The 60,948-nt window shown below is 36.4% G+C and overlaps 1 protein-coding gene across 2 annotated transcripts; it reads left to right on the forward strand.

Annotated features, from left to right (window-relative positions):
- Positions 1-46,758: 46,758 nt before the first annotated feature.
- DPY30 (dpy-30 histone methyltransferase complex regulatory subunit) lies at positions 46,759-60,741 on the forward strand. Of its 2 annotated transcripts, XM_053709173.1 has the most exons (5): positions 46,760-46,886; positions 48,041-48,109; positions 48,190-48,237; positions 58,347-58,489; positions 60,446-60,741. In XM_053709173.1, exons 2-5 carry the CDS (start codon positions 48,074-48,076, stop codon positions 60,516-60,518), a joined length of 300 nt encoding a protein of 99 aa, XP_053565148.1. In that variant the 5' UTR covers positions 46,760-46,886; positions 48,041-48,073; the 3' UTR covers positions 60,519-60,741. The 2 variants fall into 2 exon arrangements, with proteins under 2 accessions (XP_053565149.1, XP_053565148.1); XM_053709174.1 differs by lacking the exon at positions 48,190-48,237 and having other exon boundaries at positions 46,759-46,886.
- The last annotated feature ends 207 nt before the right edge of the window (positions 60,742-60,948 follow it).

A 60,948-nucleotide genomic window follows, 5' to 3' on the forward strand; every position in this document is an offset into this window, starting at 1 on the left:
GACACCAAAGATATAATGGGGGAATTCACAACATATTATAAATCACTATACACTAGCCAAAATACAAAAGCAGAAGACAAGCACACATTTTGGAGTAAAGTCACAATACCCCAATTGACAGAAACCCAGAGAGATAATCTTAACTGTCCCATACATGTGCAGGAAGTGCTGAAAGCCATTGGTACCTCAAAAATAGGAAAGGCTGCAGGACCAGATCCCCTCCCTATAGAATATTACAAGATCCTCAGCACTGACATAGCCCCGGTACTAGCTTCCACCTACACTAGCTATCTGTTAGGGAAATCTACCCCAGATGCGAGATTCACTGACACTAACATTTGTATCCTACCAAAGCCCAATAGAGACCATACACTAACATCCTCATATAGACCGATCTCTCTGCTTAACAGCGATTATAAATTATATACTAAAATCTTGGCAGGCAGATTGGCAAACATACTGCCAGATCTGGTGCACCCAGACCAGACTGGCTTCATTAAGCATCGATCCTCAGTAATTAACATTAGGAAAACACTTGCTGTTATATCCCACTACTGCCACCCATACTATACAGAACATCAGAAACCCAATATAGATGCATGTCTACTCGCCATCGACGCCGAAAAGGCGTTCAATAGAATAGAGTGGGACCACCTCTATAACTCTCTGGAACAGTTTGGCATATATGGGAACTTCCTTCATGCACTCCAACAACTATACACTTCACCCTCAGCTTCCATACTCATTAATGGTCAAATTTCTCCCTCATTCCGCCTAGAAAGAGGAACCAGACAGGGGTGCCTTCTGTCACTGCTACTCTTCAATCTGGCAATTGAGCCCCTGGCATGCTATATTCGCCAACATAGTGAGGGCCTAAAAATTCACGGACAGACTGTACATTTATCTTTATATGCTGACAACCTCCTATTATATGTCCCCAATCCACACATTAACATGCCCGAACTATTGCGCATCTTAGATCTATTCAGTAATGTTTCTGGCTATAAAATCAACATAGACAAATCCGAACTAACATGGCTACGTAATACAAAAAAAACCCAACTGCAGGGCATTGACTTTAAAGTGACTAAGGGCACCTTAACATACTTGGGAATACATCTTCACATCGATGCGACCAAATTGTACCACCTAAATATAGGCAAAACAATAACTCACATTCAAACTCAGATGATAGGCTGGAGGAATTTACCTTTATCTCTCACGGGTAGAACCCAACTCCTGAAAATGATTATTCTACCGAAATTGCTTTACCCCTTACAGATGCTACCTCTCTTACTGACCAAAAGAGATCTTAACACCCTGTCGGCTCTGTTCGGCAAATTTGTCTGGCAACATAGAAAACCGAGAATTAATAGACTTCACCTAGCAATGCCAGTTAGAGCGGGTGGACTTGGTCTCCCCAATCTTCAATGGTACAACAGGGCAGCTCTGTCTAAGATAGTGGTTGACTCAATCAGATTACTTCTCTCCCCCTGTGGAAAGGGAACTCTTAACACCCATACACCCGGCCTTCCTACCGCACACCTCAATGGCATCACTTCCCCCACACGTAAAGCAAAACATACTTTTCAGAGACCCGTTGAGAGCCTGGGCCAAGCTATGCAAAACATGGGGGATAAAGTTCACACTTAGCAAATACTTACCGCTCCAAGGGAACCCTAACTTCATTCCTGGGTACACTACAACCGTCTTTCAACACTGGAAACAAAAGGGATTGACCACGGTAGCACAACTGATTAACCCCATGACACATCAGATACACCCCTTCAATGACCTGCGAACGCAGTACGCCCTCCCTAACACACACAGATTCGCTTATTTCCAGAGTAGACACTATGTGCAAAGCCTACTGACAGAAGGATTGGCTTCCCTAGACATAACCAAGATTGCTAACCTCTACAACATAGCAACTCAAGGACAGCACTCCATATCCCCCATTTATAAACTAATAGTTGCACATCACGAACCACAAACAATGCATGACATCACTACTAAATGGCAGGGACAGAGGATCCCTGAAGTCACAGAAGAACATATCACACAGAGCATAACTAGGGCCAGAGTAGCCACCCTTTCAGAGAACCTACGAGAAACGCAAACTAAATTCCTGCATCACGCATACCTAACACCTCACATCCGATCCAAATGGGTTCAAGAAGCTGTGGACGAGTGCTCTAAGTGCTCAGCACCTACCCCAGACTTGGCACACTTAGTATGTGACTGCCCGAAACTACGGAGATTTTGGGGCAAGATTAGATTTTGGTTGTCAAAAGTACTCACAACAGATATAACTATAACGGTAGCTGATATATTCCTCTTTCAAGACACCTCTCCATCTTCCAACCACCAAAAGTTCTTTAACCTAGTGGTGCTGATGGCTAGGAGACTAATTCTGCAGTACTGGGCTAAAAATAGGGAACCCCCCTTCAAGAAACTAATTCACGCAATATACCAACAATTCTTGGCAGAACTTGCAGACACACAGAGTGACCAAGACGCTAGAATTAAATCATTCATGAACAAGTGGGATGCATACATCATGTACCTACCGAAGGGTCTCAGAAAAAAATTGTTGCGTCCCTTTGAACACTCTGTGTTTATGCTAAATTAAAACTTGCGTGGACGCTGGTGCACTCCAGAGTCTGACTCTGACTCTTAAACTGACCATGACTGACTAACTTGAGGGACCTTGGTCAATTAAAGAGACCCATGGATAAGGACCACAGCCACCTGCCGTAGCAGAAGCCTGAATATAATATAATATAACTGCACTTATATAGCGAAGGTACCTAGATTGTTCTATATCTCATGTTTTGTATTTGGTGTTAATTGTTGGCAATACCGCATCTGATTTTTCGGGGTCTTACAATATTACAGACCAGGTAGCAGGCCTGCACCCGCACAAGCATGTTTGGCGCAGGACGTGACTTACATAAGTATTAATGAAGAATTCACCAATGTGCGGTTGGTGCCTTGGAGTAAATTTCTAATATACCTCGAAATGTATAATCTTACAATGTCAATGATCTCTCTGATGCTGATTGCCGTTATTTCTTACCTACTTATTTTATTTTATTTTATTTAAATTTTTGTTGATGTTATGTTTTATTTTAAATGTTTACAAAAGGGGGCCTGACCGCTCCACATGGCTCAAAAAAAGACTTTATGAACTTGAAACAGACTCAGACGCATTGAAAAGTCTATACTATGTTATACACTGTTATGTCAAATGATGAATATTATTGTGTAATGCTATGTGGTGCTGTCCAGGTTTACCCCGAGAAAAATTTAAAAAAATAAAGTTATTAAAAAAAAAAAAAACAGAGTCAATATTGACAAAACAGTAATGATAAAGAAGTTAAGTTCAAATTGATTATAGATGAACGTCCAATCGTGGAACAGTCCAGTGAATATATCCGAAAACAATATGTATAACTTAAAAATCCAATAAAGAATCAATTGTGTAAAGTAATGTGTCCTGAGTGGTTATAGTGTTCAGTGTGCTAGAAACAATCCTTGTGGTGTAGATTCCAAATAAAAAACAAATCAGCAAATCCAATGTAAATCCAAAAGTGTTACAAAAAATGTTACAAAAGGGAGGCGGAGCGAGCGGCTGACCAAGATGGCTGCACATCACTAAAGCTCTTCCTGTGAGCTGGGCAAAACAAGCTCATATCTGCCGATAGCATTGAGACACAGAGATATAGGACCTCAAACAGAGCTTCGGAACACTTGAGGAACATCAGATGCAATTTTGGTCCAGTTCCGCTTGCTTTTACAGGAGTCATCAGAGCCGCATATTGTAATTCCACGAGGCCTTTGTATACTGCGTCATGGGGCAATGCAGACAAACGGCAGCACAGACGGCTATTTAAAAAGACCTACAAGCTGATCTGGATCAACTCATACAGCAAATATAGGTGAAATATATAATTTTATGCAAGGGCTAATGCTCTGGGAAGAATTGTTTGCGCCCGGTGCCATTAAAGTCACTTATTAAAACTCTGGAGTAAGCAGTGACCTAAAGACCTCTCTGTATATATGGTTCTGGGCTGAGACACAGCGATAAAACAAAGGGAAAAATTTATGCTGATAAAATACCTTTTCTTTTTCTTGCCACGTTAGACTTTTACCTGCAGTATGTAGCAAGGCATTTAGGCTGAAGTACAACATTCATGTTAAATCCTTGAAATAATACATATCTTTATATACTATACAAGACAGAGCAGTGAAATATTTGTCATAATCTATACAGACAACGTGCCTTCATTCTATACATGTTTGCTGGACTTTATCTTGCAGTAGGCAAAAAGAATCCTAGGCTGAAGTGAATTAATTGTGGCAGGACACCTGACAATCTACTGAATAGAAAACTAAAGAACACCCTCCTATTCCTTTTCCCACTGTTCCTAGTAACAGTGGGTCAAATCCAGTACCTTTTCCCGTGATCGCTCTGTGAGAGCAATAGCCCCAAGGAGTGGTGTTCTTATATGGCTGTGCACAACTTTCCCTTACAGCAAACACAATTAGTATTTACTCCAGATCTCTGCAGGATATCTTCAGGATGTCACAAAGAAAATTAACCAGGAGTGATAAATCTCAAAAACCGCCATCAACAACCCAGGGAGCCATGAACTCTTTTTTCAAACAAGCTGACAAGCAAAAAATTACCAAAGACCCAGATACCACACTAAGCTCTCAAGATGAAAGTTCATGTGAAGCTGCAGATGCCGCAATAGAATTACAGCCTAAAACTATTGGCGTGGGAAAAGACGATATTATTACATATGGCGCTATGGAAGCTCTGATAGAGCAGGTTAAGTCTTGTATTAAGAACGAATGCGCAGGTTTAAAGAAGGACATTTCTGATTTGTGCTATAGAGTTGACACTTTGGAAGAACACGAATATGTATCTTCTCAAAAAATTGCGAACCTCTCCTCTAAAGCCTTCCAACATCACCATCGCATGGTAGACATAGAAGATAAACTAGACGATTTCGAAAACCGCTCTAGGAGGAGTAACCTACGCTTCAGAGGAATCCCTGAAACTGTACAAAGTAATGAGATTCAAGATTACCTACAATCCTTTTTTGCAGATCTAATAAAGAGTAACTCTGGAACTTTATCTGGTATCATACTAGACAGGGCTCATAGATCTCTATGCCCTAAACCATCAGATAATTCACCTCCTCGTGACATTATTGTACATTTCCAAAACTTTCAACACAGAGAAACTATCTACAACTAAGCAAGAAAACAATCATCCATCCAGTTCCAGGGTCACCGGATACAAATATTCCAGGATTTATCAGCAAGAACGCTTCAAAAAAGAAGAGATCTTTCTTTTTTAACCTCCCACCTCTGTGCTCTGAAGATTCCATACAGATGGGGATTTCCATCCTCAGTTATAGCTGTTAAGAACGGGAAAAAATTTGAATGCCCTTACCCACCTGATGCAGAGCAATTCTGTCAACAGCTGGGGATACCACCGCCTGAATCGCAGGAATCAGCTACGCAATCCTCAACATCAGGCAAACAGGAAACCTCTAAATCGCAAAGAAGACTATGGATAGACACTACAAACCCTCTGAACAAAAGACGACAAACCAGTAATGTTGGTGCTGAAGTTCCACAACCTTGAAAGAGACACGTAACTATATGTTGTTGTCAACATTTACTATGCAATACACACTTGTCGACCTTTTCTTTTTTTAGGTTCGGGAGGGACTGTTCTCAGTTGTTTACCATGTTCTGCTATGTTATACAATGCATATTTGTTAAATCTCTCTTTTAGGTCCTAAAGGGAATGTTCCCAGTTGTTCACCATGTTCTGATGTGTTTGGTTTATGTTATCAATAGCTTACTTGTTTTAATCTTATATATCTGTACAATTTTACAAAGACAGACATGTATGTATTCAGGGATCTTTTATGATTTCTGCGCACCTAAAAAACAAAAAACGTTACAGAGACTAGATCTCAATATTTTCTGCGTCATGTTATAATAACTTTTGATTAAGTTTTTGATTGAAAACCTATGCTACCCACAAAAATGTTGCGATTGGAATAGACTCAGATACGACTCAATTTAAATTTTACATCAATTTTTAATCTCAACTGCTAGTATATCTCACTCTCTGTAAATAGCCCCATAAATGTACCAACCCCCTGAGCTCAAACAGAGAATAGTGTACATATTCACAAAGGGGACTTATTTCTGAAGCGAAAACCTCTCCCATATTGTAATACTACTGGAACAATCATCAGACTCACCAATACTCCTTACCCTATAGTTGGATTTGATATACCATGGAGGAAGACAATGATAGCTCAATTTCTGAATGTTATAAAATTGTTTTGTATTATGACACTGCCTCAAGTTTTTCTAATACCATTATAGGGCAATATGTTATATAAAATACCTTGCCTTGACGTATGTTTGTTCATGCATAGCATATGACATCCCCCTCCATTCCTTTCCCCCCCCTCCTTCTCCCCTTTTCCTATCTCCTTTCCCTATATTTCCTGTACTCTCACCTCTATGTACTAGCGAGCATATGCCCAGCTTGCCCAGAAGCCTCCACCAATTTAACAAACCTCTACCACTAAAGTAAATTCTTAGCCATAAACTTTTCATTTTTTATACTACTTCACAAACCTTCCACCTCATAATCACACTTTAGTTCCCCCCTTGCACTTATATCTTGCTCTTCTTTAGAAGGCACATATACCCGCATCCTTTGTAATGACTACTCATCTATATGAAGGGTCCATAGCTATAGCTACCCAAAATGTGAAGGGATTTTTATCGGCTGAAAAGCGATCAATAGCTCTTCATGATTTTCATAAAAGAAATCTGGATATCATTATGATCCAGGAAACTCATTTTAAGAGAAACCACAAGCCCATACTCTCGTCTAAATATTATGACAAATACTACTTTAGTTCAGGTCCAACCAGACATAATGGGGTTTCTACCTTATTTAAACGCAACACATCATTTGATCTACTGCAACAATTCAACGACCCCGAGGGTAGGATTTTGATATTGGTAGGGCTTTTTTATGGTAAACCCATCACACTTGCAAATATCTATGCCCCAATCAGACCCACCTCCTGCTTTTTTCGCAAAGTCGTTAACAAATTACTTGACATAGCTAAAGGTCCTATCATACTAAGTGGGGACTTTTTTCCTACAGACCCCTTGATAGACACTTCTACAGGCCACTCTTATCTGAGAAACTCGCAGATTAGGAATAATAACGCATCTCTCCAAGTTCTTAACATATTTGACACCTGGAGAACAGTACACACCTCTACTAGAGACTACACCTTTTTCTCACACCCGCAAAAATCTTATGCCAGACTCGACTATATATTCTGTGACCAAGCTCTTCTGACGAATTTAGTCGACTCAAAAATTTCACAGACTACATGGTCAGACCACAGCCTAGTCAAATCTATTTTTAAATGGACGAGTAAATCCAGACATAGACTGAATTGGAGATTAAACGAATACATCCTTACAGACAATGAAGTTATTGACCAGCTAATCAACTACACAGATGAATACTTTGCATTCAATATCTCTGCTGATACAAATACCGCAAATAATTGGGAATCTTATAAGTGCTATATTAGAGGAGTCATTATACAGTTAACAGCAAAACTTAAAAAACAGAGATCTGCCCAATTCGATCTTCTGTCTAACACTTTAATGAAGAGTGAAAACTTACATAAAAAAGACCCCAAATCCTTGCAAAAACTGATAGCAGTAAAAGAAGCTAGGGATAACCTTAATAAATTTTTAATAGAAAATGCACATATGCGTGCTTTGACAACAAAAGCTAAATTCTTTGCAGAATCAAACAAGGCCGGAAAAATGTTTTCTAAAAAAACGGAGGCTTACCTCCTACATACAATCCATTAAACATAACACAGGAGCAATATATACCAAAAACGAAGATATAATAAATAGTTTTGTCACATATTATACTTCATTATATAATATTAAAGACACAAATGAACAGGTGAAACAAGACAAGTTAAAAAACGTACCTAGACTCAATAAATGTTCCATCTATCCCTGAGGAAGACATAACTATGCTAGATTCCCCCATCTCTCTACAATAAATTGTAAACACTATTAAGTCCCTACCGAATGGAAAGTCACCAGGCCCAGATGGTCTCCCTGCCACATTTTTATCAGTTATTAGTAGGTAATATTGGCCACACCTACATGAACTATTTCAATCTATAGACCAAGGTCTTATGTTTCCTCAATCCCTTTTAGATTCCAAAACCAGACAAGTCTAGAGACATTGTTGGTAAATATAGGCCGATCTCTTTATTAAATGTCGATATTAAAATATACGCCAAGATCTTAGCAAATCGTCTTAGCCACGTCCTGCCGAAGGTTATCCATCCAGACCAGGTTGGTTTTGTTAGTGGCCGCGAAGCAAAAGACAATACCACTAGACTCCTACATACAATATTTACTTCCCATGAGCAGTCGAGCCCCCTGGTACTACTCTCTACTGATGCTGAGAAGGCCTTTGACAGGGTGGACTGGCATTTTATGTGGTCGGCCCTGTCAAAATTCGGTCTCTCAGACGTATTTTTATCTAGAGTACAGGCATTATATAATAACCCTCGGGCTACTATTAAGGTTAACGACACAATATCACAGTCTTTCCCAATCTCTAACAGCACCAGACAGGGGTGCCCATTATCCCCTCTCCTATTTGCTCTTACGGTTGAAATCTTAGCTATCCATATAAGAAGTAATCCAAATATTTTGGGTATTAAGTTTGGCAATATTCAACAAACATGTCTTCTTTTTGCGGACAACATTATTTTTACTCTACAAGCACCATTAACTTCCCTACCAGCCCTGATTCAAGTTTTGGAAACCTATAAACAATTTTCTAACTATTCAATAAATATGGATAAATCTAGCATCATTCCCGTTCACATAAGTCCAGCAGAACTGGACTACATCTTACACAAAACTCCCTTTTCCATTACAAATACTCTCAGATACCTAGGACTGAATATCCCAAAAAAAAACCTCAGAATTTATTCCATGATAACTACATAACACTTCAAACGAAAGTCTTCTCCTTATTACATGCATGGCATAAACAAGGTCACCTTTCTTGGACAGGCCGAATAAATACAATAAAGATGATGATAATTCCCAAATATTTATATATATTTCAAGCTCTACCTATAACAATACCAAGACATTATCTACGTACTCAACAGAAGATGTTAGAATCTTTTATTTGGGCCTATAAAAAACCAAGAGTCTTGCGGAATACCATGTATTTGAGAAAGGAAGAAGGTGGCCTGAATGTCCCAAACTTAGCACAGTACCATAAAGCGACACATCTAACGCGTATAGTCTCATGGAATAACAATTCCCCCTCCAAAGTGTGGATCCAAATAGAAGCAGCGCTACTTAATTTAAGTGTAATGTGAGATCTATGCTGGCTCCCTAAATCATTCAGAACCCCCTTGACTAAAGCTAATGAATGTATTAAACTACATTAGCCATATGGGACTCCCTTATTCAACACCCAAATACCCTCTCTACTCCAATCTCTCCAATGACCCCAATGTTGAACAACACACTTTTTTTTTCCCAACACCAGTTTAAATATGAACCTGAGGACGCCTCCCTTAAAAACATGCCTATAGTCTTACTCACAGATTCATCCCAAATAAAGGACAAAATTGTTCTGAGAGATTCAATAGGTTCTCCTTTTCATAACTGGTTCTCTTATTTCCAAATTCGACAAGCGTTTATGAATAACCCTCGTAAAAATGACTGTCTTCGCACACTCAACCCTTTCGAGAGGCTATGCATTACAAAAGACATCCAGAAATCCCACCTCTCTCTCACGCATAAACTTTTAAGGGTTTTGCATACATCCAAATTACCCGCCTACACTTCCAAATGGAAGGCTGAGCTTCGGGTTCAGCTCCCAAAGGACACTTGGTTACGATTTTTTCGCACTGTTCACTCCTCTTCGACTTCACTTATATTGACTGAACTTAACTATAAAATCATTTCACGTTGGTATCTCACGCCCCAAAAATTAAATGAAATATATCCAGGAGCTAACTCCAGTTGTTGGAGACGTTGTGGTGAAACGGGCACACTCTCTCATATATGGTGGTCCTGCAACAAATTATCAATTTTTTGGGCCCAAATTGAGCGTTGCATCAACCTTACATTGGGCACACAGCTATCCCTCTCAGCAACTATGATTTTATTAAATCAAGTCCCTAGTTGCAGTGTGTTTACCGTAGGAAACTCCTCCAACTGATGCTCACATGTGCCAAACGTATTATCCCTCGACTATGGAAGCAAGCTCTCTCCCCTACTTTGGACCAATGGGTAACAGAAGTTACATATATATTATCTCTAGAGAAGAGACATTATTGCTTTTTGGGGAAGAAAGATTTTATACTAGACATAATTTTCCTATGGGAGCAAAGAGCATCATAAACCTGAAATGATAGCCCTTCTTTACGGTTATAAAAATTAGATCCTATAAATGTTTAAGGTGTGTGCGCTTACCTCTAAACAGTGCAAGGGAACTATACCATATCTCTATTTCTCCTCTGACCCTCTCTCCTAATCCCCATAGCCCCCTACCTGAACCCCTTCCATTCCTCCCCTCCAATTATCCCTCCCCCTCTTGTTCTTTCATAGAAATGGTTAGTAAAATATCGCAATGTAGTTGAAAAAATTTACTGATCTTTGTTATCTATTTACCTGTTTATGTTTATGTTTCAAGACTGTATAAACTGGTGAGTGATTAAAATATTTATAGGGATACTACTCCAATCAAATGGCTGTGTTTGGGCGCCAAAAAGTCCCCCATTCTGGGGACCGCCCCTATGCTGATGCATTGTGGGTATGGGCAACCTTTGATTTAATACACCATTTTTTGGGGGTTAATAAACCATATTGTGGTTTATACAGTGGCTCTAAAAGCTTCTACTCATAGTAATCTGCTCGCCTAACTTGTGTATGTAAATAGTGTATCATAATCCATATGTGATCATTGGAAGTTTTATCGCTGCCGGAATTTCTAAACAAACGTCACTTCCGATTTCGCCTTAATTACGTCATTTCCGGCTTCCGGTTTCGGTTTCGCCGGATGTTTACAATAGTCCTGTCGTGATCAGAGAGGCAGGACTGATACAAGACTTGTGATTGTGAATGGGGACCAAATTGTATATATACATTATAATGCATACTAGCGGGCTTATATGAGTGAAAATAGTGGCTATATTGTATGTAATAAAAATGTCCGATGTTGTTATAATAAATAACTTCCTGTTATAATATAGTTAGAAATAGAGGAATTTTAGATTTGGCGGTCTAATGGCATTCGTATATGATTCCACAATAGGTAGTGTCAGAGTCTAAGTTGCTATCTTCTCAGAACACTGTATATAAAACTCATAACAACATGAGAGAAACCTTAGTGATGTGATCCTTATACATAAATAGAAGTTACTTTACAAGTTATATGGTGTATAATTTGGGTCCGCAGAGAGTTATATATCAAAAAGTTTTCAAAAGGTTAACTGGTCCGGGCATAAAAATCTAGACAGATGGAATAAAGGGAATTAAATATATACAATTAATAGATATGAAGGTCAGATGTTTGAAAGACTTGATGCATATAGAATAAAAATCCATATGAAAAACATATACATACAAGAGACACAAATATGTATAAAAGGCAATCATGTACAACAAATACATAGAATATATAAAATACATAAAATACTATGAAAGTTTGCGATAATAAGGGGGCATATTGGGAATATGGAATAAACATACAAAGGAGAGGATAAAGGACCTAGAACGGTCCCTAAAATCAATGGCACATCCTTTTTAAACAGTAATGTGATAAGAGATGGACTAACTTCAAGGATAAAACTGGAGAGAGGTGAGTACCAGATATCTTAAAACAAGTCAGCATGGCTAAAAGATAAAAATCAAAACAAGAGTAAAAACTATAATAGTATTAGGTCCTAGGGGGGTACAGATACAAATCTTAAAGCTATCTCACGGGAGTGGTAAAACTCAATGATAAGTACTCATGATATCCCCATTAAGCTTATAATTTTTGGGGAGTAATTGAGTAGATAAGTCAATCTTAACATACAGAAAAAAAGTGCTTTGTGGTTTCATAGGGATGTGAACCATATGAGTAATATTCATTCGTAATAAAAAGCTCATTAGAAGAGGGATAATGTAAATCAGACTTCTGTCATTACATATGCTACTGACAGCAGTATTGGGCTGCTGTGGGATAAATGTATCTATGTGGCCTCCTCGAGAGGTATATTTACAAATATAACTACAATGTATGTGAAGAATATATCTAAAAATCTATCTAAAATCATATAAAAGTATATATCCTCTTAAATTATCTTCTGAGTTGTAAGAGATGTGACAGGTCTTCTTTGTTGTTAAGCCCTTTAGGGTACAAGCTATCTAATGTGAATATCCATTTTGATTCTGAATAGAGTAGCTTTTGCTCGTAGTTCCCACCTCTCCAATTTTTGTTAACATTTTGTATCTCAACAAACTTAAAACCTTTAACATTCCCACCATGTTTCTGTGTAAAGTGCCTATAGAGTGCAGTATCTATATTCTTTTTTTCTATACACAATGTGTTCTCTAATTCTGTCCCTTAGAATTATAGAGGTCTGCCCTATGTATTGTAGACTACAGGGACATTGAATTATATAGATGACACCTCTGTCTCCACATCTAATTAGGTTGTGGATGTTGTATTTCTCTTTCTTTGAGCTTAAAAAAAGTGGTTAATCTTCAGACCATTCTTACAGGACTTGCAACTCAGACACGGAAAGAAGCCTCTAATATCCTTGCCAAATACATCTGTCATGTTGTGCCTTTTTTGACCCCGAACACTAGGGGCTATCATATTCTTCAAATTCTTTGTCTTCCTGTATATAAATTTTGGATGGGAAATTAGTTTTTCTCCAATTATGTCATCCTCTTTTAGTAGTGACCAATGCCGTTTGATTATTTTTTCTATAATATACTTGTTTTCACAATACTCTGTAATCATTGGGACATCTATGATGTCATCTGAGATTCTTCTGATGTGTTTAGTTTTATATTTCATAAGATCTTTACTGTCCACTCTCCTAACTTCTTCGATCTTACCATCCAGGGTATCTTCTTTGTATCCTCTATCCAAGAAGCGTTGTTTCAGAACTTTAGCTTGTTCCTCCCACTTGTTGTAGTTCGAGCAGTTTTTCCTTATTCGAAGTAGTTGGCCTTTTGGAATATTCAATTTCCACATTGTGTGGTGGCAGCTTAGATTGTGTATATAATTGTTACAATCAACCTTTTTAAAGAAGGTTGATGTCTCAATTCGCCCATTGTGGATCTCTATTCTCAGATCTAAAAAGTTGATCTTATTTCTGCTGAGTTCATGAGTAAAGAGTAAGTTCATAGTGTTCATGTTCATTACATTGATCGTATGAAGGAGATCATCAGGGTTTCCTCTCCAAATTATAAAAATGTCATCAATATATCTGACATATAGGACCAGGTCCGCATGGCTAGGCAAGAGTCCCAAAATATTTGTTCCCACTTGCCCATGTAGAGATTCGCGTAGGTCGACGAGAACCTGGTCCCCATAGCCATGCCACATAGTTGTTTATAAAATTGGTTTCCATAGTTAAAATAATTATGTGATAAAATATAGCTTATGAGTGCAAAAAAGGTATTTGGTTAACTGCGCTTAGAAACCCTATTAAGCCTATGAAAAAATATGAGGGACCCCACCCTCTGTGATAATTGGAAACACAAGATCAAATCTGGAAAAAATCCAGATGAGATCTTTTAAAACATAAGCGCTACTAAAAGTTTAAAATAACTGACATATAATTAAAAATAAATGTGTATATACGTGTAAAATATTCAACACTATGTGTAAAAACTGTGGATGAAATTAAAATGTGTGATCAAAAATGTGAAATAAATGGCCTACTAAGCTATAAAAGCTAATACCTTAAATGTAAGTGAATCAAACCAAAGGCCAAAAAAGGCTGAAATAAAAACAAACAAAAAAGATAAAGTGCAAAATCTAAATAGATTTTATATACCAACTGATTAAAATAGACTCAATATACAAAATATAAAATATAGTATAAAATATAAAACACTCTACATGCGTTGATCAGGCGCAATATAAAGTGTAGCATACAGTGATACAAGAAATACAATAAAATATATTTTGTAACAATAAAATTTGCAACAACGTATGATCAATAAAAATTGTAACAGTTGAGGAGACTGATGATCAGATTGAAGATACAGGTGATTTCCAAACAAGCGATTTCCAACCAAGCAAGGAGATGAAATCAAACGACAGGCCAGATGAGATGTCGAGATTTGAAACTGGAACGAAATAAAGAAGCCAGATCACACAGCAGAAGGGTTACCAAATAAAGGTTTTCACTTTTACTTAAACCGGGTCTGATGAAAAGATGTCCGAATGTCCCTTCAGTGGCTGGCAGCTCACAACGGTATATCCTTTCAAGCGGAAAAACGATCCTTTCTGGTGGCTCCCAGCAGTATATCCTTCCTAGCGGCAATACGATTTGGTGATCAGCTGGAACATCCGTCCAAATCACTCTCTAGCCGGAGGGTAACTGCAGCCAAAAGACTACGGAAGTGTTAGGGAGACAAACTTAGAACACAAGAGCAACACGTTTCAACCTGCAGTTGGTCTTTTTCAAGCTCTAGATGTACGACAACAGTCTTAATTTAAAGGTAGTGTAATGACCTGATTGGCTTAGAAACAGCAGAGTTTCTTTTCAAAGAACGCTAAACATATCAGCAATATTTCAGTCTCTAGAGGTTATAAGATACAGATATTATAACCCAGATTATTGAAAATAGCTTGTATATATTTTTATAACGTATGATCTCAATATATTAGCGATATTTTAATAGCATTACAGCTAAAAAATGATAATAATGATATTCGACAGATATTTTATTTTATTAAAATAGAGAAATAAAACATAAAAAACTAAAGCAGAAAAAAACTAAAGCAGAATTTAGAAAAATAAGTTGAAAAATACAAAGTGTATAAAGAACTATCAAATTCATTTACATATATAACTGATATTTTCGGGACAATAAGTTCAATCAATTCATTGTTTATAAACAAACAGCTTCCATCTTTCCTAAAGGACTCCACAGATGTTTTAAATTTAATTAATGATGTGACATGGCAGGAGAATTATCTGTTGGCCTCTTGTGACCATTATACTTGCATTGACCATAACGATGGTTTGAAGGCTGTGAATTTTTTCCTAGAACAAGATATGTTATTAAAATATGAACAGAAATGCTTTATTTTAGAAGCAATCAAATTTATTCTGACTCATAATTTTTTTTCTTTTATAATGATACATTTTTCAATCAGGAAAGAGGTACAGCTATGGGCACCAGGTTTGCTCCAAGTTATGCCAATCTATTCATGGGGTACTAGGAAAATCACTTTCTATCTAATAACCCTCTTGGAGCAAGCCTGGTGTCCTACAAATGCTATATAGATGACATTATCATTATTTGGGAGGGTAGTGATTCATCATTTGATCAGTTTTCAACAGAAATTAATAATAATAAGGTTAACCTTAAATTTACTAGTGAGAAAAATAGATCAACCATTAACTTTCTGGACCTTGAAATCTTAGTTAAAGAGAGTAAATTATTTGCCAAAACCTTTTTTAAACAAGTTGACGCAAATAGTTATATACATTACACAAGCTGTCATCACAGAAAGTGGTTAGATAATATCCCTAAAGGACAGTTTCTACGTATTCGAAAAAATTGCACTGACATTAAAGATTTTGATATTCAATCACAAATAATTAAACAAAAATTTAAAAATAGGGGTTATAATATGTCTCACATTGAGAAAACATTAGAAGAGGTTAGACTAGTGGACAGAACTTCTTTATTAACTTCAAAGGAGAAAAGAAAAAATACTGTTGTAAATGAAAATAAAGGGGATAATATTTTTATCCCTTTTGTTACTAATTATAGTCAAGATAAGTTTTTATTAGAAACATTTTTGAATAAACACTGGAGTCTATTAAGGAATGATGAACATTTGGGCCCCCTTTTACCATTAAAACCACAGATAATTTACAAAAAGGCACCAAATTTTAAAACTATCTTAGCACCTACTGAAAATAAAGTCAAAAAGAGACCTAATAACCAGATAGATATTAAAGGTAATAATCTTCAAGGCTTTTATCCTTGCCTAACCTGCAAATCCTGCGAACATTCCAGCAAAAATAAAGAATTTAAGTCCAATACTTCTGGTAAGGTATATAAAATCAATGAGGTAATTCGATGCTCAGATAGTAACGTAATTTATATTACCCAATGTAAATGCGGTCTACAATATGTAGGGGAGACCACCAGGGCCCTACGCACCCGCATCAGAGAGCATATTTGGTCCATAGAAAACTTTACCCATAAAAGAAACAAAGAACTGCCAATTCCAAAACATTTTGGAATATGTAATAATGGGAATCTCAACCACTTTTCATTTATGGGCATTGAAAAGGTTAAAAAAAACTGGAGAGGGGGCAATATACAAAATGATCTATTAAAAAGGGAGAGTAGGGGGCGTGACCAAGCCGCAGCCATGATAAGACGTATAATGGTGCAGCTCCAGATTTAACTTGCAATAACTGTTGATTTCTCTATTCATATCCCAAGCTCTCTGCATAATAACCATCATCTTCTACATAAAGAGTGGTTCCTGATCCTGGACATACTAATTTTAATAAGATCAACTGTAGCAGAGGAGCTAATCTACTACTAGCAAAACGGAGTGCTGCGGCCCATCTCATCGTAACACCTACCCCCCCCCCACCCCCGGTGTGTGGGCAGCCCGGGAGTGTGGTATCTACTTCTAACTACTTTTACAGAGTATAGTGTTCTCTGGATCCTAACTACATATGGAGGAGGACTTCACCCGGCAGATATTGGTGTTTCTGGACAATCTAGACCGTAGAATGTGCAGTAATTTTGAAGACCTCAGAGGCATCATTAGAGAAGCTAGAGAATGGGGACATAATGACCTAGCCAAAATGGCGGAAACCAAGAGAGAAGACTCATCACACGACGTAGCAAGCAGAGAGGAGAGTGGTACCTCTACTAAGCCAGATCTCGAAATTACGACGATAGAGCCACTGATGCAGCAGTGATCCACTCCTCATTCTGGACAGCTTGCACTCGCTGCGAGCCCGCTTAGCTCTCACGCATCTGCCAGGCCTATTAGCCCTCTGCTGGAGTTCTCTACAGCTGTGACCCGGGTTGGTGAGGCTGGCCACCGGGTGCATAGTGAGGCCCCAGCTGGAGATCGGAGACCCATCAAGCGAACTCTGGACACAAAAGAAGTACAAAGGGACATTCAGAACGGCACAGATGTAGTGGACACTCTGATACTCGCATTCCACAACATGTATGCCATACTAAGGCTCACTCAGCCCTATAGCCAGCGGCCCCTTCCGATCATATGGCCTGTTTGCAGCGTGTCAGGCTCTCCTCCCTGCCGCCTTCCCAGACTAACCAAACTCCCGAAGAGAAGCTGCGGGTGATAAAATTACCGTCCCTGACAAACTTTCTACAGAGCACTTCATCACCCACCCTCTAAAATATTTGTACGGACAGCTCAAATATTGCCCTATTACTCTTCTATCTCCCACCAGAACACAGACTTTATGTACTTCTACCATTACACAAACTTGCTCTAAGATGTGATTCTACCTAATTAAGTTACGTTGGGGGATCCCTCCTTTATATAGGTTTTTGTCCCTGATGTATTGTTACCAGCTCTAACGTCTTAATGCAAACATGTAAGACCTGTATTCTAGTTTTACCTCATGTAATAAGATTGTTTAACTTTTTTTCCTTGGGTATATAGATAATTCCTTTTAGGCACCTAATAAGAAACTTTTTGCCGTATTTGGGCTAAGTATACAAGTTTATCATGCCCTTGCAACTAACTGATTCCTCCTCCCTCTGTCTAAACCTTCCAGGCTATTTCAGCACTAGGCACTAGGAAGGAATCTCACAAACCGCAAGTTTTAATTGTTTTTAGACCTATGTCTCAAGAGATAATCTAGCCCCTACTTTGACACTCATATTTCTCCCCCAACAGTGCCTAGGTCCCACTACATTATCTACCCTGAAATAAACATATGCTCCTATTCTTCCCTCCAGGCTGCCGATTCTAGGTACACCCCTCACTTATACTAAGGTACATGTTATACCCTCCGCTTCTAATCATAACTTACTTTTAGATGTACAGTAACCTGCTACTCACCATATATAACCTATAAGATACCCCCTAATAGATTCAGATGACATATATCCCCTGATCTTCCCACCCTGATATGATAGGTTGTTCTCATTCTCCTTCATAACATATCCCCTTCTGCTTCCTTTTAGATCGCGTAGGTCCTCCTCTTACTATTAATAAGTAATATTGAAACATCCATCCAGAAATTAGGAAGCTTCTGTTTTCTTAAACTAACACGTAAAATATACTCACCAACTTGCCAGCCCCCCCTGTATTGTTAATTTTGGTTACCAGTTACTTATCTTTTACTCACCTAGTTCCCTCGAGTGGCTCTTGACCACTGTCTTTTCTCTATATAACTAATTTCTGACAATATCAGTTTTGCCTTTCAGTTACATAAAGAAAAAAGAGGTCTTATTGCTATTTGTCCTAGTTTATTTTTTTGTGTTTATAATGTGTACAAGCGAAGCTACAGCTACAACTTTTCTCATAATATTACATGTGGTTAATCTCAACATCACTGTTTATACATTTATTGTTCTAGACGAGGTCTTGTAGTCATTACTAATTGCCACCCCCACTAACCAGGAGTACATATATTGTTCCTTAACATGGAAAGCCCTCTTTGGACTGCTCTTGTATGATGGCTGAGAAGTGACATCTTTCGCTACAATACATGTACCTTACCATATGTATGCTTTACTTACTTTATGTATGATTGTTAACTTTATTTGAAATGTACTGGGACAATTTTTCTTACTTGTTGCCAATGCTATAAACCTCAATAAAAATTTCATTAAAAAAAAAAAAAAAAAAAAAAGGGAGAGTAAATGGATTTTTGACCTAAAAACTTTACACCCTAAGTGCCTAAATCTAAAATTTGATATTGGATGCTATTTAAATGATTAAAAGAGAGGTCCTTAAAAAAAAAAATAATATATATATATATATATATATATATATATATATATATATATATATAATAAATATTAGATTAACATAGATTAAATTAGTTTAAAAATATTACATAATTTACATATGTAATATTGATGATTGGTTTTGTTTGGCTACCTTCTAATTTCTATCATTTTATATATAATTCCAAATACCATCCATATTAATTTGAGACAAATAAAACACGTTCTTATGTATCACAAAATAAAACACGTTTTTTAGAATATATTTAATATTTTTTAAGTATTCATACTTTTTAGATCAAATCAAATAGAATAATGTTTTATGAATTATACTCATTGTTTTTCAAGTATTTACTTTATAATGACTATATGGTCTATAAACAATGAATTGATTGAACATATTGTCCCGAACATATCAGTTATATATGTAAATGAATTTTATAGTTCTTTATACACTTTATATTTTTCAAAATTCTGCTTTAGTTTTTTTCTGCTTTAGTTTTTTATGTTTTATTTCTCTATTCGGATTTTTAAATTTTAATAAAATAAACAATTAATGATTGGTGATGTGCAAATTCTACATAGATTTAATATATTCTTTTTATATTCTATATAGAATTAATTATTTTTTATCTGTCGAATATCATTATCATTATTTGTTAGCTGTAATGCTATTAAAATATCGCTAATATATTGATCATACGTTATAACAATATATACAAGCTATTTTCGATAATCTGGGTTATAATATCTGTATCTTATAATCTCTAGAGACTGAAATATTGCTGATATGTTTAGCGTTCTTTGAAAAGAAACTCTGCTGTTTTCTAAGCCAATCAGGTCATTACACTACCTTTAAATTAAGACTGTTGTTGTACATCTAGAACTTGAAAAAGACCCACTGCGGGTTGAAACGCGTTGCTCTTGTGTTCTAAGTTTGTCTCCCTAAGGCTTCCGTAGTCTTTTGGCTGCAGTTACCCTCTGGCTAGAGAGTGATTCGGACGGATGTTCCAGCTGATCACAAAATCGTATTGCTGCTATGAAGGATATACTGCTGGGAGCCGCCAGAAAGGATAGTTTTTCCGCTTGAAAGGATATACCGTTGTGAGCTGCCAGCCACTGAAGGGACATTCAGACATCTTTTCACCAGACCCGGTGCAAGTAAAAGTGAAAACCTTTATTTGGTAACCCTTCTGCTGTGTGATCCGGCTTCTTTATTTCATTCCAGTTTCAAATCTCGACATCTCATCTGGCCTGTCATTTGATTTCATCTCCTTGCTTGGTTGGAAATCGCTTGTTTGGAAGTCACCTGTATCTTCAATCTGATCATCAGTCTCCTCAACTGTTACAATTTTTATTGATCATACGTTGTTGCAAATTTTATTGTTACAAAATATCTTTTATTGTATCTCTTGTATCACTGTATGCTACACTTTATATTGCGCCTGATCAACGCATGTAGAGTGTTTTATATTTTATTCTATATTTTATATTTTGTATATTGAGTCTATTTCAATCAGTTGGTATATAAAATCTATGTAGATTTTGCACTTGGGGGATACTCGTATTTAACGAGGATACATCACATGTTGCCATAATAAAATGATCCTCCCACTGTATCTCATCCTGTTTGTTCAAGAGTTGAGTAGAATCTCTTAGATAGGATGGGAGGCTGGTGACATATTTCTGAAGGTTTATATCAATATACTCCGAAAAGATTACTCAATATGGACCCTATTCCCGAAATTATGGGTCTTCCAGGGGGTTTGGACAGTAATTTATGTATTTTTGGGAGTTGATAAAACACTGGGGTGATAGGATGTGTTACTGATAGGTAGTTATATTCCTTATCATTTAAGATTCCCCGTGCTTTGGCTTCCGTGATCAGGTCTTCCAATTCTTTATTATATTTTATTACTGGATTGTTTGGTAACTTTTGGTATGTTTTTGTATCGTTTAGGATCCTTCTACATTCCTCATCATAGTCACTACTATTCATGACAACTATGCCTCCTCCCTTGCCTGCCGGCTTTATGGTCAGACTTTTATTACCTTCAAGTTTCTTGATGGTCTCAAATTGTGACTTTGATAGGTTATAGTTAACCTTCTTAAGAGAATTTTGACTGAGGTTTTTTAGGTCTTGGCATACATTCATCTCAAAGGTCTCAATGGCACTACCTTTACTGTTAACGGGATAAAAAGAGGACCGTGGTTTTAAGTTTGTATGTGCAAACTCATTGTTGGTAACAGTCCCCAAAGAGATGTAATTTTGTTCAAAAGGTGATTTCAAAAAGTGCAGTTTGAGCGTTAGTTTTCTGACAAACTCTTTTACACTGATAAATGTCTGGAACTTATCCAGACATTTTGTGGGTGCAAAGCTTAAACCATATGTTAATACGGATACTTCCCTCTTTGATAATTGTGTTGAACTAAGGTTATATATACCCTGTTCGTGACCTTTGTGTTCCGGTGTATGTGAGCTTGATGCTTGTGGGGTTGGGTTAGGGACATTCTTGTTGTGTTGATGTTTCTTGCCTCCATTTACTCTGACGCCCCCTCTTTTCCCTCTATGGATCTTCTTCTTAAGGTTGGACTTAGTGGTTCTTCTAGATCTATATTCTTTCTTTTTGTGGCTGTTCTCTCTTTTCCTTTCTCTCTGGGAGGTAGGGGATTCACCCCTAAAAAAGAGGAAGAAGGAGAGGAAGGGTCAGAGGAGGGGCTGATTCAGTCTCCTTGTGGTTTTTGGAGATTTGTTGTGATGTAGAAGTCGGATGATGTTGTCTCCTTTCGTGGGTTTGTTGGTAATCATGTTGGATATGAGAGGATCTGTTGGCATTGTTACGGTATTCCTCTCTCCGAGTGGGCCTATGATAGGAGTCTTTATAGTCATTATCTTGACGTGATGGTATCCTGTGGTTAAGGTCTCTGCGCCCATGTCTCGGCATATCTTCCACGTCGTCAGAGAAGGATATTTTCCTCTCATACATCTGTCTTCTATTGGGAGTCCTTGGTTGATCGTAAGCATATCCTGAGTAGTTATGATTATCATAGTGGGATTCAGAGTTATGGCTTCTATATGGTCTGTGGTCTCTGTAGGAGTCGTATGACCTGACCTCATAGTTTTGGTAGAAACCATCATTGTCTCTCCTTTGGTTATGATATCCATAATTGTCTTTGCCATAATTCCTTAGAGTTCTCACATATGTGTTGATCCATTCGCTGTTGTTTCTAAAATTGTTTCCTCTGTATGGGCCTCGTTGGAATGGGACTCTTCTTTGTGGTTGGTTATAGTGGTAATGGCCTCTATGTTGGTTCTGATTCATATTTCTATGTTGATTAGTATATCTCCTGTTATGGCGTACCTCTGTCCAGTTGTCTCTTCGCTTAGTGTTCCGAGGACTAGCAATATGCGAGACCTGAGTATCTGGTCCTGCAGGACTTATAGTGGATAATTGGTTTTCTTGTTGTGCCTCTTGGGTAGTGTTCTTGCGGTTTTCCAATTCTCTATTTAGCTTCTTAGTTTTTTTCTGGATAATATCTTCCCTAACCCTTGTGACCCTTCTGATCATGTTTTCTTTTCTTTCTAATATTTCTTTATGTTCTACTTCCATCACATCAATGTTGTTCAACATTGTTTCATCATCCTTAATCTCTAGGTCCAATTTGTTAATAAGTGATGTTCTATATTCGATGATCAATTTTATGAGTTGCCTAGAGGTCTCTAGGAGAATGCTTATCCATTTGTCTGTAAAGGTTGAGTCATCTGTTTGGAATGCGCAATCTTTATTGATACTAAGCCCCTTTGGAATTAGGTCTAGGTCTAAACATTTACGTAAAAAATTAATTTCTGCTTTATATTTGACCTCAGAGACGAGTGATCTTTCTAAGCTTTTGAAAATAGACATAATGTCTAGACTGTCTGGGTCGTCTTGATAAGAGTTTGTCATACTTGTGGAGATGTCTAAAGTAATGTCTCTCCTCAGTTATAGTAGATCTTCCATAGTTAATGTGAAGTACAATATATGGAGTGAGGATAAAAATATCTGGAGTGAGGATAAAAATATCTATATGTATATTTGATATTAAAAACGTATAAAAGAGGAAAAGTAAAATATGTAAGTAAAATTTAATAAAATATGAGGATACTGCTGCCAGACCTACTTACTAGGAAAAAAACAGTGTAGGAAAAGAAGTGCGTGGGTCTGGCGCTAGTATATGCACCTACGGCTCTCTCCAGAAAGGGTGCCTAGTCAATCTTAGAATAGTAATAAAGTATGGGTATTGGAGTGAGTGCCAAAGGCAGAGGTGGATCAAAACACTTATCTAAAATTATTTAATATTTAATATTTAATACTTAATACATAGTCTATTAGACAAAATTTTAGAAATCATGGATCCATGCATACATAAAACAATAACAATAAACACAGTAATATAGGTTAAAAACTGGATTGATAAGAACAAAGCATATATGGTGTCAGGTTGAATGAATAGTCGTATCTGATGCAGCTAGATGAACGTCCAATCGTGGAACAGTCCAGTGAATATATCCAAAAACAATGTGTATAACTTAAAAATCCAATAAAGAATCAATTGTGTAAAGTAATGTGTCCTGAGTGGTTATAGGGTTCAGTGTGCTAGAAACAATCCTTGTGGTGTAGATTCCAAATAAAAAACAAATCAGCAAATCCAATGTAAATCCAAAAGTGTTACAAAAAATTTTACAAAAAAAGAAAAATTGAAAAAGTGAAAAAAAAAAATGAAAAAAATGGGAAAAAATAAATTGTGAGTACAAAATACAAAATTAGGTTGTTAATCCTGTGATCAAGTATGTTTAAACAGGAGGTGATTCCTGAGTGATACTTTGCTTAAAATCCCATAAGAATACAATAAAAAACCTGTGGAAGAAAATGAAAACAATACTAAGAACAATAAGAAGAATACTTGCTTAGAGTATCAGAAATTATCTCACCATTTATATGTCGAAGCGTTTCGGCCTGATAACAGGCCTATTTCAAGACTGTATAAACTGGTGAGTGATTAAAATATTTATAGGGATACTACTCCAATCAAATGGCTGTGTTTGGGTGCCAAAAATTCCCCCATTCTGGGGACCGCCCCTATGCTGATGCATTGTGGGTATGGGCAACCTTTGATTTAATACAACGTTTTTTGGGGGTTAATAAACCGTATTGTGGTTTATACAGTGGCTCTCAAAGCTTCTACTCATAGTAATCTGCTCGCCTAACTTGTGTATGTAAATAGTGTATCATAATCCATATGTGATCATTGGAAGTTTTATCGCTGCCGGAATTTCTAAACAAACGTTACTTCAGGTTTTGGCTTAATGACGTCATTTCCGGCTTCCGGTTTCGGTTTCGCCGGATGTTTACAATAGTCCTGTAGCGATCAGAGAGGCAGGACTGATACAAAACTTGTGATTGTGAATGGGGACCAAATTGTATATATACATTATAATTCATACTAGCGGGTTTATATGAGTGAAAATAGTGGCTATATTGTATGTAATAAAAATGGCCAATCTTGTTATAATAAATAACTTCCTGTTATAATATAGTTAGAAATAGAGGAATTTTAGATTTTTCAGTCTAATGGCATTCGTATATGATTCCACAATAGGTAGTGTCAGAGTCTAAGTTGTTATCCTCTCAGAACACTGTATATAAAACTCAAAACAACATGAGAGAAACCTTAGTGATGTGATCCTTATACATAAATAGAACTTACTTCACAAGTTATATGGTGTATAATTTGGGTCCGCAGAGAGTTACATATCAAAAAGTTTTCAAAAGGTTAACTGGTCCGGGCATAAAAATCTCTTAGACAGATGGAATAAAGGGAATTAAATATATACAATTAATAGATATGAAGGTCAGATGTTTGAAAGACTTGATGCATATAGAATAAAAATCCATATGAAAAACATATGCATACAAGAGACACAAATATGTATAAAAGGCAATCATATACAACAAATACATAGAATATATAAAATAAATAAAATACTATGAAAGTTTGCGATGATAAGGGGGCATATTGGGAATATGGAATAAACATACAAAGGAGAGGATAAAGGACCTAGAACGGTCCCTAAAATCAATGGCAAGTCCATTTTAGAAGTAAATGTGTTTAGTTCTGATGTGTTTAGTTTTATATTTCATAAGATCTTTACGGTCCACTCTCCTAACTTCTTCGATCTTACCATCCAGGGTATCTTCTTCGTATACTCTTATCTGAAACAACGCTTCTTGGATAGAGGATACAAAGAAGATACCCTGGATGGTAAGATCGAAGAAGTTAGGAGAGTGGACAGTAAAGATCTTATGAAATATAAAACTAAACACATCAGAAGAAACTCAGATGACATCATAGATGTCCCAATGATTACCGAGTATTGTGAAAACAAGTATATTATACAAAAAATAATCAAACGGCATTGGTCACTACTAAAAGAGGATGACATAATTGGAGAAAAACTCATTTCCCATCCAAAATGTATATACAGGAAGACAAAGAATTTGAAGAATATGATAGCCCCTAGTATTCCGGGTCAAAAAAGGCACAACATGACAGATGTATTTGGCAAGGGTATTAGAGGCTTCTTTCCGTGTCTGAGTTGCAAGTCCTGTAAGAATGGTCTGAAGATTAACCACTTTTTTTTCAAGCTCAAAGAAAGAGAAATACAACATCCACAACCTAATTAGATGTGGAGACAGAGGTATTATCTATATAATTCAATGTCCCTGTAGTCTACAATACATAGGGCAGACCTCTAGAATGCTAAGGGGCAGAATTAGAAAACACATATTGTGTATAGAAAAAAAGAATATGGATACTGCACTCTATAGGCACTTTACACAGAAACATGGAGGGAATGTTAAAGATTTTAAGTTTTTTGGGATACAAAAAGTTAACAAAAATTGGAGAGGTGGGAACTACGAGCAAAGCTACTCTATTCAGAATCAAAATGGATATTAACGTTAGACAGCCTGTACCCTAAAGGGCTTAACAACAAAGAAGACCTGTCACATCTCTTACAACTCAGAAGATAATTTAAGAGGATATATACCTTTATATGATTTTAGATAGATTTTTAGATATATTCTTCACATACATTGTAGTTATATTTGTAGATATACCTCTCAAGGAGGCCATATAGATACATTTAACCCACAGCAGCCCAATACTGCTGTCAGTAGCATATATAATGACAGAAGTCTGATTTACATTATCCCTCTTCTAGTGAGCTTCTAATTACGAATGAATATTACTCATATGGTTCATATCCCTATGAAACCACAAAGCACTTTTTCTCTGTATGTTAAGATTGACTTATCTACTCAATTACTCCCCAAAAATTATAAGCTTAATGGGGATATCATGAGTACTTACCATTGAGTTTTACCACTCCCGTGAGATAGTTTTAAGATTTGTATCTGTACCCCCCTAGGATCTAATACTATTATAATTTTTATTCTTGTTTCGATTTTTATCTTTTAGCCATGCTGACTTGTTTTAAGTTATCTGGTACCCACCTCTCTCCAGTTTTATCCTTGAAGTTAGTCCATCTCTTATCACATTACTGTTTACTTCTAAAAAAAAAACATGCCATTGATTTTAGGGACCGTTCTAGGTCCTTTATCCTCTCCTTTGTATGTTTATTCCATATTCCCAATATGCCCCCTTATCATCGCAAACTTTCATACGGCTAGATTTAGAGTTTTGCGTAAGAAGGGGTGCGTTAGCTACGCGTGCTTTTTTTCCCCCCGCACCTTTTAAATACCGCTGGTATTTAGAGTTCACAGAATGGCTGCGTTAGGCTCCAAAAAGGGAGCGTACAGGCATATTTACTGCCACTGCAACTCTCAATACCAGCGGTGCTTACGGACGCGGCCAGCTTCAAAAACGTGCTCGTGCACGATTCCCCACTAGGAAACAATGGGGCCGTTTGAGATGAAAAAAAACCTAACACCTGCAAAAAAGCAGCGTTCAGCTCCTAACGCAGCCCCATTGTTTCCTATGGGGAAACACTTTCTAAGTCTGCACCTAACACCCTAACATGAACCCCGAGTCTAAACACCCCTAACCTTACACTTATTAACCCCTAATCTGCCGCCCCCGCTATCACTGACCCCTGCATTACACTTTTAACCCCTAATCTGCCGCTCCGTACACCGCCGCAACCTACATTATCCCTATGTACCCCTAATCTGCTGCCCCTAAAACCGCCGACCCCTATATTATATTTATTAACCCCTAATCTGCCGCCGCCAACGTCGCCGCCGCCTACCTACAATTATTAACCCCTAATCTGCCGACCGGACCTCACCGCTACTATAATAAAGTTATTAACCCCTAATCCGCCTCACTCCCGCCTCAAAAACCCTATAATAAATAGTATTAACCCCTAATCTGCCCTCCCTAACATCGCCGACACTTAACTTCAATTATTAACCCCTAATCTGCCAATCGGACCTCGCTGCTACTCTAATAAATGGATTAACCCCTAAAGCTAAGTCTAACCCTAACACTAACACCCCCCTAAGTTAAATATAATTTAAATGTAACGAAATAAATTAAATCTTATTAAATAAATTATTCCTATTTAAAGCTAAATACTTACCTGTAAAATGAACCCTAATATAGCTACAATATAAATAATAATTATATTGTAGCTATTTTAGGAATAATATTTATTTTACAGGCAACTTTGTATTTATTTTAACCAGGTACAATAGCTATTAAATTGTTAATAACTATTTAATAGTTACCTAGTTAAAATAATTACAAAATTACCTGTAAAATAAATTTAAAGTTAAAGTTACAATTAAACATAACACTACACTATCAATAAATAAATTACATACAAATACCTACAAATAAATACAATTAAATAAACTAACTAAAGTACAAAAAATAAAAAAAGAACTGTTACAAAAAATAAAAAAATAATTTACAAACATTATAAAAATATTACAACAATTTTAAGATAATTACACCTACTCTAAGCCCCCTAATAAAATAACAAAGCCCCCCAAAATAAAAAAATGACCTACCCTATTCTAAAATAAAAATTGAAAAGCTCTTTTACCTTACCAGCCCTTCAAATGGCCTTTTGCGGGGCATGCCCCAAAGAAAACAGCTCTTTTGCCTGTAAAAAAAACAAACATACAATACCCCCCCCCCCAACATTACAACCCACCACCCACATACCCCTAATCTAACCCAAACCCCCCTTAAATAAACCTAACACTAAGCCCCTGAAGATCTCCCTACCTTATCTTCACCATGCCGGGTATCACTGATCCGTCCAGAAGAGGCTCCGAAGTCTTCATCCAAGCCCAAGCGGGGGCTGAAGAGGTCCATCATCCGGCTGAAGTCTTGATCCAAGCGGGGGCTGAAGAGATCCATCATCCGGCTGAAGTCTTGATCCAAGCGGGGGCTGAAGAGATCCATCATCCGGCTGAAGTCTTCTATCAAGTGGCATCTTCAATCTTCTTTCTTCCGGATCCATTTTCATCACGCCGACGCGGAACATCCATCCTGGCCGACGACTTCCCGACAAATGACGGTTCCTTTAAGGGACGTCATCCAAGATGGCGTCCCTCGAATTCCGATTGGCTGATAGGATTCTATCAGCCAATCGGAATTAAGGTAGGAAAATTCTGATTGGCTGATTGAATCAGCCAATCAGATTCAAGTTCAATCCGATTGGCTGATCCAATCAGGCAATCAGATTGAGCTTGAATTCTATTGGCTGTTCCGATCAGCCAATAGAATGCGAGCTCAATCTGATTGGCTGATTCCATCAGCCAATCAGAATTTTCCTACCTTAATTCCGATTGGCTGATAGAATCCTATCAGCGAATCGGAATTGGAGGGACGCCATCTTGGATGACGTCCCTTAAAGGAACCGTCATTCGTCGGGAAGTCGTTGGCCAGGATGGATGTTCCGCGTCGCCGGGATGAAGATGGATCCGGAAGAAAGAAGATTGAAGATGCCGCTTGATAGAAGACTTCAGCCGGATGATGGATCTCTTCAGCCCCCGCTTGGATCAAGACTTCAGCCAGATGATGGACCTCTTCAGCTCAATGATGGACCTCTTCAGCCCCCGCTTGGGCTTGGATGAAGACTTCAGCCGGATGATGGACCTCTTCAGCCCGATGATGGACCTCTTCAGCCCCCGCTTGGGCTTGGATGATGACTTCGGACCATCTTCTGGATGGATCGGTGATACCCGGCGTGGTGAAGACAAGGTAGGGAGATCTTCAGGGGCTTAGTGTTAGGTTTATTTAAGGGGGGGTTGGGTTAGATTAGGGGTATGTGGGTGGTGGGTTGTAATGTTGGGGGGGTATTGTATGTTTTTTTTTACAGGCAAAAGAGCTGTTTTCTTTGGGGCATGCCCCGCAAAAGGCCCTTTTAAGGGCTGGTAAGGTAAAAGAGCTTTTCAATTTTTATTTTAGAATAGGGTAGGGCATTTTTTTTATTTTGGGGGGCTTTGTTATTTTATTAGGGGGCTTAGAGTAGGTGTAATTATCTTAAAATTGTTGTAATATTTTTATAATGTTTGTAAATTATTTTTTAATTTTTTTATTTTTTGTACTTTAGTTAGTTTATTTAATTATATTTATTTGTAGGTATTTTATTTAATTAATTTATTGATAGTGTAGTGTTAGGTTTAATTGTAGATAATTGTAGGTATTTTATTTAATTAATTTATTGATAGTGTAGTGTTAGGTTTAATTGTAACTTAGGTTAGGATTTATTTTACAGGTAATTTTGTAATTATTTTAACTAGGTAGCTATTAAATAGTTATTAACTATTTAATAGCTATTGTACCTGGTTAAAATAAATACAAAGTTGCCTGTAAAATAAATATTAATCCTAAAATAGCTACAATATAAATATTCGTTATATTGTAGCTATATTAGGGTTTATTTTACAGGTAAGTATTTAGCTTTAAATAGGAATAATTTATTTAATAATAAATAATTTATTTTGTTAGATAAAAATTATATTTAATTTAGGGGGGTGTTAGTGTTAGGGTTAGACTTAGCTTTAAAGGTTAATCCATTTATTAGAGTAGCGGCGAGGTCCGGTCGGCAGATTAGGGGTTAATACTATTTATTATAGGGTTTTTGAGGCGGGAGTGAGGCGGATTAGGGGTTAATACATTTATTATAGTAGCGGTGAGGTCCAGTCGGCAGATTAGGGGTTAATAATTGTAGGTAGGTAGGTGGCGGCGACGTTGGGGGGGGCAGATTAGGGGTTAATAAATATAATATAGGGGTTAGCGGTGTTAGGGGCAGCAGATTAGGGGTACATAGGGATAACATAGGTTGCGGCGGTGTGCAGTCGGCAGATTAGGGGTTAAAAAATGTATTAGAGTGGCGGCGATGTGGGGGGACCTCGGTTTAGGGGTGCATAGGTAGTTTATGGGTGTTAGTGTACTTTAGAGCACAGTAGTTAAGAGCTTTCTGTACCGGCGTTAGCCCAGAAAGCTCTTAACTCCTGGCTTTTTGCTGCGGCTGGAGTTTTGTCTTTAGAGCTCTAACGCTCACTTCAGCCAACACTCTAAATACCGGCGTTAGAAAGATCCCATTGAAAAGATAGAATACGCAAATGGCGTAGGGGGATCTGCGGTATGGAAAAGTCGCGGCTGGAAAGTGAGTGTTAGACCCTTACCTACACGACTCTAAATACCAGCGGTAGCCCAAAACCAGCATTAGGAGCCCCTAACGCTGGTTTTGATGGCTAACGCAAAACTCTAAATCTAGGCGATAGTATTTTATGTATTTTATATAGTCTATGTATTTGTTGTACATCATTGCCTTTTATACATATTTGTGTCTCTTGTATGTATATGTTTTTCATATGGATTTTTATTCTATATGCATCAAGTCTTTCAAACATCTGACCTTCATATTTATTAATTGTATATATTTAATTCCCTTTATTCCATCTGTCTAAGAGATTTTTATGCCCGGACCAGTTAACCTTTTGAAAACTTTTTGATATATAACTCTCTGCGGACCCAAATTATACAATATATAACTTGTAAAGTAACTTCTATTTATGTATAAGGATCACATCACTGAGGTTTCTCTCATGTTGTTATGAGTTTTATATACAGTGTTCTGAGAGGATAGCAACTTAGACTCTGACACTACCTATTGTGGAATCATATACGAATGCCATTAGACTGAAAAATCTAAAATTCCTCTATTTCTAACTATATTATAACAGGAAGTTATTTATTATAACAAGATCGGCTGTTTTTATTACATACAATATAGCCACTATTATAATATATATATATAATATAGCCCGCTAGTATGCATTATAATGTATGTATACAATTTGGTCCCCATTCACAATCACAAGTCTTGTATCAGTCCTGCCTCTCTGATCGCTACAGGACTATTGTAAACATCCGGCGAAACCGAAACCAGAAGCCGGAAATGACGTCATTAAGCCGAAACCGGAAGTGACGTTTGTTTAGAAATTCCGGCAGCGATAAAACTTCCAATGATCACATGTGGATTATGATACACTATTTACATACACAACTTAGGCAAGCAGATTACTATGAGTAGAAGCTTTGAGAGCCACTGTATAAACCACAATACGGTTTATTAACCCCCAAAAAACGGTGTATTAAATCAAAGGTTGCCCATACCCACAATGCATCAGCATAGGGACGGTCCCCAGAATGGGGGAATTTTTGGCGCCCAAACACAGCCATTTGATTGAAGTAGTATCCCTATAAATATTTTAATCACTCACCAGTTTATACAGTCTTGAAAAAGGCCTGTTATCAGGCCGAAACGTGTCGACATATAAATGGTGAGATAATTTCTGATACTCTAAGCAAGTATTCTTCTCATTTTTTTCCACAGGTTTTTTATTGTATTCTTATGGGATTTTAAGCAAGGTATCACTCAGGAATCACCTCCTGTTTAAACATCCTTCATCACAACTGTTTTTGATCATAGGATACACAACCTAATTTTGTATTTTGTACCCACAAATTATTTTTTCCCATTTTTTCATTTTTTTTTTCACTTTTTCAATTTTCCAATTTTTCATTTTTTTGTAACATTTTTTGTAACACTTTTAGATTTACATTGGATTTGCTGATTTGGTTTTTATTTGGAATCTACACAAGGATTGTTTCTAGCACACTGAACACTATAACCACTCAGGACACATTACTTTACACAATTGATTCTTTATTGGATTTTTAAGTTATACACATTGTTTTCAGATATATTCACTGGACTGTTCCACGATTGGACGTTCATCTATAATCAATTTGAACTTAACTTCTTTATCATTACCGTTTTGTCAATATTGACTCTGTTTCTTACTGTTTATACAGCGGTATCAGATACGACTATTTATTCATTCAACCTGACACCATATATGCTTTGTTCTTATCAATCCAGTTTTTAACCCCTTAATGACCGGACCATTTTTCAATTTTCTTACCCTTAATGACAATGGCTATTTTTACATTTCTGCAGTGTTTGCGTTTAGCTGTAATTTTCCTCTTACTCATTTACTCTACCCACACATATTATATACCGTTTTTCTCGTCATTAAATGGACTTTCTAAAGATACCATTATTTTCATCATATCTTATAATTTACTAAAAAAAAATGATAAAATATGAGGAAAAAATGGAAAAAAACACACTTTTTCTAACTTTGACCCCCAAAATCTGTTACACATCTACAATCACCAAAAAACACCCATGCTAAATAGCTTATACATTTTGTCCTGAGTTTAGAAATACCCAATGTTTACATGTTCTTTGCTTTTTTTGCAATATATAGGGCCATAAATACAAGTAGCACTTTGCTATTTCCAAACCACTTTTTTTCAAAATTAGCGCTAGTTACTTTGGAACCCTGATATCTGTCAGGAATACCTGAATATGCCTTGACATGTATATATTTTGTTTTAGAAGACATCCCAAAGTATTCATCTAGGCCCATTTTGGTATATTTCATGCCAACATTTCACCGCCAAATGCGATAAAAAAAAAAAAAGTTCACTTTTTCACAAATTTTGTCACAAACTTTAGGTTTCCCACTGAAATTATTTACAAACAGCTTCTGCAATTATGGCACAAATGGTTGTAAATGCTTCTCTGGGATCCCCTTTTTCAGAAATAACAGACTTATATGGCTTTGTGGTTGCTTTTTGGTAATTAGAAGGCCGCTAAATGCCGCTGCGCACCACACATGTTTTATGCCCAGGAGTGAAGGGGTTAATTAGGGAGCTTGTAGGGAGCTTGTAGGGTTAATTTTAGCTTTAGTGTAGTGTAGTAGACAACCCCAAGTATTGATCTAGGCCCATTTTGGTATATTTTATGCCACCATTTCACCGCCAAATGCGAGCAAATAAGAAAAAAAACTTTACATTTTTCACAATTTTAGGTTTCTCACTGAAATTATTTACAAACAGCTTGTGCTATTATGGCAAAAATTGTTGTAAAAGCTTCTCTGGGATCCCCTTTGTTCAGAAATAGCAGACTTATATGGCTTTGGCGTTGCTTTTTGGTAATTAGAAGGCCGCTAAATGCTGCTGCGCACCACACGTGAATTATGCCCAGCAGTGAAGGGGTTAAATTAGGTAGCTTGTAGGGAGCTTGCAGGGTTAATTTTAGAGATCAGCCTCCCACCTGACACATCCCACCCCCTGATCCCTCCCAAACAGCTCTCTTCCCTCCCCCACCCCACAATTGTTACCGCCATCTTAAGTACTGGCAGAAAGTCTGCCAGTACTAAATAAAAGAGGTTTTTTGTTTTTTTTAAATAAAAATGATAAAATATTTTAGTTGTGATGGACCCCTGCCTTAGCACCAACCTCCCTGATCCCCCCCTCCAGCTCTCTAACCCTCTCCTCTACCTGATTACCGCCATCTTGGGTACTGGCAGCTGTCTGCCAGTACCCAGTTTGGCCCCACAAACCAAACTATTTTAATTTTATTTATAACTTTTATTTGTATGTTTAATTATTTCTGTAGTGTAGCAGCCCCCCCACAATACCCCCACCCCCTCCCCCTCCCAGATCCTTTTAAATGTAAAAAAAAAAAAAAAAAACTTTTTTTCCCCTTCCTTCTTCATTGGTGTCAGTGTGGCTAACGCGCGCCCACGTGCACATGCGTGGCCGTGCACGCGCGCGCACACGCTCCCTCCTCCCACCGGACAAAGGCACCATCGGCACCATCACTACCCACAGAGTGGCTCTCTCTGCATCGGAGGCTTGTAAAGGGGTATTGCAGGATGCCTCCATATCGAGGCATCACTGCAATACCATCAGAGCTGCTGGAAGCGATTGTGATCACTTCCAGCACTCTGTTAGACAACTGACGTACCAGGTACGTCTATTGTCATTAACAGTTAGTTTTTGCATGACGTACCTGGTACGTCAGTTGTCATTAAGGGGTTAACTTATATTACTGTGTTTATTGTTATTGTTTTATGTTTGCATGGATCCATGATTTTTAAAATTTTGTCTAATAGACTATGTATTAAGTATTAAATATTAAATAATTTTAGATAAGTGTTTTGATCCAGCTCTGCCTTTGGCGCTCACTCCAATACCCATACTGTATTACTCTTCTAAGGTTGACTAGGCACCCTTTCTGGAGAGAGCCGTAGGTGCATATACTAACGCCAGACCCACGCACTTCTTTTCCTACGTTTAAATAATATTCACATCTCGTCTAATACTTGGTTAGTCACAGCAGATGTAGAATCATTATATACATGCATTAAACATGAACTGGGTCTGGAAGCGGTCAAGTGGTTTCTAACTATGGGATCTGAAGAAGATATGGTACATGATGAGTTTGTCTTACATCTTTTACAATTTGTACTCAACCATAACTATTTTATCTTTAACAACTGTTTTTTTTCTACAAACAAGAGGTACAGCGATGGGCACTGCATGTGCCCCCACCTACGCCAACTTATTTCTAGGCTGGTGGGTGCAAAAATATGTTTTTGCTGATACAAACTCACAATTTCTGGACAAAATTCCCCTCTGGATTCGGTTTATAGATGACGTGCTGTTCCTATGGAAGGGAACCAAAAATTAACTAGATCTATTTCTCCAAAACCTCAATAATAATTTGCTTAACATCACGATACTAGTTTAACCTCAATTAATTTTCTGGATTTAGAGATAAGTAAAACTGCAGAAGGAACACTTTCCATGGATGTACACAGAAAACCAACAGTGACAAATAGTGTTCTGCACAGCACAAGTGCACATGCACCAAACACCATACAGGCTCTACCCATAGGAGAATTCCTCAGAATGAGGAGAAATTGCTCCTCAGACACTAACTATCATAAGAGAGCAAAAGAATTAACAACAAGACTAGTAGCAAGAGGCTACAGAAAGAGCAATAAAAAAAGCAGAACACCAAGCAAGATGTACGGATAGAAATGAGCTTTTACAGAAAAAGCACAAATCTGCACAAGATCATATCAGATTTATCTCTACATATAATCCAGCAAGCTCACAAATTAGAAATATCTTACAAGAAAACTGGCATATCCTATTATCAGATCCCATCCTAAATAAAATCTTAGGATATAAAATCCAAACAGGTTACAGGAGAAGTAGAAATCTAAAAGATCTCATCAGCCCAAGTCATCTGGAAAGTATGAAAACACCAACGGCTTTTACTAATGGGTCCTTTAAATGTGGAACATGTTCAACATGTAGCTTTATGTTGAAAACACATAAAATACAGGACCATTTCAACAAAAGCCATACAATAAACTCACATATAAATTGTCAAATAGAGGGGATAATTTATGCATTAAAATGCAAATGTAATCTATACTACATAGGTATGTCCACCAGGAAAATCAGAGTTAGATTACAAGAACATCTTAGAAACATAAAAAATGCAGTGAAAGATCTACAAGCAGGTAAACAAATAACCTCAGTGGCAAGACACTTCATGGACAAACACAATTGTAGACAAAGTGATTTGAAGTGTTTTGGACTACAGAAAATCAAACTGGGAATTCGAGGAGGAAACCTAGAAAATAAGCTACTACAAGCTGAAAGCAAATGGATTTACTTAATGAATTCGGTTCAACCATCAGGCCTTAATGAGAACAACAATTTCTCATCCTTCCTTTAAATTAGAATAGCATATATTGATGCTTAAAATCTCTCATGCACTCAAATCTTCGATATACTGCTCATCTGGCCCATCAAGACTCACTCTCATTTCATCAGTCCATAAAACCTTAGAAAAATCAGTCTTGAGATATTTCTTGGCCCAGTCTTGACGTTTCAGCTTGTGTGTCTTGTTCAGTGGTGGTCGTCTTTCAGCCTTTCTTACCTTGGCCATGTCTCTGAGTATTGCACGCCTTGTGCTTTTGGGCACTCCAGTGATGTTGCAGCTCTGAAATATGGTCAAACTGGTGGCAAGTGGCATCTTCACGCTTGACTTTTCTCAGTTCATGGGCAGTTATTTTGCTCCTTGGTTTTTCCACACGCTTCTTGCGACCCTGTTGACTATTTTGAATGAAACGCTTGATTGTTTGATGATCACGCTTCAGAAGCTTTGCAATTTTAAGAGTGCTGCATCCCTCTGCAAGATATCCAACTATTTTTGACTTTTCTGAGCCTGTCAAGTCCTTCTTTTGACCCATTTTGCCAAAGGAAAGGAAGTTGCCTAATAATTATGCACACCTGATATAGGGTGTTGATGTCATTAGACCACACCCCTTCTCATTACAGAGATGCACATCACCTAATATGCTTAATTGGTAGTAGGCTGTCGAGCCTATACAGCTTGGAGTAAGACAACATGCATAAAGAGGATGATGTGGTCAAAATACTCATTTGCCTAATAATTCTGCACTCCCTGTAATATAAAAACATATACAAGAAAACTTTTTTCTTTTGATATTAACAACTAATCCCTGATGATTAATTAAATTCACTAAGGTTACAATACTGTGCATATTATATCTGTAATGCACACTATAACTTCACTTACTGAAAATTTTGCACAACACGATTGCACAAGCAATAACACAATATAAAGGGTTGCTCACAAAATAATTATTTCACTCTAAGCAAATCACTGTTGCATTAAATATAGGAGGGTAACGGGTTAAGACCTACTTTCGCTCATTCTAAGCTATGATTTTTACTATAAGCGATAAGATAAAATTAGCAGTATAATGAGTGATTCCTGTCTTTTTCTCAATACTGCAATTCTATGACAGGCTAGCAGCCAGATACGATCATTCCAGATAACCTGGTATATTTCTCCCATATTTCGGAGTTATAGAATGATTGGAGAGTCCTAACTGTTGTCATCAGGAGGGTGGGACTAGTTTCCCTTTAAGAACCAGTAAGTGAGCGGCGCGCTCACCCTTTTCTAAAAGCCGTTAGGGCGAAACATGTTAGGGACGTTAGGGAAATGGCGAGGAGTCCTGGAGCTCCTGTGTTTTTAGACTAGCCTCAGATAGCTGTTATATTAATTTGGTTGAATTAAGATATTAACAATTTTGACCGGTTGCTCTTAGCATATAGTATATGTTTCTGTACTTAGGAAGCTAATTCTACTATCGGCACTAACAACCCAATGTGGGGAACTATAATTACTGATACCGCTCTGTTGTTTTTTACCACCACAGAAGATCTAAATCCAAATACTTTAAATTAATCTGGGCATATTTAAGTTGTTATCATTAGCACTTTATAGTTATTTGTGTGACACCTGAGCTGTATAATATACTTTTCATAGCCGGATAATATATAGATAGTATGCGATCCTCATACATTAAGCAGTAATCTGCCACAATAACTTGAGCAGTCTGAATCATTTTGTATGAATTGCAAAATATTATGGTTCAAGTATTCAAGCTAAGTTACAAGCTAAGTTTCGATCCCTGCTGCAGTTACGCTTTTGGATAAATATTGCCACACAGAAGCGTTATACAACATAAGCACAATCTCGTTTCTGTTTATGATAACCTCTATGTCAGCTGCCGCTGTGTCAATAAGATTGAAACTTAGTCACGCCTTAAGCTATGAATAGCTTCTTTTCAGATACTGCAACTACGCTACACGTTAAACTATATTAATAAAAAGTATGTAGTATATGATCCTCTTATATCAAGCAATAATTTGTCACATTAACTCACCGCAAAATACTAGTGTTCAAATATTCAAGCTAAGTTACAAGCGAAGTCACACGCTAAGTTACAAGCTAAGTTACAAGCTAAGTTACAAGCTAAGTTTCAAGCTAAGTTACGATCCCTGCTGCCATTACGTTTTTGGATAAATATTGCCATATAGCAGTGTTATTAAATATAAGCACAATTTTGTTTTTGGCTAAGATAACTTCCCTGTCAGCTGCCGCTGTATCAGTAAATTGTAACAAGTAGGTAAATATCACTAGCCTGAATTGTGTACTTCAATCTTACCTCCAATTATCTATAATATAACTAAATACGCCTACTACAGAGGTATAGCTTTTGAAATTACACAGGTGGCTATAGAATCCAGATACCACGAACACTCGTTACATTGCGAATACCTGATACTTCAAGCTGTAACTTTAAAATTATATATGATAAACTTGGTGGGGATCTTATTACTTCGTCAAAACTGAAAACTCGTGCCTATAAAAGCTCAGCATACATACGCCTGCTTTTTGACCAGTCTCAGTTCTTACTAATAGAAAGTGTGAGAAACACACTTGCAGACTAATAAACTATCTGCTAATGCTGTTTAATATACCTAGCCCAACAGCACAACAGTAGTAGCTAGCATACTTAATTTTTGTTTTACCAAAACACAGGATGTTATATATAATACCTGTGAACTGTTTATATAAATTACTTCTTAGTAACTTATTCAGCTCAACAATATATTAGCATTGGCTAGCATACTTAAGTTTTGGGTTTAACAAAATCACCTGTGAACTGATTGTACACAATATTACTTTGCAAGCAATACTGGCACAAAGATTAAATATTGATTCTTCACTGTAGCTTGGTAGAGAAACTAAGCAAAGAAGTGGTTAACACTGTGAACCTAATTGTTTTATTTTCACTATATACCAACAAATTAACAACATACTAAGTTCCAACTGCAACAGAATAACTAAGTACATAAACACTTTATATTTATTAGTATCTTTCTGTCCATTACTAACTTACTGAAACAGTTGCAATATGATGTGATTCAGTTTAATCACTGGACTCTTAGATACATTAAAGCAAGATTTTACTACATGCTAAATATAAAACCTATATAATTACATTTCAACCTATTTTAACTACTAGGTTATATCTTCAGCTTCTGAGTGTGATTTTAAAGTAACAACTCCAGTATTTTATTGTTTATTATATTAATAAAAGTTATGTTTTAACGTAGAGCCAAAATACTCACTTAGCTAATTCAGTCACTCTATTTGCCTTTAATAGTGTATTTTTATATTTGAAAATTCACTCTATATTAACCCTTAGAGTGCTTAGGATGTAGTCTTTTCAGTTAGAGCCGCTCTCTACTATTCTCTCCTCAAAAGTTGAATACTACATAGCACCTACACTATCTAACTAAGATATCCAGGGATAAATTCCCCCAATGACTTAATATAGGGGGTTATATATATAGAGTGCCAATACATATACCTTCAAGGAGTGCCGTTGATACCCACTTTGTTGTTTGAACAGAGTGAGCCTAACCTGGTACAATGGAGTCAGGATTCTCCTAGTGAGGACCTGATCACTAGTCAAAAAGAAGACCCCATTGTAGGCATCTTCTATAAACACATAGAAGATCCTGAAAGCAACCCCATCTCAAAAGATGATTGTATTGGCAAAGAAGATCTTAGAATCTTAATGAAATCCAGATCACAATTCAAGTTACAGGATGGTTTGTTAATTAGAACCTCCAAAACTGGCATCCAGCAATGGGTAGTACCCACCAAGTTCAGAGGTCTAATGCTTCAACATGCCCATGATGCTCCCACATCTGGTCATCGTGGTGCCAAACTCATGTATGAAATATTGCGTGACTATGCTTTTTGGCCACACATGTTGAAAGATGTACAAACCTACTGTCAAGGGTGTTTAATCTGTCCACAGTTCCAACCCACTGCGCCAACGCATAGAGCTCCATTGCAGAAAAGGGGGATGGTAATGCCATGGTCAGATATACAAATTGATTTTATTGGTCCAGTAACTAGGTCATCAAGAGGTAATAAATACATGTTAACAGTGACATGCCTGTTCACTAAATGGGTAGAGTGCATCAGTGCACCTAACAATAATGCTGAAACATGTGCAACATTGCTCATCAACCACGTGTTTTCCAGATTTGGTTTAGCCCAAAGAATCGAATCAGATCGGGGAACCCACTTCATTAGTGAAGTGATGACCAAAATGTGGAAAATACTAGGGGTAAAAAGAAAGCTCCAAATTGCTTATAGAGCTGCCTCAAGTGGTGCTGTAGAGTGTTACAACCAGTCCATTGTTAAAATCCTCAAAAAGTTTGTGAGTGAAACGGATAAAGACTGGGATGTAAAACTACCTCTAGTCTTAATGGCATTAAGAGCAACTCCAAGTAGTGCTACCAAGATGTCACCTTTTGAACTGATGACTGGTAGAAGAATGGTTCTAGCTCAGCATCTACTGTACCGTACATCAGACCAAAACTTGATAAAAGCTGCCAATACACATTAATATGTGGAGAACCTAAGAAAGCGCCTGCAATATGCCTTTGCATTTGCTCAAAGGAACTTAGAGAAATCTGCAACTGCCACTAAAACCTATTATGATCTCAAGACGTCCAAAAAGGAATATGAAATAAATGATAAAGTTTATCTTTATAACATTGGAAGAGATCAGGTTAAGGAGAAGAAATTTCTTCCATCGTGGAAAGGTCCTTTTGTCATTACTGACAAAATATCTCCAGTGGCCTATAAAATATGGATCCCCAAAAATGAAAGTTTCATAGATGAATGAGTCCATATCAATAAATTGCGAGCGTGCCATCCTATGTCCCAACTACAAGTCATAGAGAGAGAATGAAGAGTCAAATCTCCAAATGCACTAAAAACATACTGTAGTTTAAAGATGCCTAGCTGATACGCATGAAGGCTCAAAAATTACGGACTCTCTACATAGAAGACTGTCTATGATGTGTACGGTCAACATCCTCACCCAATACCATTGACTTTAAGCCAATTTAAATACATGTGTCCTACATCTATTTAAAATTGGAAGGGGGATTTATGCCAAGGTATATGTAAAGATTAATATATATATTATTATATAGTTGGCTAATCAGTACCAAATGATTGGTTCATTCATAAAACATTAAATGCTTTGACTGACCAAATTCAATCCTCCCCCACTTCTGTGATTACACAGGATGGGTCACAAAGTCACTTAAAAAGAAATGTTGTCAAAGTTATATTGAGGAAGAGTGGAGTTTTATGGCTTGAGATAGGATAGGACCATTGAGTCACTTCAAGGAAGGACAGATTGTCTCAAAAGATAATATTAGCTATATACTCAGTAAATTATATCAGATATGAGACACTTTTTCCTGATTAACATAGCTTTTGAAGCTCACAGCCCTGCAGGGGGTAGCAAACAAGGTCAGATGGTCAACCAAACCATGGAATGTATGGAGACGACGTTCTGGGCATAAAATCAGATAAGCAAGTGAAATTCTGACTGCATAGTGATTAGCATAGACTTGTTAATTACCCCTGCCTGTGTATTGAAGCAATTAAAATTTGACAAGCTAAAAACACGTTTTAAATTATACTCTTAAACCCATTGTTAAAATACAGCATAGAAATGAATACATATATATATATATATATATATATATATATATATATATATATATATAATGTTTGTTATTCCAGGATAAATACAATTTCTCTGTGTTCTAGGAAGCTAATGGAAAATGACAGGAAGAACATTAATGGATATGAAATTGTCTGTTCGTAAATATTAAATATGAATGTCTGCTAAATGAAAAATATAAATAACACTATTTTATTTTAGGTCTGCAGCTGGTATGGCCATGCATTTAAGTAGGCATTGGAGATATGAAGTGCATTGTGTTCTTGTTGAGATGCAATGCAATGCCAGGATACTGAAGACTATTTTTAAATGGATTTTAAGCTAATCAGTTAGCAGTATAATTTACTTTGATATAATGTTAAAAACATAATGTGTTTGCTATCGGGGTAATCAGAAAAATGATATGATACTACCCCATCTATAATTAATATTGTAATTAATTAATGCAATGTTATAGTATTGTTTAAATGATCATTATATAGGGAGATATTTAAGATGTTGCAAAGATGAAGGTGAGGACTGTATTGCTGTTTGTTTGTCATGCTGCCCCCGGTGTTGCGATGCAAGAATTACAGCCAAAACACAATTGGTTGTTAACAAAGATGCATGTTCCCTAGCAACCATATATCCATGGTTGTCCAATCAGAAGGGACAAGGTTCCGAAGTGCCGCCCATATTCTCACCTATGATTAAACAATATAAGCTGGAAATGCAAAATGAGAAGGGACTGAGGCTGATTTTGCTAAACTGACTGATAACTGGTTGCGTGGGAGACAGTCAAGACTCTAAGCACATTTTGGCTATACCTTCCTTATCAATTGCAAAGACACTTATTTTTATATGAGGTGGGACAAGTTTTGAAGCTGAATATCATTTTGATAAAGTATATATATATGTAGAGGTTGCTAAAATATAGGAAAACATTTAAGATAAGCATTCCTTGTTACTGTAGTAAATAAATTCAAAGAGGGATTAATAAGGTACATCAATTTATAGATAAAGAATTATGGACCTGCAAGACCTTCACTAAAATAAAACAAGATTTTGAGATTAAAAAACAAAGAATTTTATGCCTTTCTACAAATTAGGCATTATATACAAGAGATACTACAAAGTAATCCGGCAATAGACTCCTGGGATCAAATAGAACCTATTATAAATCTCTTTAAGGCAGGTAGATATAGTATTTCAACAATATATAGGCTGATTATCTCTACCAATGGCCTCAATAATCTACAAAAGCTAGCAGAAACTTGGTTGGTATCATCAGAAAGAATTCAAGAAAGTTTTAGTCTTATAAAAAGAGCAACAGTCTCCTCCTCATGGAGGGAGACACATACTAAATTTATAAATATAATTTATATTACCCCACAGGTAAAGGCCAAATGGGACAAAACTGTGACATCCTGTCAAAAATGTAAGAATACTAGTGCAGATCTAGAGCACTGTTTCTGGTACTGTTATAAAGTTAAAAAAAAATGTTGCTACAAGATAGGTAACTGGATTAGTAAAATAAATCAATGTAATTTCCAAATAACTGATAAGAATGTTTTCTTTTTTATTAACCAGGAAGAGGCAGTATTTCTAATTTTGAAACAATGGAAATCTAAAAAAGCCCCAAGCTTGAAAGAATTTAAGCAAAAACTCCAAAACCAAATTATATTGGAACAAATTGATACGTCAGTAAACTCAGAAACTCAAGTTAAGAAATTTTTCTGCAAGTGGAAAAGTGTAATGGTTAGCATACCAGAAAATATACAGAGACAGATAATTGCACCTTTTAGGGGTACAATTTACATGGAACAAGCTATAGCGAATAAGGAATACCCTGCGTAACTAGCCATTGGGGGGTGGTGTGGGGGTGAGTGGCGGAGAAGTCGAGAGACCTGAGAGAGAGAGGTGTGATACTTCCCTTTTTTTTTTTTTTTTTTCTTTCTTTGTTGTTATTTTTATGGTATAAGAAAATCTCCAATTCGATACGCAAACAAGGTTTTAGTACCAATCACTGATTCTACAGATGTATGTATAGAAATTATTAATTATAATAATTCCGTGTTGTTCAGTTTCAAACTAATTTTACCTTTAATGTAATAAGGTTTATATTTACAAATGCCTGGTTTAGTGTGTTTTACTTAAACTTATGTATAATAATGTAGCGACAAAAATGTATTGTGACACCTTTAGTAATTGTGTTGATTGTAGAGTATCTTCAGGGATTCCTGATGTTTTTGTTTTGCCTTATTTATTTTCTCTATTTTTTGTCAATGGAATTGCATGTCGAATTGGTCAATAAATAAATAATTTTTAAAAAAAAGACTCTAAGCACATTTTGGCTATACCTTCCTTATCCATTGCAAAGACACTTATTTTTATATGAGGTGGGACAAGTTTTGAAGCTGAATATCATTTTGATAAAGTATATATATATATATATATATATATGTAGAGGTTGCTAAAATATAGGTAAACATTTAAGATAAGCATTCCTTGTTGCTGTAGTAAATACATTTAAAGAGCATATGTGTATTTTAAAACTAGTATTTCATAGTCTGTGTATTTTAAACTAATCATTAGTGCTAAGCAATTTATCCTGGAAAATTTACATATATATATTCTAGAATTGTCTTAATTGTAGATAACTAAGAATTTTTTTCAGTTAGATAAATTGGCATTGACTGTTTATATTAAGGATATATGTACTTTTAGTGTCCTAATTAGAATTGCATGAGAATCAATTGTGGGTTAAATATAATTAATTGTACCAGTCTGAATGTTAGTGGATTATATCTTAGTCTCATTGTGATATTTTAAATGCAACTCTGATTTGGGAGGCTATTGTGAATAAGGTAAATTGTATGAGATTTGCATAGCATATTTTAATAGTTTTAAACGTGTATAGTATTTATTCATATTCTTGTTCCTACAAATATATTTCAATGTGTTTATAGATATTAACTAATAAAAAGAATTCAGGAATTTATATTAATTTTATGGTTTTTGGTATATGCATATGTTATTGGGGTTTAATTTAAAGGATAATTATTAAATATATTGTGTTGTAACCCAGCCATATACTGACAGTATATAGCAGCCATAGGAGTGTATGTGATATCACTGTATACTGTAGATTTGGCTACTTTACTTTGAAAATAGCCAAATCTATACCGGAATCCAAAACGTATGGTTTATACTTTATGAGGCTGATAGTATCTCTGTTTCATAAAGTGTGCACAGAGAAATGTCTATCCCTTTAAATATTAACCGTCTAGGTTCTAAAGTACTTTGAGAAGGAAAACCAGATTTCTTATGTTAGTAGATGTAAATTAAGCAACAGTATGTTCCTGCTTTGGCAACAAAATAACAGTCTAATAGTAACTACTGTTAGCATGTACAGTATTGTGCTCAGGTGACAGTAATAAACTGCTCCAATATATACCGCTACTTAGTATGTATTCACAACCACCCTAAATTAATTTCATATATATGAAAAATATGTATCATAGTGTGATAAATTAATTATCATGGTTTTTATATACTGTATATTAAATAAATTATGCTTTGGATCTTAATGTGGATCATAGATAATGAATGAGTTGCGGAATAGCTCGATTAGCATGCATTAGAATACTAATGTGTTTGGTTAAAATATTTGCACTTGAATGGCTAGCAGAATAAAGTAAACTCCACAGTACAGCCATATGCCAAGAAAGTCTTGGCACAACTCAGACTGTTGGTGTTTACTTACGTGTTTGAAAATAGCCAAATGTATACAGGTATTCAAAATGTATGGTTTATACTTTATGAGGCATCTCTGTTTCATAAAGTGTGCACAGAGAAATATCTATCCCTTTAAATATTAACCGTCACTCTAGGCTCTAAAATACATTCTTTATTGTCGTGTGCTGTAAAAATACTATTTAGTTTTTATGCTCGCTATAACTGACAGAAGTATTTTTGTTTGTATTATTTTTTTTACAGACTTTCTGTTCTTTCTTGGTTTTGAGGATGTTGTTTTAATATCACAATCACAAGTTGTGTTGCTCTGTTTTACCTCCTCAAAATAGAGAATATTGATTAAAAATATAATTTAGTTAAAAGTCTGGCTATTACAGCTTAAACGAAAAATGCTCTAATGTAGCATATTAAATTTAAAACGCCCTTATAATGTGTGTATTTCTGAAACAATCCAATATTAAAGTTAACGTCATATCGACCCATTAAAAAAGTAGAAAGGTTTGGTAGTTTTATAGTTAATAACTCATGCTTCCAAAATTCACAACATAATTTATTTCTCCCACTTTGTAGATTGCATGCTAAATATCACAGTATTATAAATGTATTGGGTTTTTGTGATAGAGTTAATATTAAATTAGTGGAAACGAATTATTAGGAAGTTCGAAACATACAACGCCATAAGTTTAGTTTAGAGAGTGACTGACTGAATCTCTCACTGACTGACTACCCTAACGTAAGAAAGAATCGTCCGCCCTCAGAAATCACGCAGATCACATGATCGTATGACGTTACGTACGTGCCAGTGACTACAGTCGCTCTGGTTTGGTTTGTTGTGTGTACGTCGTGAAGGGGAGTTGATTTTCGGCTCATGAGCTGATTTGAAAGTAGCGAATACAGAAGGCGAGAGACCAGGTAATGGAGGATCGAGGGTGTTATTTATTAAAATACAGTCAATGTCTGCTTTACAGATCTCTCCCTTCTGGAGTGCGACTGTAATTATTAGATCTCTATTGTAACCAATTGATGTCAGAGATTGTAGCAGTGTTGCAGCCATCTTTTCCTGCCAATGGATTCAAACATTATTATGTACATAATACATTGTATTATGCAATACATAAATCACATACTAAAAGTATTCGTATCTAATATTTTCAATAATGAAACCTATTACTTATTTCGTATCTAATAGTATTACTATATACTGACAACTGTATTGCTGCAAACATCTAGAGACTTGTGGTAATAGTCACAGATCATTACTTTATTATTAACAATGAGCTGAATAGAGAAACGCATCAATATATTAGTAACTATATCCTCAAGGTTTATAGGTCTTGGTGTCTTTTGGGGACTCTGTTTTTTAGCCTAGCTTTGGCACACTGGAGAGTAGGCTGCATCATTAGATAATTAGCCCAACTGTGTTCCTAAGTGTTCATATATAAATATATATTTGTATCAGGCTCAGTGTCTCAAAACTGTTAGCAACATTGTTTTAATATATGTGTGCAGAATTGAATTGAGCATAGTTTCTGGGCAAGCAAAATATGCAGATGTTACTTGAGGGCATACATGTTTACAAATTATCCTCAGCTCTGTATCCAGTCCCACTGAATTTATAATAAATATATGTAGTTGAAGTGTGTTTATATCCACAATGTATGCATGAGTTAACTATATACATTTTTTGAGATAAAAAAAAAGTGGTTTCTTGCAAAACTTCAGTCTGCTTGCTAGTGGAACACAATTGTAATGTAAAATTATATACCCCAATACTGTACTTGTTTGTGTATGTAATGCATCCTTGTAATGTTTTATTATTACTTGTATAGCTCTGCGTAATCTACTGGCGCTTTATAAATAGATGATGATGATAATAATAAATAATCTGTTTAGCATACTGCTGTTTAATTACCAGTGTATTCCTTTAAATCTCAATTTAATAAATGTGATAATAATTTAAAGGCTACAATGAGAACATACTAATTTCTTTTTCAGCATTAGTGTTATGTTAATACTTTTTGTTTCTATTATATTGCATTCATTTTTTCATTCATTCTGCCATTTAGGTGTATAAAATAGTTCAGTGACAAGCTAAGACCATGGAAGCTGAACAAAGTATGGAAGGACAAACACAGGTACTTGCAAAACACACCACTAACATAGACCTGGAGTGAAGATTGTCAAGAGCATTGCTGACTAAAGTTTTATTTTACAGGTTTCGGAAAACCCTCATTCTGAATATGGTCTCACAGAAAATGTTGAGGTACCAAACCATTAGATGTCTTGAAGCCCTATATCCCGTAGTATCTGAGTGTTTTGGAATGCTCAGTTTACCCATTATTTAATCATTAGACTTTAGTTATAGATCCCCTTGGCTTCACCTGTAAAGTGTTTGCATGGTAGAATCCCTTGAATAGCAGCATATAACAAAAATATAATAGAATACATCATATTTCTCTTTTTAATTTAGCTCTAACCAAACATTTTGGCATCTAGAGCATGTAGCTTCCTTTTTTTTTTGTCCTAGTACAACTTTTTGTTTTGCTTTCCTCCTGTTAGTCTTCCCATTTCATTCTCAACAATTCCTACCTCCTCCTGTTGTTCATAACCCACATCTTGTTTACATAGAACCTTATTCTTAGCATTTTGATCTCTGGCTATGGATGCATTTCTTGGATTCCCTATAAATTTATCTATCAAATTCTCTATTGTGGGGTGGGTATTGTGGGGTGGGCAAGTATATTAAAAATAAGAAGTTGGAGAAATTCTTTCTTTTGAACTAGGGAGGATTAGTGCCCATTTTGATAGGAGGGTAGCAAATTTGGAAAATTAGAAGCTAACTTAACAAATGGCAATCGACACGTTTTTTTTCCCTTCAAATTCAAGGAATGATTGTGTATATATAGATAAAAGAATAGTCTGATAAGATGAGTAAAAGTTTTAGTAAAAATGTCTTCATTCAAATTTTTCAAACTTTGTAATAACTTATAACAATTTAGGAATCAGAAATTGAAGGTTTGATTAAACGCCAGACATTTTTACTCCTATTTTTGAATTAACCATTTTTAATGGAGTATTACTGAAATATAGTATTTTGTTTTTATTCTTTTATGGAACAGGAAATTGTAAGATCAAATAAACATTTATAAAATATAGGACAATTGCATTTAAAGGGACATGAAACCCAATTGTTTTCTTTTGTGATTCAGATAGAGTATGCAATTTTAAATAACTTCAATTTATTTCTATTGTCTAATTTGTTTTGTTCTCCTTGTATCATTTGTTGAAAAGTTATACCTAGGTAGGCTCAGAATCTGCTGATTGGTGGCTGCACATATATGCCTCTTGACATTGGCTGTCAGCTTCCAGTAGTGCATGTATGCTCTTTCAAGAAAGGATACATGAGAATGAATTAAATTAGATGATAAAAGAACGTTGAAAAGTTGCTTAAAGGGACACTGAACCAAAAATGTTTCTTTTGTGATTCAGATAGAGCATGCAATTTTAAGCAACTTTCTAATTTACTCATATTATCAATTTTTCTTCATTCTCTTGCTATCTTTATATAAAACAGGAGGCATCAAAGTTTTTTTCTTGGTTCAGAACTCTGGACAGCAGTTTTTGATTGGTGGATGAATTTATTCACCAATCGGCAAGGACAACCTAGGTTGTTCACCATAAATGGGCCGGCATCTAAACTTACATTCTTGCATTTAAAATAAAGATTCCAAGAGAATGAAGAAAATTTGATAATAGGAGTAAATTAGAAAGGTGCTTAAAATATCATGCTCTATCTGAATCACAAAAGAAAAAATTTGGGTACAGTGTCCCTTTAAAATTGTATGATGTATCTGAATCGTGAAATAAAAAATGTGGGGTTTTTATGTTTCTTTAACATGAAGAGTCAGGTAAGTGGCAATATTAGGTTACTATATCAGACTGAATCATGCTATGTAAAGAATAGCAGGATTGGGACCTTCACTTTCAAGGCATTTTGGTTAAAGGTTACTTGACATCACAATTCCTAATAGACTTCAAACTGAAAACTTTTAGTTTCTATTTTACCCCTGCCTTTTTTTGCAGCATATGCTCAAATCTCCAGCAAATAGTTTGGTGCTACAATGTGTATGCATTCACATGCTTTTTTTTTTTTTTTTTCCAAACAGTAAAGCAGCGTCACTTCAAAGGCAGCACCCCCTGTAAAAATGACAAACCCCAGAATGTAATCTAAAGTGCAGTGACACGTGCAAATAAGTATCAGTAGAAAAAATAGTTGCACTCAAAGAGCAACTGTTTTTCCTAATGTAACAACCTTTTTACATTTACTGATTTTTATTTTTAAAAACAATCTAATATTCCTTTCTCTAAAAAGAATCAATGTATGTGTGTACATTCATTTCTCAAGAGTTTGGTATAATTGCATTGTTTCAAAATGAAGAAACCTAATGCAGTAGATGCATATGTTCTAAATTTGCTGGAAAGATTTTGGTATTTCCCTGCTTGAGCTTCCACAGGAGGCTGGCCATAATTAGTCCATACTCACACTATCACGGTAGGAAGAAAGCAGCTGACTTAGAAAAACTGTATCTACAAATCCATTTTACTTTAACCCTTTGAGTGCTAAGCAATTTCCCACCTGGGTGCTAAGGTTTTTTTAAAGGTTTTTTTTATTTTATATTTTTAAAAATATTTTTTTTTTAACTTTTTTTTTATTTATTTCAGATCCCCAAGACTTACACTGTTGAAAGGGTTAGGCTATTACCTTTCCAAAGGTGGGTCTTGGGGGGTCTGTAGCTGCTTAGATGCCTGAGATACAGGCTTCTAAGCAGCATGCCTCCTGCTCCTATATTTAACATTGTTAATGTTAAATAAAGTTGCGTAGTGACGTCATCGAGTCATTAAAGGTGACGACACCGCGCATAACATGAAGCCCCAGCAATACCTGTCACTATGCAGGCCCGATCGCCGGGGTAGGAGTGGGTGGTAGCCCCCAGATCTCTCTCAAGGTGAGAGAGTGCTAGTGATGGCTCTGAGTCTGAGCTGTCATTAGCACCAAAGTGGGAAACTCTGTGACGGCTCAGAGCCGTCATTAGGCTTTTCCAACGGTGAGTCTTGGGGGTCTGTAGCTGCTTAGATGCCTGAGATACAGGCTTCTAAGCAGCATGCCTCCTGCTCCTATATTTAACATTGTTAATGTTAAATAAAGTTGCGCAGTGATGACATCACGTCATTAAAGGTGACGACACCACGCATAACATGAAGCCCCGGCAATACCTGTCACTATGCAGGCCCGATCGCCGGGGTAGGAGTGGGTGGGAGCCCCCAGATCTCCCTCAAGGTGAGAGAGTGCTAGTGATGGCTCTGAGTCTGAGCTGTCATTAGTACCAAAGTGGGAAACTCTGTGACGGCTCAGAGCCGTCATTAGCACTCAAGGGATTAAATAACCACTAAACACAGAATTACATAATTAGCAAATGCATAATAAATATACAATGCAAAAAAACACTTAGTTTGAATTTCAAATGAGTAATAGATTTTTGGAGAAGTTACATTGTCTTTCCTAATGCATCATGTGATAGCCATCAGCCAATCTCAAAATACATATACTTATATCCAGTGCTTTAGAAAGTGCGCAAATAAAAAAGATTGTTTAGATGATGGAAGTGAATTGGAAAGTTGTTTGAAATTGTGTGCTCTATCTGAATCATGAAAGTTTAATTTTGACTTGATTGTCCCTTTAATTTTAGACAAAAATACTTATGATGAAACTATACAAAAAAAATGTTGGCCATATCATTTTAGGAATATAGTGAACAAGAACCCATGTAGATAGTGTGAAGAAACTTCCTTTGACACACAGACTGTCAGTTTTAAAAAAAAGTTTTGCAGAATATCTCCAGGCTTGGTAAAATCCTCACTGCTAAAGAGTACTAATATGCTAAACAAAATTATTTATTGATAGATGGGTTGTTGCTTATCCATTGTCAATTATATAGTGGCACATCATGCATATAAATAAAGGTTGATGACGTGGTTTGCTGTACTTCTTCTCCCTGGTGTAATAGTAATTGATAGCTATATGACCATCTTCTTACACACTGTTCACTAAAATGAAGAATCCAAATGGGCCGAATTATCAAAGTGCGAGCGGACATGATCCGCTGAAGCGATCATGTCCGCCGCACATCGATAAATGCTGACAGCATATGTTGTCTGCAGATTCGCGGCCAATCGGCCGCTAGCAGTGAAGTGTCAATCAACCCGATCGAGTACGAGTTAGGGAGCAGCGGTCTTCTTAACTCCTGTTTCCAGCTAGTCTAAAGGCTCGCTCGGAAACGGATGCATTGGGGCCAATTGACGGCTTGATAAATTGGCCCCAAAAAAATTAGGGCTCATTGATCTAAAGCTTTCTGCTCTGGCGAATTTATCTAAAAAGTCTTGTCAGTACTGCAAGGTTTATCTTGAGAGCTGTTTATCTTACCATGAAGAGTTCTGGGCGTGAAGTATATGCCTACATTACAAATACAATGTTAAAAAAAAGACCCCAAAGATTTGACATGAATTCTCTCCATGCTAGAGAGTTTTGTTTGTTTACCATCAATTAAGGATCAAGACCGTAGATTGGACAAAGGTGCCTATTTGCAGCTACCCTCGATATATAGGCATTTTTCTCAGCCTTATTCAAATTTTTTAATGCAGAGTCTTAGCAGGGTGTGTTTATTAATGGGATATGAAACAGTAAAGTTAAATCAAAGTAAAGCAACAGATTGTGTTACAAAACCGCAAACGACAAACAAAATGAACAGCTGACACATTACAGAACTTTGTGAAGAGAGTATTCTTGCGCAGATACAAGTAGGAATTAGATTACCAAGAGACAGGTGAAATGTTTATCTGGTTAGCGTGTTCTGTCAGTTTTCACTCAATTCTCAATATTTCATAAAGCTCTAGTCATAGCAATTCTTCCCAAGAACTCATTAGTTCATGTTATTGAGAAATTTTCCTTGGCATGGACTCTTACAATCAGGTCAAATCTGCGCTTCATGTTATTGGTTCATCCGGATATTTCTGAAGCTATGAAGGTAGAAACCGTACCAGTTGTAGAATTTTATTTTACATTTTATTTATTCATTTAAAGGGTTGGGAAACACACATATAAACACCTATATACACAATACTTCATTACACACATATACAGTACTTTTTTTTTTTTTTTTGAATGATTTTTATTTGAGGCTCAAAATAAGGCATACATAAATATAAAACAGTGATAAATGAGAACAATGCAAATTTTGAATGCAGTAAGAGTTTCAGGTTGGCAATAGATACATCATAAAAGAAATAGAAAAAAACAAGTAATATATCAACAGTCTGCCAAATAATAGATAAACCTCCTAAGAAGACACAAGCGGTCACTCTTGGGCCTCAGCAGTGTAGAAGAATACAAATCACAGAAGGTTATTTTTGATCAAAGGAGACCACTCTTGTGTCTCAGATGAATGGCCTCATTTTCCAATTTTGATATACAGTGCATAGAAAAAACAATAAGCTGCACATATGTTACATAACCCAGAACAATATTAAATATACATTGTTAAGTTTGGGGAGAAGCAATACTATTATTGACATAGCCTATATTAATAACTTTCCTACAAGTTTAATCCCTCTATAACACTTGAAAGAGCTACATGCTCGATAGATACCCATCAAGCCCAATCTTTACCAACCGTTATCAGAATGGGAAGTACAAAGAGAAGGTTTAAATAAAATAGTTGAGGCCATATGAGTATACTCAGGAGCAAGATATTAGCCGAGCATGATAAGTGTTATGTGAATACAAGTACGCACACATACACCTAGACACAAATTCACCCATTCATACACACTGACACATGTGTGCGTACATATACACCCCATGTTGGATAAGGGGATCTACCTGTTAATAACATGTTGGAAGACAGTTGACAGAGGGATGAATTTGTTTTCTAGTCCATGTTCCCCACATGACACCTTTGTATAGATAAAATGTGTCATTTGGTTATATGACCGAAATACGTAATATAGTCTAGCGACAATCCTCCCTACAGACCTGCATAGTAGCACATACTGTAATATTAATAGTGAATCTCCTGGGGTAGGCCATTACATTAAGCAGCTTTGGTCAAACAATATTAGGGATTCAAACAAATAACGTTATATCTAACATTAGGAGAGTACTAGAGCTTGGATCTAAATAAATAACAAGAGAAGAAACATGGCTCTCAATGCTACATGTCGTTATGTCTAACACAGAAAAACATATGTACCCCCTGAACAGTCCAATGACAGTAACTTCGACAGCCTAACATCAGGAGAAAAATAAAAGATGAACACAAATGGCATAAAGTAACATCAGTTTGTGGAGTCTGTACGGATCATACAGCCGCCATGTATATATCACAGTTCTGAGGGCGTCACAGTCATTTCTGAAAAGCATTTTTCAGCCCATCCATAATGTCCCTCGAATCTCAAAGAGTCTGTAAGTATACTTAGGGGTGTACTGATGGGGTAGCCGAGTCTCTAGTATCACAACTGGAAGAACGGGCAGCCCTAGTGTGTAACAGATTTATCCAATGCCCATTTTCCAGTGGCTTTGACCCCAGATGCGTGTACCAAGGGTGTATTGGAAAACAGGTGCAAAGCGGCTGCTCACTCCAACTCCGGCAGCTAGTAGACTCCCGGATCCCAGGAGGATGATCTGTGCTCCCTTCGGCAGTGTAGGTTTCATGTGTCTGAGACCACGGGGCCGCACTGAGTTGTCATAGCAAGGATCAAGATACAGGATATGGTCTGGACATGTCTGTATATCTCTGGATCGCCGAGCCAGGATATTGATGGCGGCACTCTCATTTAGCCCTGGTTGGAGTCCCCCGGGTGAGGAGGCGTAAGTTGGGGTCCATGCCGGTGGCAGTGTGTAGTGTAGTGAGGACGTGCCACTTATGTCAGAGTCGGGGTGGCCGGCCGCATCACCCCGAGGGCGGAACAACAGCAGGTCTGTATTGGGTGTACTTAGTTTATCGGTCGGCTGAGGATCCACAATGTGGTGCGACGTCCCCTTAGTACTCCACTCAGCATCGGACTCTCCATATCTCTGTTTGCTGATCTTGCAGGGTTCCGTAGGGCTCAGTAATGTATAAGCAGGAGCTAGGTAAGTCAATGGGGGCCCAGGTTCATACCGGCTGGGGAGCCGTATCTCAGCAGTGTTCTGGCTACTGATATCAATGTTATGAGATCGGTAAAGCAATGGATTAAATGCTTCTACTATAGTGTTGCATAGCTCTCTTTCAAAGTTCTCTAGCAAGGTCTGTATTACTCGGCAAGACACCTCCATGTCCCACTCGAGAAAATCTTCCAAATTGCTCAAGTCGAGGCACGTATCAGAGGGCACCGATCTACTTGCAACTTCTGCGCCTGTAGTGTTAGGAATTAGGGACAGCTCTCCGAGCTGCTAAACCTGATCTATCAGGAGTTAGGGAGGGTAGATGTAGGCCTCCGCTGCGTACCACATCTAATCCGGTCTGCGTGGCTGAGATTCTAGATAAGACGTAGATAAATCTGTTCCTTAGGTATTAGTCTTCAAAACATCTGTCAAATAGGACACAGATTGCTAATCAAATGGGTGATAAACAGCAGATTTATCAACACCAGGTCCCAGCCGTTATTAAAAAGCAGCCATCTTGGTCGGTGTACGGACCGCCCACAAAGTTATCTTTTAAAACTTAAACAGATTAGGGCATGCAATTTTAAACAACTTTCCCATTTACTTTTATCAAATTTGCGGTTTTCTCTCGATATTCTTTGTTGTGAGCTAAACACTAGGTAGGTTCATATGCTAATTTCTAAGCCATTGAAGGCCACCTCTTATCTCAGTACAATTTCACAGCTAGACAGCGCTAGTTCATGAGTGCCACACAGATACCATTGTACTCACTCCCGTTGAGTTATTTATGAGTCAGCACTGACTGGCTAAAATGCAAATCTGTCAAAAGAACTGAGATAAGGGGACAGTCTGCAGAGGCTTAGGTACAAGGTAATGACGGAGGTAAAAAGTATATTAATATAACAGTATTGGTTATGCAAAACTGGGGAATGGGATTATCTATTTATTTTTAAACAAAAATTCTGGAGTAGACTGTCCCTTTAAATATATAAATGCTAAAAACAAACTCTCTTTGGTGAATGCTTGGCTAGTGTATGTGTTAAAGCAGGAAATTAAACCTCTTTTACAGTATATATTTGTAAAATAAGTGAAAATACAGGTGTTTAAAAAAAAAAACCAGAACATTTAAGAATCAGCTGTAACCAAATGTTCATATGGTTAATGTACAAGTCTACAGATCCAGAAAAAATAGTGTATCCCCATTTGATCCAAATCACAATAATACAATACATAAAGGATGTTGCAATAAGTAATTAAAAAGATATTTCTAAGATATTGCATACTTTGATGCTAATCTTATTTTAGATCTCAAAAATGATACAAAGTATTACTTTTGCCTTAGAAAAACCTTATATATGGATACACCCACCAACATGTTTTGTAAAGTGCCATTGTAAGGGTGGTGCCACACTTTTATAGGCTGCTGTTACTAAGGCAATTATTTGTGATGCAGAAGTATCACACCACATTCAGATGGTATACTCAATCGAAAAATAGCAATCCACAAACAGCAATAACAGAATAAAGTAGTTATATTCTACTGCAGTTGTCATGCTTCATCCACTTTTTTTTTACTGGCACATTATTACTTGCAATAAACAAAATTTTACAGATCTCTCTTCCTGACTCTTCTTTAAATAAACATTTCAAATCAGCAAGCCTAACTCTGCTGGAGCCATATGTAAAGGGATGTTATGTAAAAAGATAAATTGTTCTTTTTTTTTGTGAGTCTATTTTTTTTCCCCCAAACAAGTTTTTCTTTTTACTGTGTGTTTATACTTCTGCAAATTTGTGTTTCTGTGCCACTCCAGGTAAGTATATATTTGGTGAGTGAATAGGCATACATGTGTATGCTCCGGTCAGCCATATCCTCATCTGTAGTAGAAAGGTGTTAAACACGTGCAAGTGTAATTATTTAAAAAAGGATAAACGGCTGGCAAAGGGTGTAATAAAAGGTAAATTGTCTGAGCAAAATTTAACATTTTATTATTACACTATTTTAATGTGGAAAACTACTTCAAAAAACTTTAACACGTAACAATATCATTTGATCTTTAATTCTATACACCATCTCCATAAGTTCAAGGGTATTAAAGGGATATGAAACCCATATTTTTTTATATCATGATTGAGATAAAGCATGCAATTTTGAGCAACTTTCTAATATACTCCTACTATCAATTTGTCTTTGTACTCTTGGTATCTTTATTTGAAAAGGCAGGAATGTAAGCTTAGTAGCCAGCCCATTTTTTTTTTTTGTTCAGCACCTGGGTAACGCTTGTTGATTGGTGGCTAAATTTAGCCACCAATCAGCAAGCACTACCCAGGTGCTGAACCATAGATGGGCCGGCTCGTAAGCTTACATTCCTGCTTTTTCGAATAAAGATACACAGAGAAAGAAGAACAATTGATAATAGGAGTACTTTAGAAAGTTGCTTATAATTGCATGCTTTATCTGAATCATGAAATAAAAAAATTGTTTCATATCCATTTAAGTGACATTTTTGTTGATATTTCCAAGTAACGGGTAATACTGTGTCTGTTTAAAAAAAGTAAGCAATGAGAACTACAGAAAGAAATTGCATACTGTATATATGGCATGGGTTAAAATGCTGGATAAATTTACACTTGAAAATGGGAAAACTTCTGGTATTTTTTATGTGTTAGATTTGCTGAATGAGTCTTTAGTAATATAAGAATAACATGGCATAGAGACAGAATTCTGCAGAAGGGTCTTATCATGGGATTCTTGGAGGATGCCTTTGAGTATTCAAGGAATATAAAAAAAAATAATGGAGGATGTGGGGGAGGTTGCATTTATATGTGATCCATATGGGGGGGGGGGAAACTATTTTGCACACTACTTACTTTCCACTAATTTGATGTTTGTAGCAAGGAACCCCATGGTTTTTAATTTACTATGGACTCTTAGTTTTAATAACATATTTTGTTTAGCCTTTTTTTCCCACTAAAATTCTATTTAATTTATTTTAAATGTGCTATATTTTGGATTTTGTTAAAAAAAAAATTTTTTATAGTTGTGTCTTTATTGCCCAAATAACTTGAACATCTGATTTGCTGTTATTTTATTTCAGGAATTCTGGACATATACATTTTTAATAACTGATGCTTTTGACAATATTTGGTAATTCTATTATCCTCTTTCTTCTTAGAGAATAGTAGAAAATGAAAAGGCCAACACCGAAAAAGTGTCTAAGCAGAAGGTGGATCTTCAGGCATTGCCTACACGAGCATATCTTGATCAAACCGTGGTTCCTATTCTATTACAAGGGCTTTCTGTTCTTGCAAAGGAAAGGTAGGAGTTTATTCTTTCTAATAGCGCTATCTTTTGTGGAATATCAATCACCTATATTGAATTTATTGTTGTTGATTTGTAGTGACACTAGACCTGCCTGAGACACTATATTAGATATTAATCCATGCATGGCAAAACATTGGCATACAAAATACATTGTCTAAAATGCTTTATTCAGTTGACCCGAATAACAACGGGTAGGTTCCTTAGCTGGGACCCTTGTTCTACCCACTAAATGTTAAATTGAGCCCATTGTGTAAAATTGTTTAATTAAAGTTCCTCTGCTTACCAGCTAAGTACCGTAGTATTAATTAAATGTGTTCTTGATTGCATTTAATAGAAAGCATTTTGATGTGTTCTGTTATTTAAAACAAAATAGGACATTTTTAATTTGTCAAAAATCAACACTTTTTTTTTTTTTTTTTTTTAAACTTTTATGCTTGTGAAGGTGGTGTGGTGCTTTGTTCACCAATTTTGCAGGTAAAATGTGAGCTATTTTTTTTTTTTTTTTTTTTTTTTTTAACTCTTTGAGTGCTAATGACGGCTTTGAGCCGTCACAGAGTTTCTCACTCTGGTGCTAATGACGGCTCAGAGCCGTCATGAGCACTCTCCCACCTTGAGGGAGATCTGGGGGCTCCTTACTGCTCCTACCCCGGCGATCGTGCCTGTAGAGGGACAGGCATCGCCGGGGCTTCATGTGATGCGTGATGACGTCACCGTGCAACTTTATTTATACTTAACAATGTTAAGTATAGGAGGAGGGGGCATGCTGCTTAGAAGCCTGTATCTCGGGCATCTAAGCAGCTACAGACCCCCAAGACCCACTGTTGGAAAGGTAATCACCTAACCTTTCCAACAGTGTATGTCTTGGGAGTCTGTAAAAAAAAAAAAGTTAAAAAAAATGTTTTCAAAAATAAAAAAAAGAAAATATTAGCACCCAGGTGGGAAATAGCTTAGCAGCCAAAGGGTTGGGACAGTAAATTCAAAATTAAACTTTCATGATTCAGACAGAGCGTCACATTTTAAACAACTTTCCAAACTTTCTTCTGTTATCAAATTTACTTTATCTTGGTATCTTTTATTGAAGAGTAAAACTAGGTAGGCTCATAAGAGCTCAGGAGTGTCCACATGTCTTTTCTACTCTATGGCAGCAGTGTTTTGCAATATTCTATAACAAAGCAACAAATAATGTTGCTAAACACTGCTGCCATAGAGTAGTAAAGACACGTGGACACTCCTTAGCTCTTATGAGCCCTACCTAGTGTTTACTCTTCAATAAAAGATACCAAGAGAATGAAGCAAATTTGAAAAGTTGTTTAAATTTACATGCTCTATCTGAATCATGAAAGTTTAATTTTGACTTTACTGTCCCTTTAATGAAAACATGTTTTAGCATATTTGAATATTGTGGGGGGGGGGAAGATATATCTAATGAAATTGACTGGGGAGAAATAGCATCTTCTTCAGAGTACTTTTTGATAATTGGGCTCAAAATTATTAAGAACAAAAAATTCTGGGCTGGAGAGAAATGATAGTGCAGACTTCACAGGGGTAGAACTCCCTAAATTCTCTATAAAATGTGCAAAACCTAGAAGTTCCAGCGAGATAAAAACTATTCCCTTTAAAAAGTATTGTAGCTCTCTGGGATACATAATCTCACAGGGGAGAGTGTACAGTTCTTGTTAGATCGTCTCTCCAGAGCAGAGAGCTTTAGATCATCTGGGCCTTTGTTTTCCACCTTTAAAAAAAAATAAAATGAGGAAAAATACATTCTTGATAGGTCAAATTTAGGAACTTATATGCTCATTTAAAAGTCTATTTTTTGTTAGTAATTTAATATTTATTACTTTAAATTTGTAAAAATGAAATTACCTGTTTAATAAATGAATTTTAAATATAATATTTGTATATTAACTCTTTTTTTAAGGTTTTCAAAATCTAATTTTTATTTTTCAGGCCTCCAAACCCAATAGAATTCTTAGCAGCCTATCTGTTAAAGAACAAAACACAGTTTGAAGACCGGAACTAGCATATTATACTAGCTGACGATTGATCCAAAAATTCACCTAAGTTGCTAAAATGGACTGAATCAAATTATAAAACTTCAGGTTCGACAAATGTAAAAAGCGGAGTCATTTATTGTAATACATTGTTTTTATTTAAGTTTTTCATTGTACCTTCAGCTATGCCTAGTTTTGTATAAAGTGCCCTTAAAGAGACATTGAATAAAAAAAAAAGTTTCAAATTATAAATTGTTTGTATTTTTAATATAAATGTATATTTTTTTATTGTTATATGTTGCTACTCTTTTTTGTAGACATAAATAACAAAAAAGTACGCTACAGGAAAAAACCCCAAAAGGGACAGGGGTGGGGCAGCTACACTACAGAAAAGGGGATTTGGTAGTGTGGGGGCCCAAACAAATGATCTTAGGAGGTGGGGGGACACTACGCTACAGA

The sequence above is a fragment of the Bombina bombina genome, chromosome 4 (assembly GCF_027579735.1).
Source record: "Bombina bombina isolate aBomBom1 chromosome 4, aBomBom1.pri, whole genome shotgun sequence".
Lineage (NCBI taxonomy): Eukaryota > Metazoa > Chordata > Amphibia > Anura > Bombinatoridae > Bombina > Bombina bombina.

Excerpts from the sequence above, each read along its gene's own strand:
- DPY30 (XM_053709173.1), top strand. The coding sequence starts at position 48,074 with ATGGAAGCTGAACAAAGTATGGAAGGACAAACACAG. Across the intron at positions 48,110-48,189 it reads GTATGGAAGGACAAACACAG|GTTTCGGAAAACCCTCATTC; the intron begins GTACTTGCAAAA and ends TTTATTTTACAG. Across the intron at positions 58,490-60,445 it reads TCTGTTCTTGCAAAGGAAAG|GCCTCCAAACCCAATAGAAT; the intron begins GTAGGAGTTTAT and ends TTTATTTTTCAG.